The sequence below is a fragment of the Rhinoraja longicauda genome, chromosome 12 (genome assembly GCF_053455715.1).
Source record: "Rhinoraja longicauda isolate Sanriku21f chromosome 12, sRhiLon1.1, whole genome shotgun sequence".
Taxonomy (NCBI): Eukaryota; Metazoa; Chordata; class Chondrichthyes; order Rajiformes; family Arhynchobatidae; genus Rhinoraja; species Rhinoraja longicauda.
In genome coordinates this window covers 26,453,067-26,525,155 of record NC_135964.1, presented here as the reverse complement: position 1 = coordinate 26,525,155, position 72,089 = coordinate 26,453,067, and the positions used below count along the sequence as shown (strand labels likewise).

Below are 72,089 nucleotides of genomic sequence, written 5' to 3'. Positions count from 1 at the left end.
GTAGACAATAAAGAACACAAGACACACAATTACAATTTAACACAAAATAGAAGGGGTTGAGAAAATAATTCAAAGAATGGTTCCTGAGATAAGGGATTACCATTACAACACAGCGGCACAGCGGGTAGAGCCGCTGCCTCACAGCGCCAGGGACCCGGGTTCGATCCTGACCTCAGGTGCTGTCTGTGTGTAGAGTTTTCATGTTCTGCCATGTTCTGGGTGCTCTAGTTTCCTCCCACTTCCCAAAGACTTGTGGGTTTTAACTGACCCTCTGTAAACTGCCCCTAGTGTGTAGGGAATGGATGAGAAAGTGGGATAACATAGAACTAGTGTGAACGGGTGATCGATGGTCAGCGTGGGCTCGGTGGGCCAAAGGGCCTGTTTCTATGCTGCATCTTTCAAAGACGGACGGCAACAGAGGTTAAATAACGAATGGGGTGCTTGTGCAAAGTGAACAATCGTGGTCAAGTTGGTGAAAAGGAGTTCTGTATTTGTTGGAGGAACTCCTACTGTGGGGCATCTTGGTTGGCATGGACTCAGTGGGCTGAAGGCCCTGTTTCCATGCTGCATCTTTGAAACTAAAGTGATAAAACTAAAACAAGAATAGATTGGAGAACCGGGGACTATTTTCTTTGCAAAGGGGAAGGCTGATTTCAGTGTACGAAATGTGGGGTCTGGAACAGGATGGAGAGTAATACGCTGTTCCCTTTTGTGGGCAAGTGAAAAGCACAGGACATGACAGTCTGACAAGGCACGTGAATTAGGAGTGACATGAAAACAATCATTTGGGGTAGGAATCACGATACACTATCTTGCACATTTTTAGTTTAGTTTAGAGATACAGAGCGGAAACAGGCCCTTCGGCCCACCGAGTTCGCGCCGACCAGCGAATCCCACACACTAACACTATCCTAAATACACTAAGGACAATTTCCAATTATACCAAATCCAATTTTACCAAATTAACCGACAAACCTGTATATCTGGAGTGTGGGAGGAAACAGGAAATCACGGAGAAAACACACGCAGTCACAGGGAGAACATACAATCTATGCACAGACAGCACCCACAGTCAGGATCAATCCCGGGTCCCTGGCACTGTAAGGCAGCAACTCTACCATCGCGCCTCCATGCCGCGGGTTAATCATATAGAAAAGGGCTGTGAATTTGGAGTCCTATGGAGTAAGAAATGGAATGCACTGCCTTGTGGAGGTGGTGTAGAAATATTTCTCTATACCACAGAGAATGGGCTGGCTGGTATAACTAGTGGTTACTCCGGTAAGAAGCTGGTATGGACTTGAAAGGGCTGAATGGCCTGCTCATGTGCTGTACCCATGCCAATAAACAGCATTCCAATGGAACTCCAATACCTCTTATCCACAAAAGAACATGGGCTCGAGATCAGCTAATCACATTTACTGCTGTTCTCTCTTTAACCCATTCCCTATATAACATGTTACGCCCAAGCAAACAATGGAAGGTGAAATTAAGCATTTCATCTATTCACAAGCTTATAACAAAATTTAAAAAAGACATTTGGACAGGTATGTGGATAGGAAAGGTTTAGAGGGATATGGGCCAAACGCGGGCAGGTGGACCTAATGTGGGCCGAAGGGCCTGTCTTGTGCTCTACTGTTCTATCCAGAAACAAGGAACTGCAGATGCTGGTTTACAAAAATGACATAAAGTGCAGAAATAGCTCAGCGGGGTCAGGCAGCATCATTGGAGAACCTGAATAGGTAACGTTTTGGGTTGGGACCTTTCTTCAGACTGCATGGATTGGTGATGTTTCGGGTTAGGTCCCTTCTTTAGGCTCTAACATGCATGGGTGACATTTCGGGTTGGAACCCGTCTTCAGACTGAGAAGGGTCCTGACCCAAAACGTCACCTTTTCATGTTCTGCTGCAGCGCATCGTTCGATCAGCTGAGAACGTTGTTGGCTGCAATCTTTCCCCCATTGACAAACTGAACACTTCAAGGGCCAGAAAGTGAGCGGGTAAAATCATCTCTGACCCCTCTCACCCTGGCCACAAACTCTTTGAAGCACTTCCCTCTGCAAGGCGACTCCGGACTGTCAAAGCTGCCACAGCCAGACATAAAAATAGCTTTTTTCCACGAGCAGTAGCTCTATTCAATAACCAAAAGTCTGTAGCCTCCTTTTGCTCTGGTATTTTATTTAATTCACAGGTTTAAACTATAATTTTTTATTCTTAATGTTTTAATGTTTTATGTTTAATTCTTAATTGTTTACTGTGTGTCGTGTTGTTACTTGCGAGCGGAGCACCGAGGCAAATTCCTTGTATGTGCACATACTTGGCCAATAAAACCTCACTCAATTCAATTCAATTCAATTCAATTCTCCAGAGTTGCTGGCTGACCCGCTGAGTTACTCAGCACCCTGTGTCTGTACTGTTCTATGTTACATTGTTCCTTTTGGGTAAATAATGGCAATGGCATTTGATTTCATTGTGCAGATCTGGCAGCTAAGATGTCTGAACTATTTTGCGAGTAATTTTCCATGGCCCAGCCACAAGTGGGACATTTAAGACGTAGGTGGTTTATCAAGAATCACAGGTGCATCAGATGCTGACATCTAATGTTGACTGCGTGAGTCAACCCACACACAGATATAAAGATCACTGTGGATTGAATTAAAATCAGAAAATGCTAAAGTGACTGAAACATTTGAAAGGATTATATAGAGTCATCAAGTCATTTAGCACTGAAAAATGCCCTTCAGCCTAACTCGTCTATGCCGACTAAGATGCCCCATTCAAGCTAGTCCCAATTGCCAGGCTCATGCCCCTTTCTTGTGCTTGTACCTTTCTAAATGTCTTTTGAATGTTGTTATTGTGCCGACTAACAGTCGAAAGCAAAGATCTATCTTTCTCTTTTCCCGAAGATCAAATTGACACACTTTGAAGAAGGGTCTCAACCCAAAACGTCACCGATCTGTGTTCTCCGGAGATGCTGCCCGACCTACTGAGTTACTCCAGCACTTTTGTGTAAACCAGCATCTGCAGTTCCTTGTTTCTACATTTGCACTTCACATTTCCTTTATTACTTGTAGAATTTGATGGTGCATTTTATACCTACTTTGCCCGTACATATTTCTCAATTTTTCAGTCTGAACCTTTTCCCCGGGTTTAAAATGTCAAAGACCAGAGGGCAAAGCATTTGAGAGAGAAGGGCAAACTTTAAATGAGATGTGTGGGGAAAGTACTTTGCACAGAGGGTAATGGGTTCCTGGCACGCACTGCCAGGGATGGTGGTTGATGCAGCTACTATGGTTGCATTTCAGAGGCTTTTAGATAGGCACGTGGATATGCAGGGAATGGAGGGATATGGATCACATGCAGACAGAGGAGATTAGTTTAAATTGGCATCATGTTCGGCGTAAACATTGTAGGCTGAAGGGCCCGTTTCTGTGCTGTACTGTTCTATGTTCATTGTTCTATGATACAGCTAGAATATAGTTCTGATTGTGCTACTAATTACAAATCCGACGATGTTGGTCTTGGGAAACATAGAGTCATATATCCCGGGCATATTAATCACGCCTGAAAGAAATTGAAAAGAATTAAACTTACCAAGTAAGATCAAGATAACCTCTCGGGTATATATTTTTTTTCCACCAATATTATATATTTCACAGTGGTATGTTCCTTCGTCAGCTTTGTTTGTGGAGATAAATTTCAGGGTGCCGTTATTGGAAATCTCCACTCTTCCTTTATATGTTCCGTACAACTTGGGGACTTCGGTGTACCGGGCAACATTATTGTTTTCTTTCATCCATGTAATTTGGTGATCGGTGCTGGAGGGTTGATCCCGAGCAACTAAAATAGCTGGTTTCCCCAGTTCACTGTACACTTTCTTTGTGTTTGTGCTACTTGCTCTACAAAACACTCCTGCAGATTCAAGAAAGAAAAGGTTTCAAGGGGAGAAACACGGAACTACAGATGCTGGTTAGCACACAAAAGGACACAAAGTGCTGGAGTGACACAGCAGGTCAGTGCAGGAGTAACTCAGCAGATCAGGCGGCATCTCTGGAGACTATGGATAGGTGACATTTTGGGTCAAGATCCATCTTCAGACTGATTGTAGGGGGCGGGTGGTGGGAGAAGAAATCTGGAACCGGGGAGAGGCAGGACAAAGCATGGCAGGTAATAGGTCGACACAGGCAAGCTCTGGAGATGTTGCCTGACCCGTTACTCCAGCACTTTGCATCCTTTTGATTATTAGCCAGCATCTGCTAGTGAATTACCCAACACCAGTAAGGTTTACTTAGAGTCATTGAGTTATGCAGCACCGAAATAAGCCCTTCGGCCCAACTTGCCCATGCGACCAAGATGCTCCATCTACACTCGTCACACCTGCCCTCAGTTGGCCATTATCCTAAACATTTTCTTATCCATGTGTCTGTCTAAATATCTTTTAAATGCTGTTTTAAATGTTAATTACATCTGAAGAAGGCTCCTGATCCAAAACGTCACCTGTACATTTCTTTCCACAGATGCTGCCTGACCCACTGAGTTTCTCCAGCACTTTGTGTTTTGCTCAGGATTCCAGCATTTACAGTCTCTTGTCTCTCTAAGGGTTTACCTCAGTTCTCTGAGAAAATATGCCAATTTATCATTATTCAAATGAACATAGCAGAAATAAAAGTACAATAACTATTTTTCAAACTGAAAACAATTGTGGTGCAAGACCAGAAACTTGAAGCTTATCCTTTAAATATGTGACGTACAGTCCACTCAACAATGGTTGAAACCTCATTAAATTGTTCCACTTCCCAAATGACCTTCGACACTGAGATGCCTGGCTCGATATTTTAACGGATATTTTAATTACAGATTTAAGGATAGTTTTTTCCGAGCTGTTATCAGGCAACTGAACCATCCTATCAACAACTAGAGAGCAGTCCTGACCTACCAACTTAGAAAGTACCTCAGTGGAGACTAGCGGACTATCTTTAATCGGACTTTACAGGACTTTATTTTGTACTCAACATTATTCCCTTTATCCAGTATCGGCATTTAAACTAAACTAAACTCAACTCTACTCAACTCAACTCGACTCGACTCAACTCGACTCAACTCAACAGTCAACATTGGATCAAACGGCTAACAAATAAGGAAGGACAACAGAATTTTTGTGTATGATAGCTGTACAGGGATCGTCCGTTTTATACGACCGTGAAAGTTAAAATCACACCGTACAATTCAACACATACAAAAGTCACAAAGGCATTTTAAGTTCTCCACCCTTACCTGCTGCAGTTAGTATTAAAAATAGGTTCAGCTGTCTTGAATATTTTTGATAACAAATCATACTGGCAGCTTGATTACAATTGGGAGCAGACTGCTCGGAGACTGCAGCTCATTCTGACGAGACCTTCTGGGTGAGTCAGTGAAAAGAGGAAGGGGTTGATAGGGGTGGAGAGGAAGGAGATGATTGGCAGCGTGAGTGAAGGAGAGAAGAAGAGGTTATTGTAGTCAGTGAAGGGCAAATTGACCCCTTGTGCCAAACTTAAACACCAGCTATAACAGTAAAACCTGCAACAATTGTAAATCACTGTTGATCATTCATTCTGCAGGGTGGAACTGTTTTTTAGTTGAAAACCAGTTCACCACAACATCTTCAAAGGTTTGGTTGAATTTATTACTGTCATGTGTATTGAGGTGTAGTGAAAAGCCTTGTTTTGCATGCTATCCAAACAGATCAGATATACCATGCCATGAGGTTTAAATATGCGATTGTCTCGAGTAAAGAGGTACATTGAAAATCTTTGTTTTGCATGCGTTGCAAACAGATCAGATAATATTATACATAGATACAATCAAATCAACCTCAAGTCCAATCAGTAGAGCAAAGGGGAAGATACAGAGTGCAGAATATAGTTCTCAGCATTGTAGCGCATCAGTTCCATAGACAAAGTCCGATATCCGCAGTGGGGTAGAGGTGAATCAGACAGTATCCGAGCTTATGGAAAGACCATTCAGAAGCCTGATAACGGAGGGGAAGAAGCTGAGAGACAGTTTTCAACGCAAGATGGAAGTGTATCAAATGCAGAGGACACAAAGTGCTGGAGTAACTCAGCGGGTCAGGCAGCACCTCTGGAGAATGTGGATAGGTGATGTTTCGACGGGCCCCTTCTTCAGACTGATTGTAGGTGGTGGGGGAGTTAAACGAAAGCTGGAAGAGAAGAGAGGCAGGACAAAGGGTGGCAGGTAATAGGTGGACAAGGCGAGGAGGTGGGGTGTTTGTATAGAACGGGAGATCAGCAGAAATCACAGCGGGGAACAGAGGAAGAGAAACAGAAAAGTTTTACACTGTACCTCGGTACACGTGACAATAAACTACACTATACTAAACTAAACCACGAGGGTCACTTCTAAACAGCATCTGTTTGACTTTCTGTTAGTGGGATTTGGGAATTGAAGGAAATTGAGGAGAATGTGCAAACTCCACACAGAGAGACAGTACCCGAGGTCAGGATCAAACCTGGGTCTCTGCTGCTATGTGGCAGTCAGTCAATGGATATTATTAAGCCAGAGATTGACAGAGCCTTGATCAGCAAGAATGGCAGGGGTTATGAGGAGAAGGCAGGAGAATGGGGTTGAGAGGGAAAGATAGATCAGCCATGGTTGAATGGCGGAGTAGACTTGTTGGGCCAAATGGCCTAATTCTGCAACTAGAACGTATGAACCAATGCTCTCCATTACATCCGCTAATCAGTGAGAAAAGGAGGGATTAAACTCCCTGCATCCACACGACCCCCAAATCCCTTCAGACTAGGGATGACCAAAAACGAACCGACACAGCCTGTTGTATAATTGCACCATCAAACAACAAGGAATTGATAATATTTGTTGTTAATATTCCACAGTTAATATAACTGTGCCTTGGGGGAGGGGGTGGGCTGGGGGGGGTGAGATTTGCAGGGGAGAGAGGGGAAGATAGAAGGAGAGGGCAGAGCAGGGGTCTAGGCATTCTGCTCCAAGCCACGAGCCGACAGCATTTAGTGAACGAAACCATCTCCTGGCTTAAATTCAAAGGATAGTCAGTCTAAAGAAGGGTTCCTGGCCCGAAACGTCACCTATTCCTTTTCTCCAGAGGTACTGGATTAGGACTCCATGCCTGAGACCCTTGTCGTTAACACCTCTCCGCAATTTATCTTCTCTGACGGAGTTGGCTGCTGGAAACATTTCCGTCCTGTGATTCAACATCAACTGGTTCCGGTACTCAGACTGTTAACAGAAACAGCAAGCAAATAAAGAACTCAGGTCTAGATTTATTATTATTGTTACATGTATCAAGGTACAGTGAAAAGCTTTGTTTTTCATGCTTTTCAATCAACATACATTCAAATACAATCAAAGCAATCACAAAATGCTGGAGGAACTCAGCAGGACAGGCAGCATCTCTGGAGAGAAGGAATGGGTGACGTTTCGGGTCGAGACCCTTCTTCAGACGGTTTCCTCACACACTCCAAGGATGTATAGGATTGTAGGTTAATTGGCTTTGGTAAAATTGTAAATTGCCCCCAGTGTGTAGGATAGTGCAGGTGTATGGGCTGATCGCTGGTCGGCACAGACTCGGTGGGTCAAAGAGCCTGTTTCCATGCTGTGTTTGTAAAGTAAAGTCTGGAGCCTAAATTCCAAGAGAGAAAGTTCAATGTCTGCAATGGGGTACAGGTGAATTGGACAGTACCGTGGCTTCTGGAAGAACCATTCAGAAGCCTGATAACGGAGAGGAAGAAGCTGTTCCTGGGTCTGGTGGAGTGCGCTTTCAAGCTTCTCTACCTAATGGCAGATAGCAACATGGAGCAGAAGGAGTGATCGGGGTGGGACGTCTTTGGTTACACTGGCTGCGTTTCTGAGGCAGCTGAGGTGTAGATGGAGTCAGTGGTGGGGAGTCTGGTCTGTGCAATGGACAGGGCTTGTAATGTCCCGTCAGATCTGTTAGTCTTGTGTCATGTTCTGTGTTTAGATTCTCATTTCAGGTCCCTTGACTTCCTGCCATTGTAATTGTCAGCCCCGTCGGAAACAAAGAACTGCTGGCGGTCAGAGCCGCATTGGGGGAGTGGAGGCACTGGCTGGAGGGGGCCGAGCAGCCTTTTCTGGTATGGACAGATCACAAGAACCTGGAATACATCCGTAAAGCCAAGAGACTCAACTCACGTCAGGCCAGATGGACTCTGTTTTTTAGTAGGTTCAACTTTTCTCTGTCTTACAGGCCCGGTTCCCAGAACACAAAACCAGACGCCCTGTCCCGACTTTATGACCCTGAACCTGATACCAGAGAACCCGAACCCATCCTGCCACTTAACCGTGTGGTAGGAGCGGTGTCTTGGCAGATCGAAACAGATATGAAGCAGGCTAATGATGAGACTCCAGCACCGAGTGGCTGTCCTACTAACTGTTTGTTTGTTCCTGTGACATTGCGCCCCCAGGTAATCCACTGGGCTCACACGTCCCTGCTCACATGCCATCCAGGTGCCAAGAGAACTGTTTTTGTGGTTAAACAGCGTTTTTGGTGGCCTTCACTTGAGAAGGATGTAGCTGAATATGTGGCCGCCTGCCCTGTCTGTGCAAGGAGCAAGCCCTCCAGACAAGCCCAGGCGGGCCTGCTGCACCCACTTTCAGTCCCTCAGAGGCCCTGGTCCCACATCTCCATTGACTTTGTTACTGGGTTGCCGGCCTCCAAAGGTAACACAACTGTCCTGACGGTGGTAGGCCGATTTTCAAAGATGGTACATTTTATCGCTGTGGCCAAGCTCCCCTCTGCCAAAGAGACGGCAGAGGTAATGATGTCTCACGTTTTCCGTATCCATGGTTTCCCTACAGACATTGTCTCGGACCGAGGTCCTCAGTTTGTGTCCAAGTTTTGGAGTGAGTTTTGTTCCCTCATAGGTGCCACCGTCAGCCTGTCTTCTGGTTACCATCCGCAATCCAATGGCCAGACTGAGCGGATGAACCAGGAGCTCGAGACCTGCTTGCGCTGTCTGATCGCGCAGAACCAGACCACCTGGAGCGACCATCTCATCTGGGTCGAGTACGCACGCAACACGCTTCCTACGGCTGCCACGGGACTCACACCCTTCCAGTGTGCCTACGGCTACCAGCCCCCCTTGTTCTCGGCTTATGAGGGTGAGGTGACGGTGCCTTCTGCCCACGCCATGATCCGACGCTGTCGCCGAATCTGGGACGGAGCTCGGTGGGTTCTACTCCGGGGTCAGTCCCGGATGAAAGCGGCAGCCGACCGCCACCGCAGATCCGCTCCGCATTATCGCCCAGGCCAGAAGGTATGGCTGTCTACAAAGGACTTGCCACTTCACGTCCACGCCAGAAAGCTGGCTCCAAGGTTCGTGGGTCCATTTCCCATTTCGAAAGTCATTAACCCTGTTTCGGTCCGTCTACAACTCCCCAGGTCATTAAGGGTTCACCCTACATTCCACGTCAGCAAAATAAAACCGGTCAAGGAAAGCGCACTCGTGCCCGCCTCCAAGCCCCCTCCACCCCCCCCCGGCTCGTCGACGGTGGTCCGGTCTACACAGTTAAGGCACTTCTTGCAGTCCGCAAGAGAGGTCGCGGTCGCCAGTTTCTGGTCGACTGGGAAGGCTACGGTCCTGAGGAGAGGTGCTGGATTCCTGCCAGCTTCATTTTGGACAAAACTTTGATCAAGGACTTTGACAAGACTCATCCTGACCAGCCTGGACCGTCAGGAGTCGGTCCTAAAGGGGGGGGGGGTACTGTAATGTCCCGTCAGATCTGTTAGTCTTGTGTCATGTTCTGTGTTTAGATTCTCATTTCAGGTCCCTTGACTTCCTGCCATTGTAATTGTCAGCCCCGCCTTGATTGTTTCCACCTGTGTCCCCTTACTTCATGTATATATAGTCCACGCCTCCCTTTGTCCTGTGCCAGTTTGTATTGTGATTCAAGTGCTCTCGGTCGTAGTATAGCTAGTAAGTAATTTTTGTAGCTAATGTTTTTGTAACTGAGTAAGTTTAGAGTTTTTGGTTCGAATCGCAGTGTTCTTTAATGTGAAAATTAAAGAACGCCTTTATTTTCTCCAAATTGACTCTTGTGTGTGAGTCGTGCATTTGAGTCCAGTTCCTGTGTGCCCCAGAGCATAACAGAACGAACTGGCCATAATATGGACTCAGCCGACTCTAAGATTTGGAAATCAGCCCTTGCCAACCAGGGCACTAAGATCCAGCACCAGGAGGAGCAGCTGCGCTCAGTCAGTCACGGGGTGCGCGAGCTGAACGATAGACAAAGCGAGTTCCAGTCATCAGTGACGACCCAGATTAACCACCTCGCTGATACAACTCCATCAGGTTCTGGCTCGTCTCGACCCAACCTCGCCTGCTGTTCCGGCCACACCTGCGAACCCCACGCTGATTCTACGCCTGGCTTCACCAGATAAGTTCTCTGGAGACTCGGAGAATTGTAGATCATTCCTTGTACAATGTGATCTCCACTTCAAGCATAACCCTGCACACTTCCCCTCAGACCAGGCCAGGGTAGCATTTATTGTGTCCCATTTGACGGGACGAGCCGCAGCATGGGCCACTGCGGAGTGGTCTCAGGGCTCCACAGTCTGTCAGGATCTAGACCTCTTCCAAAGAACATTTAGCAGTATTTTTGATCACACTTCCTCTGCTAAGGAAGCTTCCCGAGTCTTACTGCAGCTAAAACAGAACACTTGCCCAGTGATAGACTATGCCATTGACTTCCGAACCCTTGCAACAGACAGTGGGTGGAATATGTCTGCACAAGTGGATGCATTCATGAATGGGTTGTCGGAGGCTATAAAGGACAGACTTTCACCTTTTGAGTTACCTAGTGATCTAGAGACATTAATTACCAGGGCTATTCGTGTCGATAACAGGATAAAGGAAAAGGAAAGACACCAGGCTGCTGATCGTCCTCCCAATCACCAGGGGCGCTCCTCCGGGTCCTTCACACCGAAGAAGTCATCGTTCCCTGTCCATCGCTGGCCGGAGAAAACAGCGTCTTCTCAGCCGTCGGAGGAACCCATGCAGCTAGGACGAACCAGGCTGACTCCGGAGCAGCGACAGCGCCGCCTGAAGGACGGAGCCTGCTTTTACTGCGGTCAACAAGGACACCGTCTGGCCGACTGCTCGGTAAAAGGGGGTGGCTCACCAGTGAAAAGGAGGACACTGGTGAGCCAATTCCCCATTTCGGACTTACCTCCTCGACCTCTGACACAGGCCACCCTCACTCTGAATCAGCAAATTGTGACTCGGGGGGTTTTGATCGACTCCGGAGCCGACGAGAGTCTCATGGACTGGACTCTAGCTCGATCATATAAGGTTAAATCTGTGCCCTTGTTGCAACCTATTGTGGCGAGCGCTTTAGATGGACGTCAGTTGTTTGAGATAACTCATCGTACAGAACCTGTCAAAGTCATGTTCAATGCTAACCATGTGGAGATAATGTCTTTTCACTTGTTTGACTCAGGTCAACATCCCTTGGTCTTTGGTTTCCCTTGGCTGCAGAAACACAATCCTCAGATTGATTGGCGATCTGGTAAGATCAGACGATGGGGGGTTGAGTGCACACAATCATGTCTTGTTGAACCAGTGAACAAAGGGGTGAGTTACGGGAAGATCGGGGCGGTTTTGGGAATAAATGTTCTTAAATCTGAAGAAATAAAGATTTCTAATGATGATGATGACTATCCCGATCTGTTGAAGGTTCCACCCTGTTACCATGAACTGAAGGAGGTGTTCAACAAGTCCAGGGCCACCACCCTACCTCCTCATCGACCTTTCGACTGCGCTATCAACCTGCTGCCGGGGGCCCCTATTCCCAAGGGGCGACTGTACTCCATATCCGGCCCCGAGAGGAAGGCGATGGATGAGTACATTGAGTCCTCCCTGAGGACGGGCATTATTCGCCCGTCCTCCTCGGCAGCAGGCGCGGGGTTTTTCTTTGTGGGCAAGAAAGATGGGTCACTTCGTCCCTGCATAGATTACAGCTTCCTAAACGAGATTACGATCAAGAATCGTTACCCACTTCCTTTGATGTCTTCTGCTTTTGAACTGTTGCACAAAGTCAAAGTATTCACTAAACTAGACTTAAGGAATGCATACCATCTAGTGAGAATCAGAGAGGGGGATGAGTGGAAAACTGGGTTTAACACCCCTAACGGGCACTACGAGTATTTGGTGATGCCGTTCGGGTTAACCAATGCCCCCGCAGTCTTCCAAGCTTTTATGAACGAGGTCCTCGGGGAATTTCTCAATGAGTGTGTTTTTGTCTACCTTGATGACATTCTTATCTTCTCTCCAGACATACAGTCTCATGAGCGTCATGTCAAGTGTGTGTTGCAGAAGCTCTTAGCTAACCGTCTGTATGTGAAGGCCGAGAAGTGCGACTTCCACGCAGACACAATGTCCTTTCTGGGCTACATTATATCGGCCGACCACATCCAGATGGACCCTGATAAGGTCAGTGCGGTGGCCGATTGGCCCACCCCCACTAACAGAAAGAAGGTGCAACAGTTTCTCGGATTTGCAAACTTTTACAGACGTTTTATTAGAGACTTCAGTGCTGTTGCTGCTCCTCTGCACTCTCTCACGTCTTCCAAGACCCAGTTCCAGTGGAATCCTCAGGCCGAAGCCGCCTTCCAGCGCCTCAAAACATTGTTCACCAACGCTCCTGTTCTGACCATCCCAGATCCCCAGAGACAGTTCATTGTGGAGGTGGATGCCTCCAACGAGGGGATTGGGGCGGTACTTTCCCAGAGAGCGGAGAAGGACAACCGGATTCATCCCTGCGCCTACCTGTCACGTAAGTTGACCCCCGCAGAAAAAAATTACGATGTCGGAAACGAAGAACTGCTGGCGGTCAGAGCCGCATTGGGGGAGTGGAGGCACTGGCTGGAGGGGGCCGAGCAGCCTTTTCTGGTATGGACAGATCACAAGAACCTGGAATACATCCGTAAAGCCAAGAGACTCAACTCACGTCAGGCCAGATGGACTCTGTTTTTTAGTAGGTTCAACTTTTCTCTGTCTTACAGGCCCGGTTCCCAGAACACAAAACCAGACGCCCTGTCCCGACTTTATGACCCTGAACCTGATACCAGAGAACCCGAACCCATCCTGCCACTTAACCGTGTGGTAGGAGCGGTGTCTTGGCAGATCGAAACAGATGTGAAGCAGGCTAATGATGAGACTCCAGCACCGAGTGGCTGTCCTACTAACTGTTTGTTTGTTCCTGTGACATTGCGCCCCCAGGTAATCCACTGGGCTCACACGTCCCTGCTCACATGCCATCCAGGTGCCAAGAGAACTGTTTTTGTGGTTAAACAGCGTTTTTGGTGGCCTTCACTTGAGAAGGATGTAGCTGAATATGTGGCCGCCTGCCCTGTCTGTGCAAGGAGCAAGCCCTCCAGACAAGCCCAAGCGGGCCTGCTGCACCCACTTTCAGTCCCTCAGAGGCCCTGGTCCCACATCTCCATTGACTTTGTTACTGGGTTGCCAGCCTCCAAAGGTAACACAACTGTCCTGACGGTGGTAGACTGATTTTCAAAGATGGTACATTTTATCGCTGTGGCCAAGCTCCCCTCTGCCAAAGAGACGGCAGAGGTAATGATGTCTCACGTTTTCCGTATCCATGGTTTCCCTACAGACATTGTCTCGGACCGAGGTCCTCAGTTTGTGTCCAAGTTTTGGAGTGAGTTTTGTTCCCTCATAGGTGCCACCGTCAGCCTGTCTTCTGGTTACCATCCGCAATCCAATGGCCAGACTGAGCGGATGAACTAGGAGCTCGAGACCTGCTTGCGCTGTCTGATCGCGCAGAACCAGACCACCTGGAGCGACCATCTCATCTGGGTCGAGTACGCACGCAACACGCTTCCTACGGCTGCCACGGGACTCACACCCTTCCAGTGTGCCTACGGCTACCAGCCCCCCTTGTTCTCGGCTTATGAGGGTGAGGTGACGGTGCCTTCTGCCCACGCCATGATCCGACGCTGTCGCCGAATCTGGGACGGAGCTCGGAGGGTTCTACTCCGGGGTCAGTCCCGGATGAAAGCGGCAGCCGACCGCCACCACAGATCCGCTCCGCATTATCGCCCAGGCCAGAAGGTATGGCTGTCTACAAAGGACTTGCCACTTCACGTCCACGCCAGAAAGCTGGCTCCAAGGTTCGTGGGTCCATTTCCCATTTCGAAAGTCATTAACCCTGTTTCGGTCCGTCTACAACTCCCCAGGTCATTAAGGGTTCATCCTACATTCCACGTCAGCAAAATAAAACCGGTCAAGGAAAGCGCACTCGTGCCCGCCTCCAAGCCCCCTCCACCCCCCCCCCGGCTCGTCGACGGTGGTCCGGTCTACACAGTTAAGGCACTTCTTGCAGTCCGCAAGAGAGGTCGCGGTCGCCAGTTTCTGGTCGACTGGGAAGGCTACGGTCCTGAGGAGAGGTGCTGGATTCCTGCCAGCTTCATTTTGGACAAAACTTTGATCAAGGACTTTGACAAACTCATCCTGACCAGCCTGGACCGTCAGGAGTCGGTCCTAAAGGGGGGGGGGGGTACTGTAATGTCCCGTCAGATCTGTTAGTCTTGTGTCATGTTCTGTGTTTAGATTCTCATTTCAGGTCCCTTGACTTCCTGCCATTGTAATTGTCAGCCCCGCCTTGATTGTTTCCACCTGTGTCCCCTTACCTCATGTATATATAGTCCACGCCTCCCTTTGTCCTGTGCCAGTTCGTATTGTGATTCATGTGCTCTCGGTCGTAGTATAGCTAGTAAGTAATTTTTGTAACTAATGTTTTTGTAACTGAGTAAGTTTAGAGTTTTTGGTTCGAATCGCAGTGTTCTTTAATGTGAAAATTAAAGAACGCCTTTATTTTCTCCAAATTGACTCTTGTGTGTGAGTCGTGCGTTTGAGTCCAGTTCCTGTGTGCCCCAGAGCATAACAGGGCTACATCTTCCACTCTGCAATTTCTTGTGGACTTGGGCAGAGCGGTTCCAAACCAAGCTGTGGTGCAACCTGACAGTATGACTTTTATGGTGCATACAGTATGTGGACGTTTGTGAGAGTCATTGGAGACATGCCAAATTCCCTCGGTTTACCGAGGAAGTAAAGTGTATGGGCTGATCGCCGGTGTGCCGCCATTGTTATTGCTTCAGTGTGGGTGGTCCAGGACAAGTTGTGCTAATGATACTCTACCTACATTCTGCACTCTGTGTCTTACCGTCCGCTCTATCTGCTGTACATGAGTTGTATTTATATACTTGATTGTATTTATATACAGTATTGTCTGATTTGATAGGATAGCATGCAAAATAAAGTATTTCACTGTTCCTCAGTACACATGACAATAATAAGCCTAGCCCTAAACCTGGGAGCTGTCTTACCTTCATTCAATTGCCTTCTCCAACCATTGAGAGAATAATCCACCTCTTCCTACTTCTTGCCGTAGTGCATGATCTCACACTTCCCCATTTTAAACTCACAGGATGAGTTTACAATACTGAGTCAATTTTAGACAATCAGGAGTTAAATTCAGACACAAGGAACTGCAGTAGCTGTTTCACACAAAAAAAGACACCAAGTGCTGGAGAAACTCAGTGGGTTAGGCAACATCTCTGGAGAATGTCAGCTATCCATGATCTCCAGACATGCTGCCTGACCTGCTGAGTTACTCCAGCACTTTGTGTCCTTTTTTCAGTGTTAAATTCAGATCTTCCAGAAAGGATTACTTAAAACAACATTCATCTGAATGGACAAACGTTAGCAACGAAACATGCAGAGTGAGATAGGTCAGGTGAAAGTATATTTTATCATCTGATGGGTTTTTTCCCCCTTAATCGTTATATTTTCTCTTTGGTATCTGTTGCTAGCATGACAGCATCTCGCTTTGTAGCGGTCTCCCTCTAGTGTTCGTTTGCCATTAAAACATAATTTTTGGCAATATTTTGTCTGCACTTTCAGGCTGCTGCCTCACTACAACAGAGACCCAGGTTCGATCCTGACCTCGGGTGCTGTCTATGTATGCAGCTTGCATGTTTTCCCTGTGATTACGTGGGTTTCCTCTGGGTGCACCGGTTTCCTACCGCATCCCAAAGACGTGCGGGTTTGTAGGTTAATTGGCCTCTGTAAATTGTTCCTAGTGTGTCGGGAGTGGATGAGAAAGTGAGATCACAGGGTAGCTGCAATGTACAGTTAAAAGACTGACGGGGCTGTCTATGATAGAAAGCAAGGAATTCATTCCCCCTGTGTCTGTCTGAGTTTTCTCCGGGTGCTCCGGTTTCCTCCCACATCCCAAAGACATGCAGGTTTATAGTTTAATTGGCTTCTGTAAATTGGATGTGAAAGTGGGATAACAAAAGAGCAAGCCATTGACAGTCTTTACTAGGTTAATAAATGGGACTGCAGGAAATTTTATGGATGGTGTGTGTATTTATGCACCAGGAAACTCCAAAGAATACATGGATCCACGTTAACAGTCTGTAGAGCAAAGAAAATTATTTTAAAGGAATTATTTTTTCACAAAGTGACAGCTGAGGTTAATGAGGGTAACACGGCATTATTTTGGACGGTAAATTTGTTAGGTACACCAAGGCATGCTGTCACACCTGTGGTTTAGTTTAGTTTAAGGCGAAAATAGACACAAAATGCTGGAGTAATGCTGGAGAGAAGGAATGGGTGACGTTTCGGGTCAAGACCATTCTTCATACTTAGTTTAGTTTAGAGTAAGAAAATAACTGCAGATGCTGGTACAAATCGAAGGTATTTATTCACAAAATGCTGGAGTAACTCAGCAGGTCAGGCAGCATCTCAGGAGAGAAGGAATGGGTGACGTTTTGGGTCGAGATCCTTCTTCAGACTTCAGAATGGGCGGAAACAGGCCCACCGAGTCCACACCGACCAGCGATCCCCGCACATTAACACAAGCCTACACACACGAGGGACAATTTGGTGTATCAAGATATCAGAATCCACACCCCAAGTTTCCAGTACAGTCATTCTTCTGTCTGTGGATGATAAGTAATTGCTAATACTTATCTGAGGATTGCCACCTTGTGGTGGTGGAGCAGCTTACATGAGCTTTAAACCCTGAGAACTAAATGATCTGGCCTGTGCTCCTGGCAGATGGGGCAGGTAGAGGCAGGTAGAGCCACTGGCAGGTGGGGCAGGTAGAGCCACTGCCTCTCAGTGCCAGAGACCCGGGTTCTATCCCGACCTCCAGTACTGTGTGTGTGGAGTTTGCACGTTCTCCCAGTGACTGAGTGGGTTTCCTCTGCGAGCTCCGATTTCCTCCTGGATCCCAAAGACGTTCCGGTTTGCAGGCCAATTGGCTTCTGTAAATTGACCCCTAGTATGTAGGGAGTGGATGTGAAAGTGGGATAACATGGAACACGTGTGAATGGGTGATCAATGGTCGGTATAGACTCAGTGGGCCGAAGGGCCTGTTTCCATGCTTGAGAGAGACAGACCCGGGTCCAACAGCATGGAGTCACCCATGGTGGGCAGGTCGAGGGGGGAGGTTCCTAACAAAGCATGGCCCAAGAAGCCGACCTCGATGGTGGAACAGATGGAGGATGGTGGCTGGCCAGAGGTGGGGCAGCACAACGGCTGAGAAGGCTGCAGCAGGGAGAAACTCCCAACCGTGGTGGAGTCCATGCCTTGGACCTGGGTCTGTCTCCGTCAAGGACTGTTTAGTTTAGAGATGCAGCATGGAAGAGGCTCTTCGGCTCACCGAGTCCACGCCGACCATTGATCACCTGTTCACACCAGTTCTTCATAAGTTCATGTTATAGACAATAGGTGCAGGTGTAGGCCATTCGGCCCTTTGAGCTAGCACTGCCACTCACCATGATCATGGCTGATCATCCATAATCAGTACCCCGTTCCTGCCTTCTCCCCATATTCCTTGACACCACTATCTTTAAGAGCTCTATCTAACTCTCTCTTGAAAGCATCCAGAGAATTGGCCTCCACTGCCTTCTGAGGCAGAGAATTCCACAGATTCACAACTCTCTGAGTGAAAACGTTTTTCCTCATCTCCGTTCTAAATGGCCTGCCCCTTATTCTTAAACTGTGGCCCCTGGTTCTGGACTCCCCCCAACATCGGGAACATGTTTCCTGCGTCTAACATGTCCAATCCCTTAATAATCTTATGTGTTTCAATAAGATCCCCTCTCATCCTTCTAAATTCCAATGTATACAAGCCCAGTCGCTCCAGTCTTTCAACATACCACAGTCTCGCCATCCCGGGACTTAACCTAGTGAACTTACACTGCACGCTCTCAATAGCAAGAATGTCCTTCCTCAAATTAGTAGACCAAAACTGCACACAAAGCTCCAGGTGCGGTCTCACTAGGGCCCTGTACAACTGCAGATGGACCTCTTTGCTCCTATATTCAACTCCTCTTATTATGAAGACCAACATTCCATTAGCTTTCTTCACTACCTGCTATACCTGCATGCTTACTTTCAGTGACTGATGAACAAGGACCCCCAGATCTCGTTGTACATCCCCTTTTCCTAACTTGACACCATTCAGATAATTATCTGCCTTCCTGTTCTTGCCACCAAAGGGGATAACCGCACATTTATCCACATTAAACTGCACCTGCCATGCATCTGCCCACTCACACGACCTGTCCAAGTCTATGTTCGATCGGCCGAGGCATTTCCCGAAAAGGTACACGGGGCCCTGCAATTTCGGGCTTCCCCGCCCCACCGCTGGTGGAAGAAACACCAGCCGCGCCTGTGCGGCTCTGTTGCGTGGGTCCGCTGCAAAATGGCGGGCGCTGCAGCTCCGTCTTGGCGGGCTTTCTGTAAAATGGCGGCTGATGCGCCGCCATCTTGGCCGTGCGGCCGGTCGCTCCTAGGCCTGGAAACCCGGTTTACCGACTTGTCTCCCGTCGGGCCCTCCGTTATGAGGGCGTCCGCCTTCTCCGCGAACGCCACCGGGTCTTCGAAGGAGACGTCCGCCAAAACTAACCTGACGTCCCGGGGCAATTTCTCCCGGAATGCCGCTTCAAACATCATGCACGGCTGGTGGTCGCCGATCAAGGTAAGCATCTCCGTCATTAGGGCGGACGGTAGCCGATCCCCCAGCTCCGGTAGATGTAGGAGCTTCAGAGCCCGCTGGTTCTGGCTAAAGCCACAAACGCTCAGGAGGAGCCTCTTGAGCCCCTCGTACCTCTCGGTTTGGGGGGGGCTGGTCAGGTACCGTGCCACCCGCGCGGCCACCTCGGGCTGTAGGCAGCTTACCAGATGGTGGAACTTCTCCTGGTCCTCCACGACTCTCTTGATGTGGGACTGGGACTCTACCTGTACGAACCACAGGTGCGGTTGATGGGCCCAGAACGGGGGCAGGTGAACGCCGACCGCGTTGGGCTGCCCACTGTTCGCTCCCTCCTGAGACATCTTCTTGTGATCGTCGATCACGTCAGGGTCACCAATGTGGCGAGTCCAGAAGCGGGTGAGTGTTGAAGACGGAGTTTATTTGCATGGGCAAAAAACCCCTAACAAACGCAATACTCACAACTATAGACAACCAACGAATACGTCCTCACCGGACGGAGTTCAACACTAGACTGCTTGTCTCTCCCGCACTGGCACACCTCGTGACATCGTTAGCCAATCCGAGGGTTCGAACTCCCAGCCAATCCCTATGTCCCTACAAAAGTATCAATTATCATGTATCAAGTAGCTTCCCAACTCAAATACCACCTCTCTACCAATAACCTGTATGAAACTTTCCAATCCGGATTCCGCTCATCCACTGTACTGAAACTGCGCTCCTCAAAATCACAAACGACATTCTCCTCTCCTCCGACGCTGGCAACCTCAACATCCTCATCCTACTTGACCTCAGCGCCGCCTTTGACACCATAAATCACTCCATTCTCCTCACCCGACTTGAAACCTCCCTTAACATCACCGGAAAAGCCCTATCCTGGTTCAAATCTTACCTCTCTGACAGACACCAGTTCATCTCCATTAACAACTGTAAATCTCCCACCGCTCCCCTCCCCCAAGGTGTCCCCCACGGCTCAGTCCTTGGCCCCCTCCTCTTCATCCTCTACCTGTTCCCCCTTGGTCAATTAATCCGCCGTCATGGTCTCAACTTCCACTGCTTCGCCGATGATATCCAGCTCCTCATCTCCACCAAGTCAATCTCCCCCACCACACACACTACACTGACAAACTGCATCACTGAAATAAAATCTTGGCTTCAATCAAACTTCCTCAAACTCAATTGCAACAAATCTGAAATCATCATCATTGGTCCAAAAACGCTCACCAAATCCACCCAAAACTTCATCCTCAACATTGATGGTCTCCCAGTATCCACCTCACCTCACATCCGGAATCTTGGAATCATCCTTGATCAAACCCTCTCCTTCGACAAACACATCAAACACATCACAAAGACAGCCTTCTTCCACCTCAAAAACATTGCCCGTCTCCGTCCATCCCTCTCCTCCACAGCTGCAGAAACCCTCATCCACGCCTTCATCACCTCCCGTCTGGACTACTGCAACAGCCTCCTCTATGGCGCCCGTTCAAAAATCATCAATAAACTTCAATACATTCAAAACTCCGCTGCCCGTCTACTCACACACACCTCGATCCGTGACCATATCACCCCCGTACATTTCCATAACCTGGCCCCATCCTACCTGACCGACCTCCTCCACAGGCACACTCCCACCTGCACCCTCCGCTCTGCCGCTGCCAATCTCCTATCCCCCCACATCCGGACCAAACTCAGATCCTGGGGGGACAGGGCTTTCTCCATCGCTGCTCCCACCCTATGGAACTCACTACCCCAAACCGTTAGAGACTCCTCCACACTCACCACATTCAAAACATCGCTGAAGTCTCACCTGTTCAGTACTGCCTTCAACCACTGAAGGTCACCTCACCTTCTGTCTCCTTTCTCTGTTCATTTATTTATTTACTTATTTATCTATTTATTCATTTCCCTAAGTTCTCAAAATCTCTGTAAAGCGTCTTTGAGTATATGAAAAGCGCTATATAAATAAAATGCATTATTATTATTATTATTATTAAGTATAAAGAATTGATGGCGGCCTGTCAAATAATTCAAAACCTTGAGCTAAACACAAAGTGCTGGAGGAACAGCAGGTCAGGCAACATCTGTGGAGAGAAATGGATAGACAACGTGTGCAGGATATCTTGGTCAGCATGGGCTAAGGGGCCTGTTTCCATGCTTTATGGTTCTACGACTGGTCCCATGTGCCCACGTTTGGTCTATATCCCTCTAAACTTTCCCATCCAAATGTTTTTTAAATGTTCTATTGTATCTGCCTCAACTACCTCCTCTGGCAGCTCATTCCTTTTATCCACCACACTAAGTGAAAAAAAGTTGCCCCCTCAGGTTCTCATTCAATCTTTCCCTTCTTACTTTAAACCTATGTCCTCTGGTTCTTGATTTCCCTACCCTGGGTAAAATATTCTGTGCAATTACCCTATTTGTTCACCTCATGATCTTATACACCTCTGTAAGATCATCCCTCAGCCTCCTGCTCTCCGAGGAACAAAGTCTTGCCGTGCCCAACATCTTCCTATTGCTCAGGCCCTCAAGTCCTGGCAACATCCTTGCAAACCTTCTCTGCACTCTTTCCAGCTGATTTGGGAAAGCTGCAGGAAGGAACAAGGTTGCCAGCGGGAGAGATGAGAGGTGGTATAACTGTTTGATGGGATGCGAAAGGAGTGAGTCGAATAATAATCAAGAGAAGGGAAAATGGGAAAGGATGTGTTTGACTTGAGACTGGAGTAATAAAAAAATGTACACACAATGGGCACAATGGAAAATCAGACGATTGGAATTAATAAATATTTTAAAGATGTCACAAAAATATACAATGATGTGCCCTCATTAAAAGCATTGACTACATTTAAAAAAATTTGTGACAATAAAGATACCATGATGTATTTTGGTTTGTAAAGATTTTCATTTGTCTCTTAAATCACTGAACAGAATATGTCTGGAAACAAGAACATAATTAACAGAACAGGTTAAAACCAATTTACAAAAGGATATTAGTTCCATAACTCAAGTTAATGAAGACATAGGTATTGTTCATTTGTAAAGGGCAAAGTATCAATTATCACGTGTGTTTAGTTTTGTAAAGAATTGATTGCAGCGTTGGGCTGCCCACAGTAATTCAAAACCTTGAGCGAAACACAAATGCTGGAGGAACAGAGGGTCAGGCAGCATCTGTGGAGGGAAATGGACAGATGATGCTTTGGGATCCTACTTCTCAATGAAGAAAGGTGTTAACCCAAACATCGTCACTACATTTCCCTCCACTGATGCCGCCTGACCCTCTGAATTACTGCAGTAGTTTGTTTGTAGAAGGGTGCCGACATTCCGGCATTTGCAGTTCCTTGTGCCTCTACTTCAAAACCTTCCAGGTCTCCTCATTTTCGTGAGTCTTTCGACACTCGTGGTTCACTGTCCTCCTTGTGACATTGATCTCTTTTCATTTTCATCACCACTTCTAAATGTAGTCTTCACAGATTCTCAGCTGTAACAAAAAAATGTTTTGTGAGAAGATTAATTATGATATTTTACACAGATAGGATAGGTTTAGAGGGCAAGTGGGACTAATGTAGATGGGGCATGTTGGTTGGCATGGGCAAGATGGGCCGAAGCGCCAGTTTCCATGCTGATTCTTCCAAAAATGGCCATAATTGAGGTTGGATTTGTAGAGCCCAGAGGATACTCCAGCTTCACCATATCTAGGTAATTGCAATGAGCCCAGGAATGATGAGAAGATTTTAATCAATGTATATTTTCTTCTAGAAGACTTTTGATCAGGACGATTGTTTTTATACTATAGACTTTAGATATACGGTGCAGGAAGTGTGTGCTACAGTATCAGTGTAGGTTTTATTATTTACTGATAAGTGGTAAAGTTATGAGCTTCACGGGTCTCAACAGGAGCAATTTCATGGTAATTAGTTTTGTTTAGTTTAGAGATACAGTGCGGATGCAGGCCCTACTTCCCACCGACCACTAGCACTATCCTGCACACTAGAGACTATTTACAATTTTACCGAAACCAATTAACCTGCACACCCTCACAGCTTTGGAATGTAGGGGGAAACAGAGCACCTGGCTAAAACCCATGCAGCCACAGAAACATACAGACTCCGTACAGACAGCACCCGCAGTCAGGATCGAACCCGGGTCTCTGGCGCTGTAAAGCAGCAACTCTACCACTGCGCCACTGTCTGCAGTACAGCAATTAGATAAGACCTTTAAACCAACGATCACCATGGTAGCTGAGAGTACTCAGGCGGCCATTTTATTCACATTTGGAAGATTAGGGCAGCATAATGGCGTAGCTGGTTGAGCCGCTGCCTCACAGCGCCAGAGACCCAGGTTCAATCCTGACCTCGGGTACTGTCTGTGTGCAGAGTTTGCATGTTCTTCCTCTGGCCTCATAGGTCTCTTCTGGGTGCTCTGGTTTCTCCCGCATCCCAAAGACGTGCAGGTGTATACGATAATTGGCCTCCCGAGTGCGTAGAGAGTGGATACGTAAGTGGGATGACATAGAACTAGTATGAATGGGTGATTGCTGGTCGGCGTGGACTCGGTTGGCCAAAGGGCCTGTTTCCATGCTGTATCTCTAAACTAAACCAGAGAGGATAACAGAGCATAAAACAGTACAGCAAAGGAAAAGGCCATTCGACCCACAATGTCTGTGCTGAACATGATGCAAAAACCAACTCTTATCTCTCTGCACATAATTAATTTCCCTCCATTCTCTGCATATTCACAAGTCTGTCCAAACATCTCTTAAATGCTGCCATCATATCTGCCTCCACCACTACCCACTGACATTATATTGTGTATCTTGAGTCATAGAGTCATACAGCGTGGTACCGGCCCTTCAGCCCAACTTGCCCAAGCCGACTGTCATGCCCTATCTACACTCGTCCCACTTGCCTGCGAATGGCCCGTATTCCTCCACACCCATCCTATCTTCACCACCCACTTAAGTGTCATCTGCAAACTTGCTAATCATGCTTTGTACATTCTGATCCAAATCATTGATATGGGTGACAAACACCAATGGGCCCCAACACTGAACCCTAGGGCACACCACTAGTCACAGGCCTCCAGTCTGAAAAACAACCTTTCGCCATCACCCTCTGCTTCCTTCCATGAAGCCAATTTTCTATCCATTTGCCTACCTCTCCTTGGGTCACGTGCAATCTAAAAATCCAAGTGGCAATTTAATATGAGCGAATGCTTAAGAAATGCACCTATCAGGAAATGAATTGTATCGGCCTAAATTCATTTCATGTGTGAAATATTGAGGCATTTGATTACACTGAATTTAAACTTTGCAGTCCTAATGCATGGTTATAAGCTTACCTTTTTCATATTGCAGTTGTGAGTTTGACTGACACAGCAATAAAGCAGCCTCACAAAAATAATCAATGCAATGACTCCCAACACAATGAAGATAATGTAGAAGTAACTTGCCATTAAACCTGTAGTCAAAAAAGAAGCAAAAAGAATTCAGGAAGATGTGCCAAATGGTTTCAAACCCAAACAGTGTGTACCATAACTAGCTTAACATCAACATCAGCTGTACAAAATATTGGTTGGACCGCACTTGTGCTCTGGTTTCCTCCGACATCCCAAAGACGTGCGGGTTTGTAGGTTAATTGGATTCTGTAAAATTGGCCCTGGTCTGTTACATAGAACTGATGTATGGATGATTGTTGGTCAGCGCGGACTCAGTGGGGCGGAAGGGCCTGTTTCCATGCTGTATCTCTAAACTAAACTAAACTAAACTAAAATAAATTAAACGTAGATGGACAGTTCCTGAATAACTACTAATTCTTCTGTTCTGGTAAGAATTTTATTGCATAAGTTCAATATTTTCATGTTTTTTTCTCTGTGCAAGTTGGAGATTATTGCCAGCCTTCCAAAGAAGATATTTATTTTCATTGCAAATGGAGATGTTAAGTTCCTGTTACTGCCATAAATTTACGTTCAAAAATAGACTTCTTTTACAATGGTTTTCTCCTCTTTGACATTGATTTGGACTTGCCTGTACAACTGAGTTGGCTGGGAACTGATTGGCTTTTACTGATTGGGTTTTCCACCTTACAGAAGAAGGTTTTATTGCTGGGAAAGGAGGTGACGTTCCTCAGTGTGGCTTTTCTCCCTTGGTCTGAGAACACGGCGTTATCCTTGGTCAACCGCTGCTCATTCAGGTAGAAGGAAACGGGAACGGCTCCGCGAACTTCACATGACACAAACATGTTGTGCTCTGTGGTGCATTCGACACTCATCACCGGTGTCGAGAGTTTCTCTACAAGGCAAAAAACGGGTTTACAATGTTATCCACTTTCATCTCAGGAATTAGACTTGGACTTCAACGTTTACAAAAATTTACCATTAAATATCATCAAGGGCAGTACAGTGGCACAGTGGTCGACAAAGTCTACTCCGCCATTCAACCATGGTTGATCTATCTTTCCTTCTCAACCCTATTCTCCTAACTTCTCCCCATAACCCCTGAACATTTTACTAATCAAGAATCTGTCAATCTCCGCCTTAAAAATGTCCATTCATTTGGCCACACAGCTGTCTCTGTGGCATCTGTTTTTCCGGGTGCTCCGTTTTCCTCCCATACTCTAAAGACGTACAGGTTTGTAGGTTAATTGGCTTCAGTAAAAATTGTAAAAGTGTACAAGATAGTGCTTGGGTATGGGGATCGTGAGTCAGCATGGACTCCTTATTTAAGAATAAGGGGTAGGCCATTTAGGACTGAGAGGAGGAAAAACTTTTTCACCCAGAGAGTTGTGAATCTGTGGAATTCTCTGCCACAGAAGGCAGTGGAGGCCAATTCACTGGATGTTTTCAAGAGAGTCAGATTTAGCTCTTAGGGCTAAGGGAATCAAGGGATATGGGGAAAAAGCCAGAATGGGGTACTGATTTTGGAAGATCAGCCATGATCATATTGAATGGCGGTGTTGGCTCAAAGGGCCGAATGGCCTACTCCTGCACCTATTTTCTATGTTTCTACCTCTAAAGTCTAACGTCGAAAGTAAAATTATCATACTCTCCAGAGGTGAGAAGACGGGTCTCGACCTAATAGGTCACCTTATCCACATTCTCCAGAGATGCTGAGTAACTCCAGCACTTAGTGCCCTTAATGCATACTCTTCCTGGTTATGGTCCACTTTCCTGTTGTCATGGATGCCTTTTACAGGCCCTTGCATGAAACTGGCATGGGCCACCCATGCACCACTGCTTTAACATACGATTAATGGCACTTTAGAATTTCTAGCCTGTCATCTTCGCACTTTGCAAGATACACCCCTGAAGATCAAGCCGCCCCGTTTTTTTAAACACAAGGAATTGCAGATGCTGGTTTACAAAATAAAAGACACGAAGTGATGGAGTAACTCGGTGGTCAGGCAGTATCCCTGGAGAACATGGTTAGGTGGCGTTTTGGTTCAGAACCCTTCTTCAGACTCAAGAAGATTTTTTCAGAGTCCTGACCCGAAACGTCACCTATCAAAACTCTCCAGAGATTATGCTTGACCCACTGAGTTACTCCAGCACTTTGTGTCTGCCCACTATTTATATTGTTCATACCTTTGCGTCGTAAGTTACAACCAAATGGTACAAACAGTAAAATCTCCAATTTTAGGTAAACAACCTACAAACATCCCCTTTACCCCCTCTCCTTTACCCCTTCCCTTCCCATGCCCCACCTTATCTCCTTTTCTCACACTTTTTGTCTTTTCATCTCTGGCCTTTGTCCAACCATCCACCAATCAAAACCCCCCTCCCCTGTATCCACCCATCACTGGCCAGGCTTTGTCCTGCCTCCTCCCCACACCACTCTTTTCCAGCTTCTCCTCCCAACTTCAATCAATCTGCAGAAGGGTCCCGACCTAAAATGTCACCAGAGATGCTGCCTAACCTGCTGAGTTACTCCAGCACTTCGTGGCTTTTTTTGTAAACCAGTATCTGCAGTTCTTTGTGATGACATAATTTACATTTATAACCCCTGAAACCTTCTTCTTCATTTGTGAATTATCTCTCCCTTACTCTACCCCAATCCGTCCCCAATAGCTTCCCTCCATTAAATTATGAAAGACAAAGATAAGGTAGACAGTCAGAACCTTTCTCCAAGGGTGGAAATGTCAACGGCAAGAGGGCATAGCTTTAACATGAGAGGGGATGTTTAAAGGAGATGTGCGGGGAAGTATTTTTACACAGAGGAATGTGCTGCCAGGATTGGTGGTGGAGGCAGATACCATAGTGGCATTTAAGAGGCTTTTGGATAGGTACATGGATATACAGGGAATGGGGGGGATATGGATCACATGCAGGCAGAGGAGTTTAGTTTAACCTGACACCATGTTCGGCACGGACATTGTGGGCCGAAGGGCCTGTTCCTGTACTGTACTGTTCTACATTCTATGTCAGTTCTTAAGGCATTTCCAAATTTTCAAAACCTACTTTATCAAATGAGCACAAACTTACAAAATATTAGTGACCTGCTCATTTCATATCTGAAGAGTCAAGTGTCAAGAATGTTTTATTGCTATTATTGTACAGTATAGAAGCATTATAGGCCATGAGTACACTTGATGGACCGAATGGCCTAATTCTGCTTCTATAAAATATGAACTTATGAGGAAGCAATCATTTTGCCCAAGAGGGGTGCTGAGAAGTTTTGGAATTACTTGAATTAGGGAAAATTTAAAAGAAAAATACACTTACCAAATAAATGTAATTTAAACTCCTTAGTTAATTGCACGGTTCCATCTGTCTTGTACACATCCACATGGTATATTCCTTCATCGATCATTGATACGGAGTTAACTCTCAGAGAACCATTTGGAAAAATGTTTACCCTCCTTAAAAAATCACCGTACAGCTTCGGACCACTTTTGTACTTTGCAACGGTTGAATTTCCTTTAAACCACTTAACGTCATGGTAAGAACTAGAGTTTTGATTCATAATATTTAAAAGAATGGATTTCCCAAGTTCACTGTATACATCCAACGCACGACAGTCGCTCCCTGTTAGGAACCATCCTGCAAATTATCAGAATGAAGACATAGGTTTCAATACAATTATGTTACTTGTTTGAACCTTTCTACTTATTGATAAAGAACTTTCCATAGTCATAGTGTGGAAACAGGCCCTTTGGCCCAACTTGCCTGCAACGACCAACATGTCCCATCTACACTAGTCCCATTTGCCTGCATTTGACCCATATCCCTCCAAACCTATCCTATCCATGTTGTACCTGTCTAATTGCCTCTTAAACGCTGCGATAGTCCCTGCCTCAACTACTTCCTCCGGCAGCTCGTTCCATACACCCACCACCCTTTGCGTAGAAAAGGTTACCCCTCAGATTCCTATAAAATCTTTTCTCCCTCACCTTAAAACAATGCCCTCTGGTTCTCAGTTCCCCCACTCTAGGCAGAGACCAATCGATTCCTCTTAGGATTATGAGGTCAGTTTATCTTACCAGAGAAAGCCATCAGCAGAATGAGATTTAATTGTGAAAATCTGCCATTTAGAACCATCCTGGCTGGGTTTAAGCGTCTGAGCAGACCTTAGCTCCTTGCTTAACGGTCTTCTTAACGGGAAAAAAAATCATAATAGTAAAGGCTCTGGAATCTTTCCCAGCAATCTGACAGGAAGGAAGGGTGGGATAACAAACAAGACTCAATCAGAAGTCTGCCACCAGAATAACACAAATGAGTTTAGTTTAGAAAATATTCTGAAGGGACAGCAATTTTAATTTAAAGATTTCCTCATGAAGATTAGAACATAGAGCAGTAGAGCTGAGGAATAGGCCCTTCAGCCCACAATGTCTGAGCTGAACATGATGCTAGGTTAAACTAACCTCATTTGCCTACACATGATCTACATCGCTCCATTCCCTCTATTTCCAACTTGGGGAAAAGGTTCTGATTATCTACCCTAAATATGCCTCCTATATTTTGTGATAGAAACACTTGCTGTAGATATCTATGCTGAGATAGACTTAAGAGCTGGAGGAACTCAGTGGATCAGGCAGCTTCTCTGGAGGAGAGGGATAGGTGACTTTTCAGGTTGGGACACTTTTTCAGACGAGTCTAAAATACGAAGTATGCCGTTCTTGTCTATGTTCTGTCCTTCCCTGCTATCAGTTTTGTCGCTGTGACAGCAACATTTTTATATTCCCATGTATTGTGATCAAAGCTCTGTTTATCTAAATATTGACATTTATCCCTAAGCAGCTACTTGCAGGGATAGTTCTGAGAAGGGTAAATTAGCTTTTTAGATCGTGAACATTACAGAATGGTGAAAAATCGACCTATTAACTTCATGCTTTCAAAACATTTTCCTGTTTGGTTTAAAGCTGAATGATCAGAACTGGAGATAAATTATTGCAGATGCTGGAATGTTGCAGATGCTGGAATGTTGTGTTAGAGGAACTCAGTGGGTCAGGCAGCATCTGTGGAGGGAATGGACAGGTGAGGTGTCGCGCGTTCAGGACCCTTCTTGAGGCCGATTGAAGTAAAGGGGAGAAAGCTGGAAAAGAGAGGTGGGGACAAAACAAAACCAGGCAAGTGACAGGTAGATGCAGGTGTTGGTGCGGGATAGGGACGATTGACAAATGGGTGGAGTGAGTGACAGAGGCTCGAGATAAAAAGACAAAAGGGTGTCAAATGAGGAGAGAAATGTGGAGGGATATGGATAGAAGGGGACAGAGAGGGGGGGGAAGAGTGGTGGGAGTAATGGGAGTGGTGGGTGTAATCCTAACCAAATTTTCCCAGTGATACAATTGGTTGCCCCTCCTCTCTATCAGCTTTCTCCCCCGTCCCCCCACATTCAGTCTGAAGAAGGTTCCTAACCTAAAACGTGACCTATCCATGTTCTCCAGATGCTGCCTGACCTGTTGAGTTACTCTGGCACTTTTGTGTTGTTTTTTTTGTAAACCATCTGCAGTTCCCTGTCTCCACATTGCACCAGCATGTGATTTAGTTTGTTCTGAACATGACCATCACATTATAGCAGAATTGCCTGTACAGAGGTAAAGGATCAGTCAAGATGGGATTAAATGGTGGAGCAGGGCCAAAGGGCTGAATGACCTCCTTCCTGTTCCTCTTTTCCATGTGTGTGGCAAGCAAAGGTGGCAAGGCAGGGGGTGTGGGGGAATGTTGATGGGAGAGGGTCAAGGAGGAGGGTGGAAATGGAAAGTGTGCAAAGGAAGGGTGAGGAGAGGGAGAGTGAAGGGGTAGAAAGAGACAGAGGGGATGAAGGAGAGTGGAAAAGAGGGGTAAGAGAAGGAGAAAGAAGAGGGGAGGTGGAGGAGGGGAAAGGGAAGAGAGGGAAAGGGAGAAGGAATGAAGAAAAAGAGAGGGAGAGAAAAGAGAGAGGGAGAGAAAAGAGAGAGGGAGAGAAAAGAGAGAGGGAGAGAAAAGAGAGGGAGGGAGGGAAAAGAGAGGGAGGGAGAGAAAAGAGGGGGGGGGAGAAAAGAGAGAGGGAGGAGGAGAAAAAAGAGAGGGAGGAGGAGGAGAGAAAGGAGAGGGAGGAGGAGAAAAGAGAGGAGGAGAAAAAGAGAGGGAGGGAGAGAAAAGAGAGGGAGGGAAAAGAGAGGGAGGGAGAGAAAAGAGGGGGGGAGAAAAGAGAGAGGGGGAGAGAAAAGAGAGAGGGGGAGAGAAAAGAGAGGGAGGAAGAGAAAAAAGAGAGGGAGGAGGAGAAAAAAGAGAGGGAGAAAAGAGAGAGGGAGGAGGAGAAGAGAGGGAGGAGGAGAAAAGAGAGAGGGAGGAGGAGAAAATAGAGAGGGAGGAGGAGAAGAAAAGAGAGGGGGGAGGAGAAGAAAAGAGAGGGAGGAGAAGAAAATAGAGGGAGGAGAAGAAGCAAAGAGAGGGAGGAGGATAAGAAAAGAGAGGGAGGAGGAGAAGAAGAAAAGAGAGGGAGGAGGAGAAGAAAAGAGAGGGAGGAGCCGAAGAAAAGAGAGGGAGGAGCCGTGGGGGGGGAAGGGGAGGCGCGTAGCGTAGCGTAGCCGAGGAAGGGCGCGGCGCGGCGCGGCACAGCACAGCCGGAGCCCCGGTAATCGACAGCGCGTCCGCCAGACACCGGGACCAGGCCTCAGCTCCGGGACACGGGCCCAGCCTCGGCGATGGCGATGGCGATGGCGCGGGCTCTCAGCGCCGCCATCCTACTCGGCATAAGTGAGTCAGCGGGCCGGCATCGGCCGGTGGGTGGAGGTGGGGAAGGGAAAGGGAGCAGAGGGGAAAGGAGAGTGGAAGAAAATGGGGAGAGGGGGAAGGAAGAGAGGAGGGAGAGAGGAGAGGAGGGAGAGAGGAGAGAGGGAGGGGGAAGAGAGGAGAGGAGGGAAGAGAGGAGAGGAGGGAAGAGAGGAGAGAGGGAGTGGGAAGAGAGGAGAGGAGGGAAGAGAGGAGAGGAGGGAAGAGAGGGAAGAGAGGAGAGGATGGAGATGGAGGGAGTGGTGGGATGAAGGGAGAAGGAGTCGTGGACGTCCTTCTCATGCTTGTCGCAGCCTGGAGCTCAGAGCTGCAAATTTCCCATCTGTCGTCAGTACCCCCAGCCTGTCTTCCCAATGCATCGACTGACAACGTTGTGTCAGCCCTTCTTTAGGTGACAAATGCCTCAGAATCGCCATTGTTTGCTTCAATAACTTTAAATGCAGCTGGCAGAGCCGCTGCTTCACAGCGTTGGAATCCCGGGTTCAATCCTGACCTCGGGTGTTGAACGTGTGGAGGCCCTTCAGCCCACACTACCTTCATGTTATCCCACTTTCTCATCCACTCCCTGCACACTGGGGACAATTTGCAGAGGGCTAATTAACCTACAAACCCACTCGTCTTTGGGATGTGGGAGGAAATTTGGAGTATTGTGAGCTGCTTTGGCCTCTATATCTGAAGAAGGATGTACTGGCGTTGGAGAGGGTCCAGCAGAGGAGGTTTACGCGAATGATCCCAGGGATGGTTGGTTTAACATATGATGAGTATTTGACGACACTGGGCCTGTGTTTACTAGAGTTTAGAAGGGTGAAGGGGGACCTCATTGAAACTTACCGAATAGTGAAAGGCCTGGATATATTGAGGATGTTTCCACGAGTGGGAGAGTCTAGGACCAGACGCCTTGGCCTCAGAATAAAAGGACGTACCTTTAGAAAGGAAATGAAAAGGAATTTCTGTAGTCAGAGAGTGGTGACTCTGAATTCATTGCCACTGAAGGCTTATGAAGGCCCATGGATATTTCTAACATGGAGGTTGATAGGTTCTTGATTAGTAAGGGTGTTAAGGGGAGAAGGCAGGAGAACGGGGTTGAGAAGGAAATATAGATCAGCCATGAATGGAGGAGTAGAACTTGTTAAAGCTGTGAAATGTAGGCCAGAATTGTTGCTGAACCTGAAACCAGAAGGAGAGTCCTGGGGAAAAACCCAATAAATCAGGCCATGTCTCCAGAGAGAGAAAAACTGAGGTAATATCCCAGATGAATAACCTTACAACAGATGTGGCCAGCTATGATACAGGCAGACAAAACAAGTGATCTGAAATTGTTGAATTAGATATTGACTATCAAAGACACCGCCTCAAAAAAACCCCACAAAATGCCGGAGTAACTCAGCGAGCAGCATTGGTGGAGAACAGAGAAAGTTTAGTTTATTATTGTCATGTGTACTGTGGTACAATGAAAAACTTTTTGTTGCATGCTATCCAATCAGCGGAAAGATTATCAATGATAACAATCAAGCCGTCCACAATGTACAGATGCAGACTAAAGGGTGTAACATTTAGTGCAAAATAAAGCTGATTAAAGATAGTTCAGAGGTCTCCAATGTGGTAGATGGGAGGTCAGGACCGTTCTCTAACTGGTGAGAGGACAGTTCAGTTGCCTGATAACAGCTGGAAATAAACAGTCCCTGAATCTTGAGGTATGCATTTTCAAACTTCTGTACCTCTTGCTGATGGGAGTGGGGAGAAGAGCGTGTGACCGGATTGATGATGAATGTTTCGGGTCGAGACCCTTCAAATACATCCCCTCCTCTCCCATCAACGTCCACAGTCATGCCAGCAACTTCAAACAAACTTGTTTAATCACTTTAGAGTTCAAGTGTTTAATTTGAAACATTTGCTTTAGGACAGATGTACCGAGCGAGGTACATTGACAAAAGTTTGTTTTGCATTTCATCATTAACTTTGTTTCCCTTTCAACATTTAAACTCTGGCCTAGCAAGTACTTTCCGCATTTTCTATTTTTATTCTGGATTTTCAGCAACTAGTTTTTGTTTTGATTTTCAATTAATTACTGCACTGTTGTCTTCCTTGCTGTGAGTCCAGAAATTCCTCCTAATCTTTGCCTCTCAAACTTTATCCTCCTTTGCTTGAGCCGCCTGCTGAATGATGCCCTTAAGTGACTAAACCTTGTTTTCTTTGATGCAAGTAATTTGGAATGCTTGCTATGTTTTTGCCATGTAAAGATAGAATATATACAGCAGTTAATGCACAAAGTGCTGGAGTAACTCAGCAGGCTGCGGGTCAGGCTACACCTCTGGAGAACATGGATAGGTGATGTTTTGGTTTGGGACCCTTCTTCAGACTCATCGTCGGAAGGAGAAGAAAGCTGGAAAGAGTGGAGGGGGCGGGACAAAGTTTGGCAAGTTATGGATGGATACAGGTAAGGGGAGGGGGCTTTGATCGGCTGATAGCTGAGACCGGAGCTAAAGTGTGAGATAAAGAAGGAAGATGCATGAAGGGTCCCAACCCGAAACATCACCTATTCATGTTCTCCAGAGATGCTGCCTGACCCGCTGAGTTACTCCACACTTTCTTTTTTTTGTATTAAAGCAGCATCTGCAGTTCCTTGTATCTTGTGAAGTGTGATGATTTTGCCCAACTATAGGCTAATGTAAGTGTCTGAGCACGTTTAAATTAGGCGAGGCTAGGCTATGATGTTCGATAGGTTAGGTGGCTATGATGTTTGGTAGGATAGGTGTATTAAATGCATTTCAGAGCCCGCGATCCCTTTTCCAGGGATCGACCTCGGAGCTCCAACCGTGGGTGCTTGCGGACTTTAACATCGCGGAGCCCGCAGTCTCTAGTCAGAGACCGTCTTTGGGAACTCCAAACCGCGGGAGCTTCGATTGCCCCGCGGGGACTTCGACTGCTAGGTGCGTGATCTTCGATCTCCCCGACCACGGAAGGTACGACTGCCCCGACCGCGGGAGAATAAAGAGGAAGAAGCTTAGACTTTTTTGCCTTCCATCACAGTGAGGAATGTGGGGAATCTGCTGTGGTGGAATGTTTATGTTAATTTTTATGTAGTTGTGTGTCTTGTTGCTTTTATTTCGTATGGCTGTATGGTAATTCACAAATCACTGTACCTTAATTGGTACATGTTACAACAAAAGACCTTTGAAACCTATCCAAGTGCTTTCTAAAAGTTGTTAGAATCACAGTGTACAGCAGGGAAACGAGCTCTTCGGCCCAACTCATCCATGCCGACCAAGATGTCTATCTAAGCTAGTCCCATTCGCCTGCATTTGGTCCATATCCCTCTAAACCTTTTCTTTTCGTGGACCTTTTCCTATGTCTTAAATGCCAATGTAGTATCTACCTTGACCACCTTCCTCGAGCAGTTTGCTGGTTTTGGGACTGTACCTCAAGGTTTCAAGGTCAGTTTATTGTCACATACCAATTTAGGTACAGTGAAATTTGAGCTACCATAACACTATACTAAGTGAAAAGCAACAAGAAACACAGCCACGTAAAATTAAAATTAAGATAAACATCCACCACAGCGGCTACCTGCATTCCTCACTACGATGGAAGGTAATAAAGTCCAATCTTCTCCCTCTTTATTCTCCTGAGGTCGGGGCTGTCGAACCATCAGCAGTCGGGGCGATCAAAGCTCCCGCAGCTGGCGATCCGAAGCCCTCGCGTTGGGGTGATCGAAACTCCCGCATCGGGATGGTTGAAACTCTCTGCGGCTTGGAGCTCCCGAATCAGTCTCTAACCAGGGACCGAGGGCTCCATGATGTTAAAGTCCACAGGCCCGCGGTTGGAGCTCTCCACAGTTGATCCCTGGCAAAGGGAATGCAAACTCCACGATGGTAAGTCCGCACCACGCCAATGATTCAAGCGCCTGGTCGGTCTCCAGGAAAGGCCACTCCACGATGTAAGGCCGCAGTGGGGACTGAGATACGATACGGAAAGAAATCGCATCTCGGTCGAGGTAAGCGATTGAAGAAAAGTTTCCCCCAACCCCACCCCCCGCATAAAACAAACCAAGGAGCACTAAAACATACTTTTTAACACGTACTTAAAATAACAAAAACAGAAGAAATGACAGACAGAATTGTTGGCGAGGCAGCCATTGCTGGCGTCACCCGGTGGTCAGAGCAGGAATGGGGCAAAATGAAGGAATTGTCGATACCTGCGTATCTTGTTTCTATGTCTTGTATTTTGATGTTAGCTGGTGCTGCCTTATCGAACAATTGAGACGCGTTGCGAGTCTTTGAAAGTGAGAAATTAATTGCATTTTGAGCATAATTGAATATTTAATTTTCAGCGTTTAATTTTCAGAGCCTGTTAGATATAAAGAAGAATTGTAAAGGGTGACGCTGCTGCAGGAAGGATGTCGTTAGGCAGGAAAGAGTGCAGAGATGATTTACGAGGAAGCTGCCAAGACTCAAAGGCCTGATATTCGGGCTAGGATTTTATTCCTTGGGAGTGCTGGATGCTGAAGGGTGATCTTATACAGGTGTATAAAATGAGGAGAACAGAGAGGGTGAATGCACAGTCTTCTACACAGAGCAGGGGAATTGGAGAACCAAAGGATACGAGTTTGCGGTGAGAGGGGAAAGATTTACTAGGAACCTGAGGGGCATCCTTTTCTTGCAAAGGGTGGTGGGTATATGGAACGAGCTGCCACTGGAGGTTGTTGAGGTGGGTGCAATAACAGCATTTAAAAGCCACTAGATGGGCATGGACCTGTTGGGTCCAAACCTTTCCTGCGGGTCCAGCAAGGACCTGTTGGGTCCAAACCTGTGGGCTCGGCAACCCTCCCCCAACTGACGACCCGTGGACCCATTGCCGGCCGGGGAGACTCCCCCGGGGCCTTGGGCGAGAGAGGAAAGGGGAGAGGGAGCCGCTCACCCTGGCCCCGGGCGGCCATCGAGGGTGGCCAGAGCGAGCCATGGACCCGTTGGGTGCAAACCTCTCCTGCAGCGGCAGCTCAACGGTGACGGCCATCTTCTTTGACCCTCTGCTGCCGTGCTGCACCATGGGAGGAAGGTCAGGCACGGGGCAGGCCGGGACGGGTAAATTGCTTTTAAAATGTAAGAAAACTTGATCAATTGAGACCACAGGCGAATGGTGAGTTGGGTGGGCCTAAAATTGTTGCGCTATCGTGTACTGTTTTGGCTGTATTTCGGGAACAAATATATCCACAAACCCACAAATATACAAGATGAGGGTTTTACTAATATATATATTTAGATAATGCAAGTATAATTGCAATGTTTACAGTACATTTGAACGGGCACATGGATCGGAAGGTTTAGTGGAATATGGGCCAAATGCAGTCATGTGGGACTAGCTTAGAAGGGGCATCTATGTCAGCATGGGCAAGTTTAGCTTATTGTCACGTGTACCAAGGTACAGTGAATGTTTTTTGTTGCGTGCTATCCAGTCAGCGTAAAAGCTATATGAGATTACAATTGAGCCATTCACAGTGCACAGATACATGATAAAGGGAATTACATTTAGCGCAAGGTAAAGTCCAATTTGTTCAAGGTTCTCCAGAAGTTGATAGTAGCTTCTAGTTGTTGATAGGATTTTGCAGTTGCCTGATAGCTGAGCTGGGAAGAAATTGAGCTGAAAGGTGCTGTTTCTGTGCTGCATGACTCCATGACTAATTTCAACGTCCCTGGCCCATTCTTTGAGATGAATTGGGCAATACTACACCATGTAGTATTGGTTTATTTTCATCACATGTAATGAGGTACAGTGGAAAACTTTGTCTTGTGTGCTCTCTGGGCAGATCATACCATCCAAGAGTGCAACGGTTAGTGCAAAATGCAGAACTAAACTGAGTGCAGAATATAGTGTTACAGGAACGGAGAAAGTGCAGATTAAAAATACAATGAAGGTTTGACATTTTATGTTTGAAAATGCTCAATACTTTACTCTGCATTCCCTTTCTGTCACAATACGTAGATTGAGGTTTTTTTAATGGATTTCAGCAAGCCTGTGTTCTGAAAAAGGGTTGATTTGCATGTTTCTGAGTTTTGTAATTTGCAATTCTGCTTGTATTGTAATAATTCAGCTTGTTCCTGTTCATGTTAAAATGCTCAACAAAATCATACAGGTGGTATTTAAGCATACTTTGTTCTGAATGCAGAAAAAGTGATTAGATTAATGTCATTTTTTATGGAATTTCAAATTAAGTTGATAAAAGGGAATTATAGTTTAGTTTATTATCACCTTTACTGAGGTACAATGAAAATCAGCTGAGGGGGGTTTTGATTGGCAAATGGGTGAACAAAAGACCAGAGATGGGAAAATGACAAAAGGCTGTACGATATGGAATGAAGAGGTGCAAAACGTGAAGCTAGAGAAAGGGACAGGTACACGGATAGGAAAGGTTTAGAGGGATATATTGGCCAAATGTGGGTAGGTAGAACTGGTGTAGTTGTGGCATGTTAGTCTGCAGGGGCACGTTGGGCCTAAGGGCCTGTTTCCATGCTGTAAGACTCTATGGATGTAGGTAGATGGGGACGGGGAAGGAAGGGGGGGAAAAGGGGACAGGTCAGTGGGAGAAAGGGGTGTGCATCTAGGTTGGGTAGATGGAAGGGGAAACAGGAAAAGGGGAGTGTTGTTAGTTACCTAATCAGGCTAAGATGCAGTCCTAGTGTAAAATATTGCTTTAGTTTTCATGGAGTTTTAGTGCTTGTCAGATTTATCTGTCTAACTTTAACTTATTTTTTTTTCTCTTTCTCAGTTTCAATCTGCAAGTCTTCAAACAATCAATTAGTAAATGGGCTGGAGGGATCTAATGTAACGTTTCCTTTCAAGAGACCTCCAGAGACAGATGAAATTTTACTCACGTTTCAAGGCAACAAAGTACTTGAGTGGGAAGATGGCAAAAATGTTTCCTATTTTGGAAATTTCTTTGAAAGAACTAACTTAATAGGAAATACAATAATGATAAAGAATTTGCTACTGAATGATTCCGGGATATATAAGCTTGCTTTCACATCTACAGCAGGTACACTTGTTGAAGTTATTTACCAGCTATTTGTGAATGGTGAGTATCATCTGTCTCTTATTGAAAACTGAATTAAAATGTTTTCGTATTAGGTATATACTTGTTATTCATGTGGGTGAGGTCTTTGCCTTTGAGTATTTATGATGAAGATAACCTTGCAGTGCTGTCAAATGTGGACTTCCATGACATTAGTTTGAATTTTAGAGATACAGCATAGAAACAATCCCTTCGGCCCAACTAGTCCACACCAATCACCCATTCACTAGTTCCATGTTATCCCACTCTCTCATCCACTCCCTACATACGGGGCAATTTTACAGAGGCCAATTAGCCTACAAACCGCAGGTCTTTTGTTTTTAGTTTAGTGATAACAGCATGGAAACAGGCCCTTTGGCCGACCGAGTCCATGCCGACCATCAATCACCCATTCACGCTAGGTCTGTTATCCTGCATTCTCATCCACTACCTGCACACCAGGGGCAATTTTATTCATCAGTCTCAAGAAGGGTCCCAAACCGAAATGTCACCTATCCATGTTCTCCAGAGTTGCTGCCTGACCTGCTGAGTTACTCCAGCACATTGTCAGTTTGTGTAAACCCAACATCTGCAGTTCCTTGTTTCTACAAGGTACTTTAACTGACAAACCCACACGTCGTTGGGATGTGGGACCACCCGGAGGAAACCCACGCAGTCACAGGGAGAAAATGCAAACTCCATACAGATAGCACCCTTAGTCAGGATCAAATCTGGGTCTCTGGAGCTGGAAGGCAGCAACTCTATCACTATGCCCTGATGTGTTTGGATAGCAAGCAGATCAAAGCTATTCACTGGTGAGATGAGTGAAATGAGAGCATTAAATTTACCAACAGTTTACAGTGTTTGCCTAATTAAAACTTATTTTCTTTCTTGTAGTACCACTTTCGAAGCCAACAATTAGCTGTGACGTAAATGACTCCATTATTCACCTGACCTGCTCTGTAACAGTTCCTGTTACAAGGGAATGGAAGTATGAAAACAGGAGTGTGCAGCAAAGTGAACATTTTGATTTAACACCTGAAGGAACCAGCCTGGCAATAAAGAATCCTGAACTATTTCCTGGTGAATATACCTGCATCGTGAAGCAACCAGGAGACCTGGTTCAGAGCGACCCTTTTAACATAAAACAATGCTTAGAAAATGGTAAGAATATTATAAGAAACCATTTTTAGAGCTGAAAAACCATGAGATCATATTTTTGTACAATGTGCACTTTATTTTAATATAGAATCGGTGTGGCTTTCACAAACGGATTGCTACATGGTTACATTGATGACCAACATGTATATCAGTTCCATTTTGTACAAACTATGCTGTGGCTGGTGGACTCATTTAAGTATGGTTCAAATATAATGTTAAATTAGGGAGTCCAGATATTACTGAATGAGCAGAAAGGAACTGCGGATGCTGGTTTTGCTCTGATGATTGATTTGGTTTGATGATGATGATTTCCAGAAAAGTCCCGACCCAAAACGTCACCCATCCTTTTTCTCCAGAGATGCTGTCTGACCCAGAGTTACTCCAGTACTTTGTGTCGATCTCGGGTTTGGTTTAGTTTAGAGATACAGCTTGGAAACAGCTCTTCAGCCCACTAAGTCCACACTGACCAGCAAACCTCACACACTAACACTATCCTACACACACACACTCTTGAGACAATTTACAATTTTACTAGAGCCAATTAACCTACAAACAAGTATGTCTTGAGTGGAAGGAAATTGGAGCACCCAGAGAACACCCACACAGGTCACGGGGAGAACGTACGAACTCCGTACAGACAGCACCTGTTGTCAGGATCAAACCAGTGTCTAGCACTGTGCCACCCTGAACCTGTGTGTTCTGTTTCTGCCTCAGCTGGAAAATTGAATTGAAAGTTAAGTGGATCGGGGAACATACCGGAACATACATAATAGAAGCTTAAATCTACTGAGCAAAGCACATAGTGCTGGAGTAACTTAATTCAATGATTCTTTATTATCGCATGTACAGACATACAATGAAATTCTTTATTGCATGCAGTTCAGTAAAGTATTGCCATACCTAAGCTCACTCCTCGATTAGTACAAAGAGCATAGAAATAATCCAGTATGACCGCATGCAATGGACAGCAGGTTTTGGCACCATTTTCAAAGTCCAGTCCACACGTTAGGTCTTCTGGGGCACCGCCCAATCCTTGCAAGCCCCAGGCTGCTACAGGGCCTCAGTGGGTCAGGCAGTGTCTGTGGAGGGAATGGACAGAACATTTCAGGCCAGGACCCTTCTTCAGATTGTAGTAGGGGGTGGAAGAAAGCTGGAAAGAGGGGTGGGGGGCAGGGTGGGGGCAGGTCAAAACCTGGGGAGTGATGTGCATACTGGTGAGGAGGTGCTGATTGATGGACGGGTGGAGTAAGAGACAGGCTGGAGGTGAAAAGGAGACAAGGGTGTGGGATAAGAAGAGAAGAGTGAAATGTAAAGCCAGAGGAATAGATGTAGGGGTGGAAGAAGCAGAAGACGGGTGGGATAGTGGAAGATATGTAAGTGGGGGAGGGCACAGAAAAGGGAGATGGAGATTCTGTTCACGCATTTGGTGAAAGCGTCTGCCAAGGGTAGGATGGTTCAGCTGTCTAATAACAGCTAGGAACTGTTCCTGAATCTGAATGTGTCTGTTTTCCCACCTCTGTACCTCTTGCCTGAGGGGAGAGGAGGGAGTGGCCGGGGTGAGACTCGCAGATTATGCTGGTGTCCTTGCGGAAGCAGCGCAAGGTGTAGATGGTCAGTGGAAGGGAAGTTGGTTTGTGTGAAGGTCTGGGCTGCGTGCACAATTCTCTGCAATCTCTCCCGGTCTATGGAGACAGGATGCAGCAGCCGGCGGTTTAGGACTCCCAGCTTTGCAACTGTGCCGCATGAAACCAGTAAGCAATCACCATTATACTGCCTTCCTTGGAGAGTCAAGGGGAGTGAGGAGGGCAACAGTCTTGTGCGGACTAACTACAGGCAAGGAGATGGGAATAGATTATTTTAATCAAGATCTGTTCATGGATGCACATGGTCACAGCACAGAAACAGGCCCTTCGGTCCAACTTGCCCACGTCGACCAAGGTGCCCCATCTAAATTAGTCCCACCTGCCCACGTTTGGCCCATATCCCCCCCCCCAACCTTTCCTATCCATGTACCTGTCCAAATAAAATGCATACAAATATGTAGATGGTCGGCGTGGACTCTGGCCAAGGTTATTACGGATCTCTTACAGGCCTGCCGACCTTCACCACCAGCCGGGCTGAAAAGCCTCCTCCGGCCGTGACCAATGACTCTAACAATCCTTGCATTTACCCCTGGCCACCTCAGTGTCAGAGACCCGGGTTCAATCCTGACCTCGGGTTCTGTCTGTCTGGAGTTTGCACGTTCTCCCTCGACCAAGTGGGTTTCCTCCCACATCCCAAAGACGAGTGGGGTTTGTAGGTTAATTGGCTCTCTGTAAATTGCCCCTAGTGCATTGGCAGTGGATAAGAAAGTGAGATATTCGGGATTCCTCCCACATCCCAAAGACGAGTGGGGTTTGTAGGTTAATTGGCTCTCTGTAAATTGCCCCTAGTGCATTGGCAGTGGATAAGAAAGTGAGATAACATGGAACCAGTGTGAATGTGTGATTGATACAATACAATACAATACAATATATCTTTATTGTCATTGTACCCAGGGGTACAACGAGATTGGGAATGCGCCTCCCATACGATGCAATAATTTAAGTAATTAACAGCAACCCAACGAAACGAAACAATTGTAACAATTTTTAGACAGGGTAAAGTGCAAGTTGATCTATGCGTTGTGGCCATCCGGCTCAGCAGGACCGGTTCATAGCAGCTATGGCCCTGGGGATGAAGCTGTTCCTGAGTCTGGAGGTGCGGGCGTAGAAGGCCTTGTATCGTCTGCCCGATGGAAGGAGTTCGAACAGACTGTTGCAGGGGTGTGAAGAGTCTTTGTGGATGCTGGTGGCTTTTCTGAGGCATCGTGTGTTGTAGATGCCCTCCAAGTCTGGTAGCTGTGTTCCGATGGCCCTCTGAGCTCTATGGACTACCCGCTGTAGAGCTTTCCTTTCTGCCTCCGTGCAGCTGAGGTACCACACAGGGATGCCATGCGTTAGGATGCTCTCTATGGTGCAGCGGTAGAAGGTCGTCAGCAGCTGTTGGGGTAGACCAGACTTTTTCAGTGTTCTTAAGTAGAACAGTCTTTGTTGTGCCTTCTTGACCAGCGCAGCAGTGTTATTGGACCATGTTAGGTCCTCCGAAATGTGAGTGCCCAGAAACGAAGCTGGACACTCTCTCCACACTGTCCCCGTTGATAGAGATCGGGGCATATTCCCCGTTATGTGACCTACGGAAGTTGATGATCAGCTCCTTGGTCTTGGTGATATTTAGGGACAGGTTGTTATCCGAGCACCAGTCCGCCAGGTTCTGCACCTCCGCTCTATAATTTGTTTCATCCCCGTTGGTGATAAGCCCGATCACCGTTGTGATTGATGGTTGGCATGGACTCTTCATACCTGAAATGTCTAATATCTGATCAAAGTTCCACTTTGTGTATCCCAGGTATATGTTGCAGTAGATCATTGATCCCATTAGGGCTTTGGTTGAGCTCATTTAACACAAGTGATATATTGAATCCAGTACATTTCATGCACTGAGAAAATAGTGCTGGGGGAGCTCTTGTGGGTTAGGCATCATCTATGGAGGGAATGGGCAGACTGAAGAGGGGATCTGACCTTAAACTTTGCTGGTCCACTCCCTTCACAGATGCTGCCTGACCTGCTGAATTTCTCCAGCACGTTTGCGTTTTATTGAAGGCTCCAGCATCTGCAGTTTCTTGCGTCAGCATTCCTGAGCTGCATAGTTTGAGGCACACGACAACTTAGCAAATAAAAGTACAGATAAAGTACTAAATTTGTTCATCCAAATGTAAAAGTCTGAAGAAGCGTTCGGTCCCAAAACGTTTCCTATTCTTTGTCTCCTGAGATGCTGCTTGACCTGCTGAGATACACCAGCATTTTGTGTCTATCTTCTGTTTAAAAACTTTTTTTCCATTTTAATCTTTCTTCAGAAAAGGGACGAAATCGTATCCTGCTGATTATAGCTGTAATTGTGATCATAATCGTTGTAGCCATTTTAGTGGTATTTGTGGTACGTAAATGTAAGTATTCACCTTCTCTGCTTTCTTAATAACTGAATGTTGAATGTAATACGGACAGATTTTTGAGACTGTACCAGTGAAAGCACCTTGACTCCTCCAATCTAACAACTATGGTTTGTTGAAACCATCAGAAATGCCTCATTCTACTTTAGATAGATATGAGATATAGCAGGGAGCAGGCCCTTCGGCCCATTGGGTCCATGACATCCATCGACCACCCATTTTCAACTCATCCCATTTTATTCTCCCCACAATCTCAATACCTCCGCATATCTTTGATCACTTACCTGCACAATAGGGGCAATTTACGGTGGCCGATTAACCTTGCAACCCACAAGTCTTTGGGATGTGGGAGGAAACCCACACATTCATAGGGAGAACGTGCAAACTCCGCCCAGTCAGTAGCCATGGTCGGAATCGAACCGGGGTCGCTGGAGCTGTGAGACAGCAGCGCTACCCTAGCAATTTGTTAACTGCTACTCAATCAAATCTCATTCCATCCTCGTCTGCCTCCCCAATTTACATAGGTAGGAGCTAAAAAAATAAAATTGATGGTGTCCTTGGAAATACCGATAGGTTTAGACAAGATAGAGAGCAGAACCTACTTTGGCCCCTCGTTTTATTCTTGCCTTTTGTCACCTCCAGTTTATTCCCTTGTCCCCACTTCTACGTGCAATCTGAAGAAAGGTTTCAAACGGCACCTATTCATTTTCTCCAGAGAAGGTGCCTGACCTGCTGAGTTACTCCAGCATTTTGTGTCTATCTTCACAATATGACAAATGTGGTCTGACCAGTACCTTATAAAGCCTCTGCATTCAATGCAATGAATTATTAAAATACAGGATCTGTGTGCCTGTGGCACATTACAATAGCCAGGATGATGAACAAGCTTCATACAGAATTTGTCAGTCAGAAATTGCTCTCGGTACCAATAATTTTCCAATTGCAATGCTTGCAATAGATTTGTTTCCATTTTTTTTAAAGGCATTGCTAACAAACTACCTTGCGGAGAATTTCCAAAGCGTGAATCTTCACAAGGTAACACAGCACAGCTGAATCCTAGTAGAAACATGGAAGACTGGGAGGTTTAGATTTATTCTGTAGGAAATCTGAAGGGTCTCGACCTGAAACGTCACCCATTCCTTCTCTCCAGAGATGCTGTCTGTCCTGCTGAGTTACTCCAGCTTTTTGTGTCTATCTTCGGTTTAGATTTATTACTCGTGGCAGAGTCTAGGACTGGAGGCCATAGCCTTAGAATAAAAAGACGTACCATTAGAAAGGTGATAAGAAGGAATTTATTTTGTCAGAGGGTGGTGAATCTGTGGAATTCATTGCCACAGAAGGCTGTGGAGGCAGTCAATGGATATTTTTAAGGCAGAAATGGATAGGTTCTTGATTAACATGAGTGATTGGGAGAACGCTGGAGAATGAGGTTGAGAGAGAAAGATAGATGAGCCATGGCGGAGTGAACCTGATGGGCCAATTTTGCTCCGATAACATTTGAACTGTTATTGTCATGTGTACTGCGGTGCAGTGAAAAGCTTTGTTTTACATGCTATCCAAACAGATCGGATATGCCTGACAAAGATACAATCAGTTCAAGCTCAAGTACAATAGGTAGAGCGAAGGGGAAGGTAGAGTGCAGAATATAGTTTTCAGCATTGACGCGCACCACTTCCATAGACAAAGTCCAATGTCCGCAATGGGGTACAGGTGAATCAGACAACACCCTAGCTTATGCAAAGGCCGTTCAGAAGCCTGATGTGGGGAAGTAGCTGTTCCTAAGTGTGGCGGTGTGTGCTTTCAAGCTTCTGTACCTAAGATGTAAAACATTTGGCCATTCAAGCCTGCACTGTCTATTAATGCTCTATGTCAATGTCATATTCCTGCTCTCTCCCTGTACCTCAAAGGCTTGTGAATCCGAAAATCTTTCTCATCTACTAGTTTACCATAGAACAGTAGAATATAGGAATAGCCTTTTTTTTTACACAGTGGTGGGTACCTGGTGTTAGTGGTGGAGGCAGATACGATAGTTATGTTTAAGAGGCTTTTAGACAGGCACATGGATATGTTGAGAATATGGATCACGTGCAGGAAGAGATTAGTTTAACCTGGCATCGTGTTTGGCATAGACATTGTGGGCCAAAAGGCCTGTTTCTGTACCTTTGTTGGACCTTCAGACTTTAGAGGTATTGCTTGGAAACAGGCCCTTTGGCCTAACGAGTCTGCACCGACAAGCAATCATCCCCGTATACTAGCACTACCCTACACTCTAGAGACAATTTTACAATTTTTACCAAAACCAATTAACCTACAAACCCACACATCTTTGGAGTGTAGGAGAAAACTGGAGCAGCCGGTGAAAACCCACGTGATCACAGTTAGAACGTACAACCTCCATGCCGACAGCACCCATAGTCAGAATGGAAACCGGTTGTCTGGCATTGTGAGACAGCAACTTTATCACTGCGCCACTGTGTTGACCTCTTGTACTGAAAGCCCGCTTAGCATTTGTCACGGTAACTTGTCATGGTCTTAAGGTTCCCTACCCAAAATCTAACTATTCCCTCCACGGATGCTGCCTCACATGCTGAGTCCTCCAGCACTTTGTATTTCGCTCCAAGATCCAGCATCTGCAGTTCCTTGTGTCCAACCATAAATCTGTTGGAAGAACACAGCAAGTTGAGCAGCAATGGGGGGAAATGAATAATCCAACAAAACACCTCAATCACTTTTAGTTTGAAACCAAATTCTAAACTGCTCCCAGCCCTCACACTTGCTATTTTTCTGACAACTTTGTAATTCTTATTGGATCCAATACTGTACACAATTGCTTTTTTGGTTATAATCGTAAATATTCTTTGCAATTCTTCCACTTGTGACATTAATTGTTGCACTTTTATTCCTGTAGAAGATGGAGAAGCCAAACCTGAATCAGCACGTGAGTAAATGTTGCAATCCTTAGTAACTTGTTATAATCATTAATATTCTATACTTCCCGACCTCTTTTCCTTTTTATAATTTGGGTTTTTTATCAATTGTTTTCTTGCAGAAGACAGAGAAGAGAGCAAGCTTGTAGTAGCAGGTGAGTTTGTCACAATCCTTGTACCTGAAGGTAGACACAAATTGCTGGAGTAACTCAACGGGTTGGGCAGTATCTCTGGAGAAAAGGAGCATGTGACGTTTTGGGTCAGAACCCTTCCTCAGACTTGAAGATAGAGAAAGCCAGAACAAAACAGGGCCGGCCGGCAACAGATGACCTCAGGAAGGGTTGAGTCCATAATGGCCTATTGTTGGCTGGGGAAGATGTGCCAACGACAAGGATACAACGACAACGACAGCAGAACTAGTAGAATGACTTGGAGGGGGGGGGGGGGGCGGACGAAGAATGCCAGAGTTACTTGAAATTAGAGATATCAATGCTGTAATGTGGTTTGTAAGCTGCACGAGCAAAATAAGAGGTGCTGTTCCTCCAAATTGTACATGACCTCACTGACAATGGAGGCCCAGAACAGAAAGGTCAGTACGAGAATGGGAAGGGGAGTTAAAATGTTTGGCAACCGGGAGATTGTGTAGGCCTTAGTGCCTGCAGTTGTAATAGTCCTACTGCAAGGAAACAGGCCTTTCAGCCCAACTTATCCATGCCGACTAAGGTGTCTTCCTAGGTTAGTCCCATTTATCTGCATTTGGTCCACATCCCGCTATCTTATCCATGTACCTGTCCAAATGTCTTTTAAATGCTGTTATTGTACCCGTCTCAAAAACCCTGTGGTAGTTCATAGAATCAAGGAACTGCAGATACTAGTTTACATAAAAGGACACAAAGTGCTGGGGTAACTCAGAGGTTCAGGCAGCATCTCTGGAGAATATGGGTGGTGACCCCAAATGTCACCTACCAAGTTCTCCAGAGGTGCTGCCTGAGCCTCTTGAGTTACCCCAGCACTTTGTGTCCTCTGGCAGCTCATTCCATATCCCCACAACTCAAAGACCAATTCAATCTTTCCCATCTGACCTTAAACCCAAGTCCTCTGGTTTTTGTAAATTGTCCTTAGTGTGTAGGATACTGCTAGTGTATGGGTGATCGCTGGTCAGCACAAAATGGGTGGGTCGAAGGGCCTGTTTCCACACTGTGTCTCTAAAGTCTAAAGTGAAGTGTTTGGTTGTCATATGTACGGCCACAAAACAATGAAAACAAAGAACTGCAGATGCTGGGTTATTCACCCCGCCAACCCTTCTGAATTTGGCGGAAAGTTTCCGCTTTCTTATTTCATTTCCGCCATTCCGATTTCGCCTCACGTTTTTCCGCAAAACAGTCGGTAATTGCAATTTGTCAATTCGGCCGCTAGGGGTTCTGCGAGAAATCCCCGCCCTGGAAGTCTCCCTGAAAACACGGCACCTAGGCTGGGCAAGGCAGCCAATCTCGACCTCATCGGGACTTCCACGGCCGATCGGTGGGTTGAATTTGCAACCTGTGGCCGTGTCTGGAACTCCAGCCCAGCTGGAGCCAGCACATCTATCCCCATAGCCGACTTCCTTGGCTGGCTGGATAAACCAGCAAAGCTCTGGAACCAAGAGTGCCAGAAAATCAATGATGGAACTGTAATGAGTAAATATTAAATTTCAGTGCAAAATTATATAACTAAATTAATTAAAATAATAAAAATGTTTAGTATACAGTGACATGTTCACATTATTTTGTAATGTCCGTTTTTACTTTGAAATGCACTGAGGCTTGAAACTGGTCATTTTGTGTGTAAATTTTCCATTTTTTGACCCCCGCTGTACGCCTCGCTCAAGCGCTCGGCTCTTTCTCTTTTTTCGACTGCACTCACGTGCCTGAAAAGTATTATCATAGGGAATATATTTAGCGACGTCTATATGGTGCCAGTGTGAAACGGCCTTTAGTGGTCAGTGGACAGGAGCTGTATGTGACAATTTTTTATGTAGGGGTTCCCTGAGACATAAAAATTATTTCAAGAGTTCCGCAAGGGTAAAAAGGTTCAGAAACGCTGTGCCAGATGGTATAGGAGTGATCAAAATTACCAACTGTTTTCGGATGGTCAATATTGATGCGTTGTATTGCGATCCTTGTTAGCATGGTCACAGACTCACGCTATGAAATCCTTCCGTATGCTTAGTCGAGTCACATATATCGACTCTTTAATTCATAACTTAGTCATACATTTAATGACCATTGATCTTTTATTCAATACCAAGAGAATTGGGATGCGTAAGGAAAAAGCAAAATAGAAAAAACAAAACAGAACAATTTTTTTCTTTGTGTTGCAAAAAGTATCTCTGTTCAATAACCTTTCTATAAATAGCAGGATATACTCATGATAGGCCTGACATTGTACATGATGTCCAGGAACTACAGACTGTTGGAAATAATAGTCGTTTTTCACACATGAATGTAGCGCAAAGCGTATGCCCATTTGGCGTGCATACTTTTTTTTGCTGAAAAGTTGCATTACACGCCATATTATGAATATCGATGTCAAATTCTGAATTTTGGACATCAAAATTATGAATTTGTAAAATCAAATGTTGGGAGGTCTGGTTATCCCAAAAATAGAAACAAAGTGCTGGAGTAACTTAGCAGGTCATGCAGCATCTCTGGAGAAAAAGGATGGGTGACGTTTCGGGTCGGAAACTTTTTTCACACTTGCTTGCTGCAGCTTTCAGGTCCATTAACGCAGTGATACACAGATATGATAATCAGTAGTACAATAAATTAATAACATTACTAACAGTAAATTAATACTAGGTAACTGACTTCCTAATTTTTTTTAACATTATAAAAATTTCCTTCATGTAGAAAACGGAGAAGAAACAAAGCCACAGCCATCAGGTGAGTATGTAGGTAACTGCAGACTCAGAATATCATGTTTGATTATCTTGCGTTAGGTGTACAAAGACCGAAAATATTTCGGGATTTGTGTAGATACGTTTTTTGAAGGAACTGATGGTCTGGATCTTAACTGATATCCAGTGTTCTATATTTACCAAATCATCTTGAGTCATACTGTGTGGAAACGGGCCATTCAGCCCAACTTGCCCACACCGACCAACATGCCCCATCTATACTAGTCGCACCTACCTGCGTTTGGCATATATATCCTGTCCTAGCCAGGTACCTGTCCAAACCTCCACTGGCAGCTCGTTCCATATACCTTTGTGTAAAGAAAGTTACCCCTCGGGTTCCTATTAAACCTTCCCCCCCCCCACCTTAAACCTATGTCCTCTGCTCCTCGATTCCCCAACTCTGGGTAAATGCAGAGTCGTTTGCCAAATCTATTGCTCTCATGATTTTGTACACCTCAATAATATAAACCCCCATGCTCCTGCACTCCAAGGAATAGAGTCCAAGCCTGCTCAAACCCTCCCTATATCTCAAGCCCTCGAGTCCTGGCACATATGTTTTTTTTGCATTTTTGCCAACTTAAGAATCTTTCTTATAACATGGTGCTCAGAAGTGAACATAATACTCTAAATGCGGCCTCACCAACATCTTAAAACTGCAGCATGACCTCCCAACATCTCTACTCAATACTCAGACTGATAAAGACCAATGTGCCAAAGATCTTTTTGACTACCCCATCTACCTGTGATGCCACCTTCAAGGAACTATGTGCAGTGCCCTCCATAATATTTGGGACAAAGACCCATCATTTATTTATTTGCCTCTACTCCACAATTTGAGATTTGTAATAGAAAAAATTACATGTGGTTAAGGTGCACATTGTCAGATTTTAATAAAGGCCACTTTTATACATTTTGGTTTCACCATGTAGAAATTACAGCTGTGTTTATACCTAGTCTCCCCATTTCAGGGCACCATAATGTTTGGGACACAGCAACGTCATATAAATGAAAGTAGTCATGTTTAGTATTTTGTTGCATATCCTTTGCATGCAATGCTGCCTGAAGTCTGTGATTCATGACATCACCAGTTGCTGGGTGTCTTCTCTGGTGATGCTTTGCCAGGCCTGTATTGTAGCCATCTTTAGCTTATGCTTGTTTTGGGGGCTAATCCCCTTCAGTTTTCTCTTCAGCATATAAAAGGCATGCTCAATTGGGTTCAGATCGGGTGATTGACTTGGCCACTCAAGAATTGACCATTTTTTAGCTTTGAAAAACTCCTTTGTTGCTTTAGCAGTATGTTTGGGATCATTGTCTTGCTGTAGAATGAACCGCCGGCCAATGAGTTTTGAGGCTTTTGTTTGTACTTGAGCAGATAGGATGTGTCTATACACTTCAGAATTCATTATGCTACTACCATCAGCAGTTGTATCATCAGTGACGATAAGTGAGCCATACATGCCCAGGCCATAACACCCCCACCACTGTGTTTCACAGATGAAATGGTATGCTTACAAACCACATTACAGCATTGATATCTCTAATTTCAAGTAACTCTGGCATTCTCAGTCTCATAATGGCTTCTTTGACTTTCATTGGCACAACTTTGGTCCTCATGTTGATAAACAGCAATAAAAGTTTCCAAAGGTGATGGAAAGACTAGGTGCTGAGAGCTCTCTTCTACCACACCTGAGCAATTACAAACACCTATGAAGCCATGTGTCCCAAACATGGTGCTCTGAAATGGGGGGACTATGTATAAACACTGCTGTAATTTCTACATGGTGAAACCAAAATGTATAAAAATGGCCTTTATTAAAATCTGACAATGTGCACTTTAACCACATGTGATTGTTTTCTATTACAATTCTCAAATTGTGGCCTACAGAGGCAAATAAATAAATGATGGGTCTTTGTCCCAAACATTATGGAGGGCACTGTACCTTCATCCTAGATTCCTCTGCTCTACAACACTCCCCAGAGCCCTACTATTCACTCTGTGGGTTCTGCTACTTTCCATGTTGAACTTTCTAAAATACATCACCTCGCATTGCTCTCTTTGATATGGAGGCAAGGCAACATCCTTGTAAATCTTCTCTGCACCATTTCCAGCTTAACAACATCTTTCCTATAACATGGTGGAATCTTAACACAACATGGGAGCAGAGCCTGATATTCTGCGCTGATGGGCTTGAAAAACTGTCCAAATTTCTTCATTGATGCCATAGTTTCACTGATGTATTTGAGGAGGACAAACTTGCGGGACATGTGAATGTTCCTTCTAAAAGTTCCTGTGCAATGTTATTCTACTGGACTTGGCAATGTTGGACTGTAGCAATCCTTTTTGGGTAAGATAGAGAAGGTGTGGTGATCTTGTGTTGTCAATCCTTCTTTGCCTAATTATTGTAAGTGCAAGACCGCTAATTAGTGGCCTACTTGCTCACGGGTTTGTGGGTTAATTAACTTCCCGCGTGTGCAGGATGCAAAACTGGGATAACATGGATCTAGTGTGAACGGGTGATCAATTGTCGCCATGGACTTGGTGTGCCAAAGGGCCTGTTTCCATGCTGTATATCTAAACTAAATTAGTTACCTATTTTGTATTCTATCTCCATTTCTGACTGCCCATCCACCTTTGTACAACTATATATTTTAAAGATTACTACCATCTTTAATATTTTTTTGCACAGATTTTTGCACAGATGGAAGATTTTTTGCACAGACGGCAGGTCCTCTCTTAGTGAAGTGTATCTATTGTGGATAATGTAAGCCATTATCATACAATTGAGTTTGCTTTGTCTAAATTGCAAATTCACTTTAGCTAGATCTACCTTCTTGCCTTCATTTAAGTTTAAAATACTCTGAGTTTAGAGACACAGCGTAGAAACAGGTGCTGCAGCCCATGTCGACCATCAATCGCCTGTTCACACCAATTGTATGTTTTCGCAATTTCTCATCCATTTTCTATGCACTAGGGCCAATTCACCTACAAACCCACGTATTTTTGGGACATAGAAGGAAACCCACAAGGGGAACATGCAAACTCCACACAGAAAGTTTAGTTTATTTGTGTACTGAGGTACGGTGAAAAGCTTTTCATTTCGTGCTATCCAGTCAGCGGAAAGACTGTACATGATTACAATCAAGTCACCCACAGTGTACAGATACAGGATCAAGGGAATAACGTTTAGAGCGCTAAAGTCTGATTAAAGATAGTTTGAGGGTCTCTAATGAGGTAGAGGAGAAGTCAGGACTGCTCTCTAATTGGTGAGAGGGTAGATAATGTGCAACATTGAGAGGATAATGTGTGATATTGCTCATGTTTATTTATCTACAGGTAACCCTGTGGATCAGAGAAGACCAAGTTCCAAAGATGCGGAGGGAGATCTTGCATTGAACAATCTTGATTTAAAACAAAGAATATCTCTGGAAATGTAACTAAGAAAAGAATATCATCAACAGCTCTGATGAAGGACCCTGAAACTGAAATGTAAACCTATTTTCACCTTCCACAGAAGCTGCTTGACCCAAGTGTTTCTGCAATTTGCTGTTTTTATTCCACCAGCGATACTCCAGTAAATTTCATTCCAAGCCACTATGAACATGGCAAAACTTGTGCTAACCATAAACGTCAGTGAAGTGTTATTGAAACAAATGAATTGGATCCCCCCTCCACCCCACCTTGCCAGGATTCAATTTGTCAGTAAATAAACAGTGTGGACTTTATCAGGGCCGGTGACAAGGTCTCACATGCTAGGCTGTTCAGGAACTTTGGATCACGCAGGATCCAGGGTAAGCTAGTCAACTGGATGCAATATTGGCTTAGTGGAAGGAGGCAGTGGTGGGAGTGGAGTGGGGTTTTGCAGATTGGAGGCCTGTAAGCAGTGGTTTGCCGCAGGGATCGATGCTCGGTCCACCCTTGTTTAGGGTCTATATTAAGGATTTGGACGGCTGTATTCTCAACACAATTAGGAGGTCATGGAGACAAGCAGCTGCAGATGCTGGCTTACACAAAAGGACACAAGGGCCCTGACCCAAAACATCACCTATGCACATTCTCCAGTGATGCTACCTGACCTGCTGGGTTACTCCAGCACTTTGTGACCTTCCATGGTTAGTAAGTTTGCAGGTGACTCAACTTGGTGTGGAGTGGGCAGTGTAGAAGGACATCAAAGATCTAGATTAACTGACGAAGTAAAGTTTGCAGATGACAGCACAATTGGTGGTGTCATGGACGGTGAAGGTGGTTATCGAAGATTGCATCAGGTGGTGAATTTGGTCAAATAAATGGCAGATGGAATTCAACACGGATATGTGCGAGGTGTTGCCAAGTTGAAACCGGGGCTGGATTTGCACGCTAACGTAAAGGCCTTGGAAAGACACTTTTTCTGATTGAGGTTAGGGAATGATCCGAGAAGTATATAAAATTGAGGGGGTTGGATAAATGGAAATCTGAAACTGGAGGGTATAGGTTTAAGGGAGGGAAAAGATTTAAAGGGGCCAAGGGCAACTTTTTCCACATAGAGGACATTGGGAATTAGTTTAATTTATTGCAAAGCGTACAGAAGTACAGCAAAATGCTTTTGTTTATGTGCTATTCAGTGAAAGAAGCCTGTATAAATGGAACAAACTACCAGAGGAAATTGCAGGGGCAAGTGCAATTCCAATGTTTAAAGTACATTTGAACAGGTACACGGATAGGAAAGGTTTTGAGGGATATATATGGGTCAAACACTGGCAAATGAGGCTAGCACTGTTAGACATCCTGTTTTCTCAATCATGAAGACTAGTCCGAGACCTTTGGTCTAACTTTTGAAAGAAGATGAGGAATTTTAGCCAGAGGGTGGCGAATCTGTGGAATTCATTGCCTCGGACGGCTGTGGATGCCAAGTCATTGGATATTTTAAAGGCGGGGATTAGTACTTGATTAGTACGGGTGTCAGTGGTTATGGAGTGAAAACAGGAGAATGTGGTTGAGAGGGAAAGATAGATCAGCCACGATTGAATGAAGGAGTAGGTTTGAAGGGCCAAATGGCCTAATTCTGATCCTATAACTTGAGACATTAGCCTTTTGTATGTTTTGGTTACCATAGACACTCATTGACCTGTTGAGTTTTCCTCCTGTGTTAACGCTCACTGCACAGACGTGCTGGTCCCAGCTTTAGATGTTTATCTGTGTAATACTCCGCTGTACAGGCACATTCATCCTGGTTTTAAATGCTTATCTGTGCTAAGTTGGCTTATTTCAGATGAACAGTATTTTGTATATTAAACATTTTTAAGATTTCCATCTTTAAAAACTTAACCTGCATTCATTTTAAGTTATTCCCAACATTGATTAGTCAATTAAGCTGCTCTAGTTGTCTTAGCTATGTAGATCCTTAAAAGAAAAATAAAGAGCTGAGACACAAAAAAAATAATCTTGAGCAGTCAGGGTTACTGTCGAAGTAGTACTGAAGGTACTGTCGTGTTTGAAGGTAGACAAATCTCCAGGGCCTGATCTGATATATCCGAGGTCATTGTGGGAACCTAGAGAGGAAATTGCGGGAGCCCTGTTTGAAATTTACGAGTCGTCCTTAAATACAGGAGAGGTGCCGGAAGACTGGAGGTGGCAAATGTTGTACCTCTTTTCAAGAAGGGCTGCAGGGAAAATGCTGGGAACTATAGGCCGGTGAGCTTAACATCTGTAGTTGGCAAGTTACTAGGATGTATTCTGAGGGATAAGATATACAGGCATTTGGATGGACAAGGGCTGATTAGGGATAGTCAGCATGGCTTTGTACGTGGGAGGTTGTGTTGCACGTATCTTGAAGACGTGACCAAAAAGGTTGATGAGGGCAGAGCTGTAGATGTGTACATGGACTTCAGCAAGGTGTTCGACAAGGTTCTGCATGGTAAGCTGCTCTGGAAGGTTAGATCACACGGGATCCAAGGATGGCAAATTGGCTTCATGGAAGGAAGTAGAGGATGATGGAAGGTTGCTCCTCAGACTGGATGCATGTGACTAGTGGTGTGCCTCAGGGTTCGGTGCTGGGCCTGTTATTGTTGTCATCTACATCAATGATTTGGATGAGAACACACAGGGCAAGATTAGCAAGTTTGCTGATGATACAAAAATTGAGTAGTTTTGCAGATTGAAGGATGGATGGGACAGGTTTGGAGGAATATGGGCCAAACACAGGCAAGTGGGACTAGTGTAGCTGGGACATTGTTGGGCAGAAGGGCCTGTTTCCACACTGTATCACTCTCTGACTCGAAGAGGAAATAAGATTGCACTGAACTAACAGATTCTAATGGCTGAACACAAAGAAATGGAGGTTAGAGCTTTGCAACAACTTTTTGAGAAATATAGATGGGCACTTTGCAGTAATTGTTTTAAATATTTGAGTACCAGCTTTGTTACCATTTTGCACACTTTGGAAGGACTTAAAGCTCGCACACTAATGTACAACTTTGAATTTTTTGTGCAGACAATTGGGAAAAACAAAGTAATTGTTGAAAAATGCCAAACCTAATTGTGCAATTTAATGTACATTTGCCCACACTCCTACCTCACAATTTAATGCCAAAAATTGTGTTGAATTCAACGGTTAGACATCAGAGAATGATGGTGGCTGGGTAAATAATAAGACACTGGTGTAACAAAATTAAATACTGGAGAAATTCATGAGAACAGTCCCTTTGGCCCACAAGGTCAGTGCCAAACATGAACCCAAGACCTGCCGGCACATAATGCATATACCCCACATACCCTATCCATGTGCCTATCCAAGTCTCAAATGCCACCATCGCATTGGTTTCAATCATCACCCCTGGCAGCGCGTTCCAGGCACCCACCACCCTCTAAAAACAACTGGCCCTGCACATTTCCGTTAAACTTTACCCCTCTCACTTTAAAGATGTGCCGTCTAGGATTGGATTATTTTCATCCGCGGGGGAAAAAGGTTCTGGTTATCTACCCTTTCTATGCCTCATATTCTTATATGTTGATCCTAGTTAGTTTACGCTGTTGAAAGCAATAGCTGCCATCTCACAGGCCGAAGCCATTTGTAAATAAATAAACATTGCACTGACAAAATCTTAAAATGTGCCAAAGAAGGTTTTATTTTATTTATAAATTCACAGCATTTAATTTACTTATTTTTAAATAGTGTTGTATAATTTGGTCGTTTAGAGAAGGTTGCCATTCTATCTATTGTCACTGTGGACATGTTACTGATGTCACCTCTATCATAGTGTTCCTAACTTAATTTGCTTAAAAACTGCCTCAGTGTTTTGTAAAGAAAATGATCTAATAAACGACGTAACAGTGTATGAAGATTGTGTGTTTTCGATGATGGTCAAGTATAAAATCACGAGGGGAAGAGATAGGGTGGATGTGCAGAGTCTTTTACCCTGAGTAGGGGGAGCAAGAACCAGAGGAAGTAGCTTTAAGGTGAGAGGGGAAAGATTTAATAGGAACCCGAGGGACAACTTTTTCCACTCTGAATGGTGGGTGTATAGAAAGAGCTGCCCAAGGAGGTCGTTGAGGCAGGGACTATAACGACATTTAAAAGACATTTGGACAGGTAAATAGATAGGAAAGGTTTAGAGGGATATGGCCCAAACAAAGGCAGGTGGGTCTAGTGCAGATGGGACATGTTGGTCGGCGTAGGCAAGTTAGGACGAAGGGCCTGTTTCCACACTGACTGTTTCTATGAAAATGGCACCACAAAAATGGGTTAAAGCAAGCAAGTCAAATAAACAGGCCAGGCAAGGGAAGAGTTAAGTCTGACACACCAAACTGCACTTGTTTCAATGCAAGAAGCCTCTCAGGTAAGGCAAATGAACTCAGGGCATGCATAGGCAGATGGGATGGTTATTGGTCGGCATAAGCAAGTCGAGGGGCCTGTTTTCATGCTGTGTGACTCTACCATTCAGTTGTATGATGGAATTCTAGTCTGGGTGAAAATGTAAACAATTCTCAAGAAGGTTGAGACAATCCAAGACTCTTCAAGAATCTCTAAATGTTGTTTATGCAGAACACTTAAAAGTATTAGACATTATCAGTAGATTTGAGAGTTTGGGTGTGGGCGCAATGTTGACAGTTGTGTGGCTAGGAAAAAATAGCTCATTTTCCCCAGACAGCAGCATTTCACATTACAACGCTACATTCCCAGAATTGTACAGAATGTTGGCGGGGCTGCAGATGGAATACTCTGCCCAGTTTTAACCCCATTGTTTAAGTAAGAATATAACAATATTGTAGGCAAGCCAAAAGAGATTCACCTGACTATTTTCCTGGAGTAAGAGGTTTGTCCTGAAAAAAAGTTAGATTCCAGATATTAGTTTAGAAGAATGAGGAATGATCTTATTGAAATCCTAATGATACCTGGTAAAATAAATGTTGAGATACCAAAAGTTTCAAACACCACTGTCGTATCTGCCTCCACCACCATCCCTGGCAACACGTTCCAGACACCAACATCAGTCGAAAAAATATCTCCTTTAAACCTTCCCCCTCGCACCTTAAAGTTAAGCCCTCTAGTCTTTGATATCTCCACCCTGGGGAGTCTGGTTCTGGCTGCCTAGCCTATCTAAGCTTCTCATCATTTTATATACTATCAGATCTCCCCAAAACCTCTGGCCTAGGAGAGAAAACAATCCGTGTGTCCAACCTCTCCCTGTAGCTAATACCCCCTAATCCAGACATCATTCTGGTAAGCCTCCTCTGCACCCACTCCAAAGCCTTCACATCCTTCCTGTCATGGGGGGTGACCAGAACTGTTCATAATACTCCAAACCCAGCCAAACCAAAGTTCGATAAAGCTGCATTGCGTCTTACTGACACTCAATTCCCTGACCAACTAAGGCAAGAATAGCATATGTTGCTTTTACCACTCGATTTCTTGGAGTTGACACTTTCAGGGACTTCTGGACTTGGACCCCAAGATCTCTCTGTACATCAATGCTGTTAAGGGTCTTGCCATTAATTGTATATTTTCTCCCTGCATTTGACCTCCCAGTGTGCGGCACCTCACGGTTGCTTGGATTAAAGTAGAACAGAAAAGGAGGGCATTGTGGGGTGGGAGATTTGTAATTCAGAATTTCACCCCTTGGGAACTAAAGGTACAAGTGGCAATAGAGTACATTGTAGAGTATAGAAGATGGGAGGTCATGTTACAGTTGGAGAAGACAGGTGATGCCACATTAGAATATTATGTTCTGTTTTGGTCACCATGTTATAGTAAAGATGCTCGGCTGTGAAGGGTGCAGAGATGATTTACAAGGATGTTGCCAGGACTCGAGGGCCTGAGCTATAGGGAGAGGTTGGGCGGGCTAGAACTTTATTCCTTGGAAGGCAGTAGGGTCAAGGGATGACCTTGGAGGTGTACAAAAACACGAGAGGAATGGATTGGGTAAATGCACAGAGTCTTTTGAGCAGAGTAGGGGAAAAGGAAAGATTTATTAGGAACCTTAGGAGTAACTTTCACACAAAAGATGGTCGGTATATGGAATGAGCTGCCGAAGGAGGTAGTTGAGGCAGGTACTATCGTAACATTTGAGACATTTGGACAGGTACATGGATAGGATAGGTTTAGAGGGTTATGGGGCATGTTTGTCAGCATGGGCAGGTTTAAGGGCCTGTCCCACTTTAGGGATTTTAAGGCGATTGTCAAAGTTGTAGCAGATCGCCGAACTTTTCTTTTACCCGACGACAATGCCGAGTCAGGTTGAGATTACAGCGTCTTCGGAAACATCGCAAAATTCCCGGCATCCTAATTTTCGCTGAAATCACTGACAAGTCGGTAAGTACTTGAGAGTTTTGAACTATAACATCTTGTATGGGTTATTTAAAAACCAAGCATCACTGTAACAAGGCATAAATTGGATTTACTTCCAGTTTACTAATAGTTGTATTTAAAAAAAATAATTTAAAAAGTTGTTAAGTGGATTTTTGTGAAAAGTGTGAGGATATTCTTTGAAAATGTACGGGAGATGCATATCTGGTTTCTGGGTTGCATATCTGGGTTGGGAGCCCACTTTAAATGTAATGGCTGATGGCCATAAACATCGCAAAATTCCCACGCTTACCTGACCGTCAAATTGTCGCCTCCAATCTACCTGTCAAATGTCCTGACGGTAAATAAATTGGTTAAACACAAGCATTTTATGGTATTTTGAAATGACTACTTATTTTAATATAATGTGCTTCTAAATGCATCTAAGAGAACCTAGCAAACCTGGGGACAGCAGGCGACAGCGCCCGCAATATGCAACGATACCTGGTGACAAGCCAGCCGTCGCTGAGAAATTTCACTCCGGATGATTTCTCAGCGACGTGCTGAGATCCACTACGATTCTTGGAAGAAGACTCACGATCATGCCCGCGACACCCAGCGAACTATCGGCGACAGCCTAGTCGCCGGCAATCGCCTTAAAATCGCCTAAAGTGGGACAGGCCCTTTAGAGTTATGGGGCATGTTTCCATGCTGTGCGATTCCATGACTCTTAACTGTGGGCCAATTGAGTCTGGAAATGATCATCAGGCCTAAACTGAGGAGCAATCTCCCAAAGAAGAAGGGTCCCAACGTGAAACATCACCTGTCCAGAGATGCTGCCTGACCAGCTGAGTTACTCCACCATTTTGAGTTACTCCAGCATTTTCAGTCACAAAGCTGATTTAAAAGCTAACATTGAGGAGATTTTCAGTAATAGATTGTGGGGAACTGCAGACTACAGTAAGTGACCAAACCTTGGCCCTATAATCCCCCAGTAGTGTCAAGATTAGAGGTTCACCAGTAGATCAAAGTTCCATGCCTAGCCACTCATGACACAGAGTTCAAGAAATTTGTAGTTTAAAGATACAATGAGGAAATAGGCCTTTGGGCTCACCAAATGCATGCCAACCATCCATCACCCGTACACAAGTTCATAAGTCTTAGGAGCAAAATTAGGCCATTCGGCTCAGAATCTACTGCTGAACTACTATCTACTTCATTGGTAACCTTCGGACTATCCGCGATCGGATTTTGCTGGCTTTATCTTGCACTAAATGTTATTACCTTATGCATCTATACATTGTAAATGGCTCAATTGTAATCATGTTTTGTCTTTCTGCTGACTGGATAGTACGCAAAAGGTTTTCATTGTACCTCGATACACTTGACAATATACTAAACTGAACTAAACCTGAACCATTTGATCATGGTTGATCCATCTTTCTCTCTTAACCCCATTTTTCTGCCTTTTCCCTGTAACCCTTACTAATCAAGAATCTATCAATCTCCTCTTTAAAAATACCCAATGACGGTCTCCACAGCTGTTTGCGGCAATGAATTCCACAGATTCAGAACCCTCTGGCTAAAACAAATTCCTCCTCATCTCCTTTCTAAAAGTACATCCTTTTATTCTGAGATTGTGCCCTCTGGTCCTAGACTCTCCCACTAGCGGAAACATCCTCTTCACATCCACTCTATCCAGGCCTTTCACTATTCGATAAGTTTCAATTAGGTCCTCTCGCATCCTTCTAAACTCCAGCGAGCACAGGCCCAGTGCCCTCAAACGCTCATCATATGTTAATCCAATCATCCCCGGGATCTTACTCGTAAACCTCCTCTGGATCCTCTCCAACACCAGCACCTCCTTCCTCAGATGTGGGGTACAATAGTTCTATCCTACACACTGGGGGAAATTTACAGAGGACGAATCAACCTACAAGCCTGCTTGTCTTTGGGATGTGGGAGGAAACCAGAGCACCTGGAACAGATCCACGCGGTTACAGGGAGCACATAAAAAGCTCCACACACAGACAGCACCCATTGTCAGGATCGAAACTGGGTCTCTGGCACTAGAGTTTATATAGTTAACTTTATCATTAATGGTCAGTTTCATTTTTTAGTTTAGAGATACAGTGCGGAACCAGGCCTTTCAGTCCACCGAGTCCGTGCTGACCAGCGACCCCTGCACATTAACACAAGCTTACACACACTAGGGACAATTTATACTTATACCAAGTATACAAACCCAAGCCAATAAACCTACAAACATGAATGTCTTTGGAGTGTTGAAGAAAACCAAAGACCTCAGAAAACCAAGGGAAAAGCCCACGCAGTAACTGGGAAAACATACAAACTCCGTACGGACAGCACCCGTAGTCGAGATCAAACCCAGGTCTCTGGCGCTGCAAGGCAGCAACTGCGCTGCAGAGCTGCCCAATTTCATTATTTGGTTATTTGATTAAGTTACAGCTTTAGCCCTCAAAGCAAAGGATAGAACAGCAATGTATAAAAACTATTTTAACTTCGATGACCCCAAAATGTGGCAACACTTATGTACTGCCCAGGTGAGGTCTGCCACATGATACCAGGTTGTCTGGAAAACAAAGCATTTCACTGTACCCATGAGCATGTGACAATAAAGTATAATTGAATCATTATTTCAGCCGTATTTCTAGACTTTTTCAAATACGTCATATATTCTAAGCATTTGTTAGCTTCCTGCTGATGTTGAAGCTTGTTATTTAGTTTATGTGATTGAGTTGATGGGGGCACGATCCTGTTATCTCCCAGTCTAAACCTTTGATGTGGACATCATTATAACAAATTGCATTCAGTTACATTGGGAGTAACAGTGTCAAGGGATGGGTGGGACTGCAAATTGAATAATATTCTACTTCCTGGAAACGGCTACATCTTTAGTCTAAGCTGATCAGATGAAAATCTCCCCTTTTTACGAATTCTGACTCAAAGCCCAGAGGATCAAAACACAAGCACAGATTGTAAATAGACCCCTGTTAATTAAAAGTAACAAGAATACTTTGGAGTTTGTGTAAGGAAAGCAGAGACGGATCCCAGAGGAAAACCGGTGTTGGCAGCAACTCCGGCAATTTTAATGTTGAATTTCGGGTTGGGCTGAAGGCATCTCACACACATCTCACTCCCCCACACATTCACGCCCCCACTCAAACTCTCTCCCTCCCACCCTCGCTCTGTCCCCCACACATTCACACTCCCACTCAAACTCCCTCTCCCTCCCTTCTCTTTCCCCCCCACTCTCACCCTCCTGCTGCCCACTCATTCTCCCTCTCCCCACCCCTACACTCTCCCCTTCCCACCACCCACTCACTCTCCCCCTTCCCTCACTCTCCCCCCTCCCTCCCCTCACCCACCAACATTTCTTTACTGTTGTGACAGTACCTGCCTCAATTACCTCTTCCGGCAGCTTGTTCCATACACCCACCACCATTTGTGTGGGGAAAATAGTTACCCTTCAGGTTCCTTCTTATCCTTATCTTTCCTCCCTCACCTTAAAACTATGTCCGATTCCCCTACCCTGGGTAAAGGTCTGTGCATTCACCCGATCGAGGAGGGGACGTGCCAGAGGAGGGGAAGAGAGGAGAGCACAGATCTACGGGTAGAGATGATGCTAAACAAAGTCACACTAAAAGAGGAAAGCCCTTTAGAAAGTGCTGTTAGGAAGAGCTGGGGCAAGACACAGGCACACACAATCAGTGCATGGAACAAGATTGCGAGAGGAACAAATAAAGTGTACAAGATCATGAGAGGAACAGATAAAGTGGACAAGATCTTGAGAGGATCATGAGATTGGGTAAAAGACTGCATTTACCCCGAGTTGAGCTGAAGGGCCCATTTCCCTGCAGTATGATTCGATGACACACAAGCTTTAAAACAACGAGGGGGACTTTAGTTAATTACAAAGGGCAGACTAAGAGGTGTTTATGCTTTGTAATATATGCTATATGACATTCTATAGATATGCAACCCTATTTATTATGTACAAATCTATCATGTGTGCATAATATGTATTTCCATAGGAAAATGTTCAGACACTTGATTTGGATCATATTTTATCGGTTTAAACAACAACCAATCATGCAGATTCTGTACCATGCCATGTCCTTGTTTAGTGAAAATCTACTGTAAGTACAGTTTAGTTTAGTTTAGAAATACAGTGAGGAAACAGGCCCTTTAAATCAATTAAACAAACCTGTACATCTTTGGAGTGTGGGAGGGAAAACACACCACGGGAAGAACATACAAACTCCGTACAGACAGCACCCATAGTCAGGATTGAACCTGGGTCCTTGGTGCTGTAAGGCAGCAACTCTACCGCCGCGCCACCGTGACGTCCATTTCAGTCTTTAATACTCTGTTGCTCAAACCTCACTGTCATTCTAGACAAATTAGTATACAGTTAATGTCATGACCCTTAACAGCATTGATGTACAGAGGATTCTTGGGGTCCAAGTCCATAACTCTGTGAAAGTGACAACACAAGTAGATAGAGTCGTTTCAGTTTGTTTATTGTTACATGTACCAAGGTGCAGTGAAAAGCTTTTGTTGCTTGCTAACAGTCAACAGAAAGACAATACATGATTAAAATCGATCCATTTGCAATGCAAATAAGGCATTGCCTTTCCCAGTCTGGGCATTGAGTGCAAGAGTCAGCAAGTCATGATGCAGCTTTATAGGACTTTGGTTCGGCCACATTTGGAGTATTGTGTGCAGTTTTGGTCGTCCCATTGCAGGAAGGATGTGGAGGCTTTGGAGAGGGTGCAGGTGGTTTACCAGAATGTTGCCTGGATTAGAGGATATTAGCTACAAAGATAGCGTGGTGTGGTGTGGTAGCAGGATTCGCAGATACTTGTAGAACTGACAGGGACCGCGACGAGAACGCTCCTGCTATGGCCCCCTGAAAGAAGTATAACGTTATGAGAGGCATAGATAGGATGAGAGGCATAGAAAATTGGTTGGAGGACAGGAAGTAAAAAGTAAGAATAAACGGGTCCTTTTCAGAATGGCAGGCAGTGACGAGTGGAGTGCCACAAGGCTCGGTGCTGGGGCCGCAACTATTTACAATATATGTTAATAATTTGGATGATGGAATTAGTGGTAACACGAGCAAGTTTGCAGATGACACAAAGCTGGGTGGCAGTGTGAACTGCAGAGAGGATGTTAGAAGGTTGCAGGGTGACTTGGACAGATTGAGTGAGTGGGCAGATGTAGTTTGCAGATAATCTTTCTATCAGACAGTGGAAATGTCAAAGACTGCATGGCATAGCTTAAAGGTGAGGGGGGCAATTTCTTTGTTTATTTCTTTTTTTTAAATAATAGAGTGGTGGGTGCCTGGAACACGCTGTCAAAGGTGGTGGTGGAGGCAGATGCAATAGTGGCATCTAAGATGATTTTAGATGGCCACATCTAGCCTGCAGGCAGAAAAGACTAGTTTGATTTGGCATCATGTTTGGCACAAACGTTGTGAGCCAAGGGGTCTGTTCACGTGCTATACTGTTCTATGTTCTATGTATTAAGGGATTTCCAGATTTCTACCACCCTTGTTCTGAAGTAGCATGTTCTGGTATCGACACCTAATAGGTGCCCTCAAATTTAAAGTTATACTTGGCTCCATGTCCTGTCCAGAAGAAATAGTTTGTTCCCTATCTACTCTTTTGATCATTTTTTTTTAAAAAACACGCTTTAATCTTCCATTCTCAGGGGAACACAAGCCTTGAAAAAGACAAATGGCTTTGGTCCACCGATGAACTGATACTCTAGTAGATTAACAACTGAGGAAGTTTGTGTAATCCTGGAATCGTGATGTACTGCACATTTCCGTTTGTTGTTTGCCAAGCAAAAAAAAATCACAATCATTTCCGTTGAATTGAGCAACTAGTTTATTGCATCGAATTAAGCTGCTGCTTTTCAATGAAACAGACCAGACTCAGAGAAAATCGTACTCCTGTATATTGTGGGAGTTGGACAGGGCCGTAGTGAGACCATACCTGGAGTATTGTGTGCAGTTTTGGTCTCCAAATTTGAGGAAGGACATTCTTGCTATTGAGGGAGTGCAGCATAGGTTCTACGCCTCTCATAATTTCATACACTTCTACCAGGTCACCCCTCAACCTCTGGCATTCCAGAGAAAACAATCCAAGTCTAGAAAAAAGGTTCTACCAGATCTAAAACTTAAATAAATTAAAAATCTAGTCAACATTTTAGAGGTGATAATACATTGTACCAACACGAAACAAAAGCACCGATCTTTCATTAATTAAATGTTTGACTATGCATTCCCAAGATTCCTTCTTGAACTGAATATGGCTTTGCAAGAGACTGCAGATGCTGGAATAGTGGGCATTAAAAAAAAGCACTAGCAGAACTCAGTGGGTCAGGCAGCATCTATGGAGGGAATGGACAGGTGCTGTTTCAGGTTGGGATCCTTCTTCAGACTGAGTGTGGTTTAGTGTATGTGACCAGGGCAGTTGTACATCTACACCCTCTGCTGGTGAGAGAGCAGCATACGGGAACACGGATCATAGTTTAGTTGTACAGGAAGGAGATGCAGATGCAGTTATTGTTCTTTTTAGATAGACACAAAATGCTGCAGTAACTCAAGGTTACTTCCTCAGATTGAAGCAGGGTCTCAACCTGAAATGTTACCTATTCCTTTTCTCCAGAGATGCTGCCTGATCTGCTGAGTTACTGCAGCATTTTGTGTCTATCTATGCTTTAGTTGTAGTTTAGTTTATAGTCACGTGTACAGAGGTACAGTGAAATGTTTCTTTGTTGCGTGCTATCCAGTCAGCGGAAAGACCAAACATGATTACAATCGAGCCATCCACAGGGTACAGATGCAGGATAAAGGGAATTACGTTTAGTGCAGGATATGGCGAGTCTGGAGGCTTGTACTTTGTTAAGGAAGTTTATTGCGGCAGCAATATTCAATTACAAAAGATAACAAACGAGATTACAGACAACCATTAACTCAAACTTTTCACATCGAAGTTCTCTTCCCACTGCCTGGTTTTTGGGCCCCAAAACCACCACCTGACCTAGCTGGCCAATCAGCGGGTTCGACTCTCAGGACCAATCCCTATGGTAGCACCACCATGTGACCTTGCTGGCCAATCCGAGGGTTCGAATCTCAGGACCAATCCCTATGGTCGCTACAAGGATAACTTTTCCAATCTCACCTTAAAGCTATGAAAGCTTAAAGAACATGGGTCATAGAAACATAGAAAACTAGAAAATAGGTGCAGGAGGAGGCCATTTGGCCCTTCAAGCCAGCATCGCTATTCATTGTGATCATGGTTGATCATCCATAATCAGTAATCTGTGCCTGCCTTCTCCCCATACCCCTTGATTCCGCTAGCCCCTAGAGCTCTATCTAACTCTCTTTTAAATCCATCCATTGAATTGGCCTCCACTGCCTTCTGTGCCAGGGAATTCCACAAACTCTCTGGGAGAAAAAGTTTCTTCTCGCCTCAGTTTTAAAAGGCCCTTTTTTATTCTTAGACTGTGGTCCCTGGTTCTGGACTCCACCAAAATTGGTAACACTTTTCCTGCATCTAGCTTGTCCAGTTCTTTTATAATTATATACGTTTCTATAAGATCCCCTCTCATCCTTCTAAACTCCAGTGAATACAAGCCCAGTCTTTCCAATCTTTCCTCATATGACAGTCCTGTCATCCTGGGGATTAACCTCGTGAACCTATGCTGCACTGCCTCAAAAGCAAGGATGTCCTTCCTCAAATTTGGGGACCAAAACTGCACCCAATACTCCAGATGTGTCTCACCAGGGCCCTATACAACTGCAGAAGGACCTATACGCAAATCCTCTCGTTATGAAGGCCAACATGCTTAGCTTTCTTCTCTGCCTGCTGTACCTGCACGCTTACTTTCAGTGACTGGTGTACAAGGCACCCAGGTCTCGTTGCACTTCCCCTTTACCTAATGCAACACCATTGAGAAAATAATCTGCCTCCTTGTTTTTGCCACCAAAGTGGATAACCTCACATTTATCTACATTATACTGCATCTGCCCACTCACTCAACCTGTCCAAATCACCTTGCAACCTCCTAACATCCTCTCTGCAGTTCACACTGCCACCCAGCTTTGCGTCATCTGCAAACTTGCTGGTGCTACTTCTAATTCCATCATCCAAATCATTAATATATATTGTAAATAGTTGCGGCCCCAGCACCAAGCCTTGCGGCACTCCACTCGCCACTGCCTGCCATTCTGAAAAGGACCCGTTTATTCCTACTTTTTGCTTCCTGTGTGCCAACCAATTTTCTATCCATGTCAATACCTTACCCCCAATACCATGTGCTCTAATTTTGCTCACCAATCTCCCGTGTGGGACCTTATCAAAGGCTTTCTGAAAGTCTAGATACACTACATCCACTGGCTCTCCTTCATCCATTTTACTTGTCACATCCTGAAAAAATATCTACCGAGTGTTGGCTTTCCCCATTGCCAAGACCCAATCATCAGTACCCGAGAGGATTGCCCCTGGGCAAATACTCAACCAGATCACGGCTGTAATTGCTACTTGATGTTTAAATAATCAGGTATTTTCAAAGTATAGATTGACAGGTTGTTGATTAGTAAGGGTGTCGGGGTTATGGGGAGAAGGCAAGAGGGCACGGTACGGCGGCACGGTAGCGCAGCGGTAGAGTTGCTGCTTTACAGCGAATGCAGCGCCGGAGACTCAGGTTCGATCCTGACTACGGGTGCTGCACTGTAAGGAGTTTGTACATTCTCCCCGTGACCTGCGTGGGTTTTCTCCGAGATCTTCGGTTTCCTCCCACACTCCAAAGACGTACAGGTATGTAGGTTAATTGGCTGGGTAAATGTAAAAATTGTCCCTAGTGGGTGTAGGATAGTGTTAATGTACGGGGATCACTGGGTGGCACGGACTTGGAGGACCGAAAAGGCCTGTTTCCAGCTGTATATATATATATATATGATATGAGGGAAACAAAGATCAGCCATGATCAAATGTCTGAGCAGTCTCAATGGGCCAAATGGTCTAATTCTGCTCCTCTGTCTTCTGTTACCTGACCAGCTGAGTTACTCTCGGAAGGTATCATAAAATGCTGGAGTAACTCAGCAGGTCAGGCAGCATCTAGGAGAGAGGGAATGGGTGACGTTTCGGGTTGAGACCCTTCTTCAGACTGAAGAAGGGTCTCGACCCGAAACATCACCATTCCCTCTCTCCTAGATGCTGCCTGACCTGCTGTTACTCCAGCAGTTTGTGGTACCTTCGATTTGTACCAGGATCTGCAGTTATTTTCCGACACAGCTAAGTTACTCTAGGACTTTGTCATTTTTCTTTTAATTTTATTTTTAGTAGCTATACTCGTCATCATCAATAGATGGCAGCATTACACCACTCTGAACTAAGTTTACATGAAGAGCATCATCCTGGAAAGCTGTAAAGGACAGAAAAAATTAAAGCCATGGAAAAAATGAGCTGTTTTAAAAAAATGTATAAATGTACATTGCTTCTGGCCAGGAGCCCGCACATGAAACAATAACCAGTTCTTCTCACACACAGACTACCTGCGGCAATTTTTTTTAGTTCCCTAAAAGGAGAATTTAGAGACACTTTAGATTTTACATTGGAGATACAGCAGGGAAACAGTCTGTGCTGACCGGCGATCACCCCGTACACTAGCACTAGGAGTGTGGGAGGTGACCGGAGAAAACCGACACAATCATAGGGAGAACATACGAACTCTGCCCAGACAGCACCCGAGGTCAGAATTGAACCTGGGTCCCTGGCGCTGTGCCACCTCCCATATGTTTTTCAAACTAGCTTCAGGCTGATTCTTGCTGCTAGTCCCACAGAGGCCAGCATTGAACTTTCTATTGGGGATGGTCTGCTGTTATGGGACGTAGGAGCACAGTGTGGTAGTCCCATCCGGGAAGTTAGGATTAGAAGTGACTACTTCTGTCCCCCCCAGTCACTGCGAGTCAACCAGCAATCCTTAATGTGGATGTATAACGACCTCTCTAGATCATGGTTATTTTCCCCTTTCAAAATGTTTGTCCTGAATGACCAACTGCACTCATCCAATCGGAAGAAACATCCCAAACCGAAATGTCACCTGTCCACCCTCTCCATTGATGCTGCCTGACCCACTCAGTTCCTCCAGTACTTGGTATTTTCCCTCAAAATCCCAGCATCAGCAGTTCCTTTAATTTCCTGTTGTGTTCTTTCAACTTAAAAAAATATATAAGTATTTGTTCAGAGTAGCTGCAACCTCACAAAAGTAGGAAAAAAAGTTGAAAACCTTTTCTATTTCCTAGTTTTAATTTTTTTTTTAAATAGGAAATTAAAAAAAAGGTCTTTCTATGTATATATAAAAAGATTACAATAGGCAACATTTTATGTTGAGGCCTGTTTTCAGACTCAAGGGTGGCGCAGCCTGTAGAGCCGTGACCTCAACGCGCCAGAGACCCGGTTTCCTCCCACATCTCAAAGGCGTTCGGGTTTGTAGGTTAATTTGCCCTCTGTAAATTGCGTAGTGTGTAGGGATGAGAAAATCCCTAGTGCGTAGGGATGTGAAAGTGGGATAACATAGAACTGGTGTGAATGGGTGACGATGGTCGTCATGGACTCAGTGGGCCAAATGGCCTGTTTCCACACTGTATGTCGAAACTAAAACTTCAAGATTCAGGAGAAGAAAAAGATCAGGCAGCATCTCTGGAGAACATGAATAGATGATCATATCATATCATATCATATATATACAGCCGGAAACAGGCCTTTTAGGCCCACCAAGTCCGTGCCGCCCAGCGATCCCCGTACATTAACACTATCCTACACCCACTAGGGACAATTTTTACATTTACCCAGCCAATTAACCTACATACCTACATGATGTTTCAGGTCAGGACCCTTCTTCAAACTTCAGTTCAAAACATATCCTTCATTTAGTGTGAAGAAGGGTTGTGACTCGATGCTGCCTCACCCACTGAATGGGTCTCCCAAATCGCTTGCCAGGCTTTTTCCTGCTCCCACTTCTCTTCCAGCTTTCTCTCCCTAATCCAATCAGTCTGAAGGGTCCCGACCAGAAACGTCACCCACCTACATTCTCCTGAGATGCTGCCTGTCCCATTGAGTTACCGCAGCACCTGTTTTTCAGAAGAATTTAAAAAAATCTTTATTGCAAAAACAACCGTTTTGTTTTAGACATTGGGGGATCTGATAGAGAGGAAAGACACCTTTATCACATCACCCCTCAGCCTCCTGCCGTCCAGGGAGGGTCTTCACCACTCATGGTTTTCTATTCCACACACCTGCAAAGTAACCAGGTGAATAAACCACACACACGGTTGGCAAAGATTGGACATGATTCTTGCACCCTTTCAACAGACTAGCTGCCAATCTCAGAATCAGCTGCCAAAACCTCAATGCCGATCCAACAAAATCATTTTGACAGGTCTGATATGCAAGTTAAAATGTTTAATTTCACACCAGTCTGTCTAAATCCACACCTCTGCTGTCGAAGAGTCTCAGAGTTTATCAAAGGTGTAAAATAAAAATGATTAGTTGTTGGATCAGACCAAAGAGCGAACCAGCTGACAGCTGCACTGCGAGGCATTAGTGGGGCTTTATTCCAATCACATTAAATCAGTTGTCTCAGCTCCTGATTTAATATTTTACAGATGCATTCTTCTGCAAAGTCTCTGATGAACATTGCTCAGTGTTAATATTCGATTACCTACAATACAGAATGGAAGAAATCCATAGCCCAGGGCTGTATCTGCCATAGCTATCTAAACTTGTCCTTGCATTGATGCACAACAAGTGTGGTCACACTGCTAGAGACTCAGTTTGATCCTGACCTTGGGGTGTGTATGTGCGTGCGTGCGTGCGCGTGTGTGCATGCTTGCGCACATGCGGAGTTTGCACGTTCTCCCTGTGACCACATGGATTTCCTCCAGGTGCTCCGGTTTCTTCCCACATCCCAAAGATGTGCGGGGTTTGAAGGTTAATCAGCCCTCTGTAAAATTGCATCCTAGTGTGTAGTTTAGTTTATTGTCACATGTACTGAGGTACAGTGAAAAGCTTTTGTTGCGTGCTAACCAGTCAGCGGAAAGACAATACATGATCACAATCAAGCCATTCACAGTGTATACATACACATAAAGGGGAAACGTACTGTCCAAGCTAAAGTCCAGTAGTGTCCAATCAAAGATTGTCCGAGGGTCTCTAATGAAGGTAGTAGCTCAGGATCACTCTCCAGTTGTTGATAGAATGGCTCAGTTGGGGAGTGGATGAGAAAGTGGGATAACATAGAACTGCTGTGAATGGGTGATCAATAGTTGTTGGGGTCGAAGGGCCTATATCCATGCTGCAATTTTTAAATCAATCAGCAAAAATAAAAAGGATAATTGAATTCCTCGTAGCTCATCCCTGCAATATAGAGTATTACAGTGTTCATCTGGGAGAAGCAGCGCTAGTAACATTTTAGAGGCTTTTAGACAGACAGGTGGATACGGGGGGGGGGGGGGGGGGGGGGGGGAAGAATAAAGGAATATGGATCACATGCAGGCAGAGGAGATTAGTTTATCTTGGCATCGTGTTAGGCACGGATATTGTGGGCCAAAGGGCCTGTTCCTCTACTGTCCTATGCTCTCTGACCTTTCTCTATCCATGTACCTTTAAAGGCGGCTTGGTAGCGCAGCAGTAGAGCTGCTGCCTTACAGCACTTGCAGCGCCACAGATGGAGGATCGATCCCGACTATGGGTGCTGTCTGTACGGAGTTTTTACGTTCTCGCCATGACCGTGTGGGTTTTCTCCGAGATCTTTGGTTTCCTCCCACACTCTGAAGACGTACAGGTTTGTAGGTTAATTGGCTTGGGTTTGTATACGTGGTATAAATGCAAATTGTCCCTAGCATGTGTAGGATAGTG

The 72,089-nt window shown here is 45.1% G+C and overlaps 2 protein-coding genes across 2 annotated transcripts; one reads left to right on the top strand and one right to left on the bottom strand.

The window, feature by feature from the left end:
• Positions 1-22,337: 22,337 nt before the first annotated feature.
• LOC144598812 (T-cell surface antigen CD2-like) lies at positions 22,338-28,653 on the bottom strand. The gene is made up of 5 exons (XM_078409258.1): positions 28,550-28,653; positions 27,792-28,109; positions 25,099-25,362; positions 24,414-24,532; positions 22,338-22,554 (listed from the first exon to the last, which is right to left on the bottom strand). Exons 1-5 carry the CDS (start codon positions 28,605-28,607, stop codon positions 22,528-22,530), a joined length of 786 nt encoding a protein of 261 aa, XP_078265384.1. The 5' UTR covers positions 28,608-28,653; the 3' UTR covers positions 22,338-22,527.
• A 2,389-nt stretch (positions 28,654-31,042) lies between these two features.
• Positions 31,043-56,681, top strand: LOC144598811 (uncharacterized). The gene is made up of 9 exons (XM_078409256.1): positions 31,043-31,247; positions 38,047-38,352; positions 39,226-39,492; positions 43,424-43,513; positions 44,498-44,551; positions 46,425-46,454; positions 46,566-46,598; positions 49,332-49,364; positions 52,713-56,681. Exons 1-9 carry the CDS (start codon positions 31,196-31,198, stop codon positions 52,811-52,813), a joined length of 966 nt encoding a protein of 321 aa, XP_078265382.1. The 5' UTR covers positions 31,043-31,195; the 3' UTR covers positions 52,814-56,681.
• The last annotated feature ends 15,408 nt before the right edge of the window (positions 56,682-72,089 follow it).

Coding starts and splice junctions, on each gene's coding strand:
- LOC144598812 (XM_078409258.1), bottom strand. CDS start 28,607: ATGGTTCTAAATGGCAGATTTTCACAATTAAATCTCATTCTGCTGATG. Junction 28,110..28,549: donor TCTGCTGATGGCTTTCTCTG/GTAAGATAAACT, acceptor GATAATTTGCAG/GATGGTTCCTAACAGGGAGC. Junction 24,533..25,098: donor CAGCCAACTCAGTTGTACAG/GCAAGTCCAAAT, acceptor TTTTGACTACAG/GTTTAATGGCAAGTTACTTC.
- LOC144598811 (XM_078409256.1), top strand. CDS start 31,196: ATGGCGATGGCGATGGCGCGGGCTCTCAGCGCCGCCATCCTACTCGGC. Junction 39,493..43,423: donor AAAACAATGCTTAGAAAATG/GTAAGAATATTA, acceptor ATCTTTCTTCAG/AAAAGGGACGAAATCGTATC. Junction 49,365..52,712: donor AACAAAGCCACAGCCATCAG/GTGAGTATGTAG, acceptor ATTTATCTACAG/GTAACCCTGTGGATCAGAGA.